This window comes from Calliphora vicina, chromosome 2 (assembly GCF_958450345.1).
Source record: "Calliphora vicina chromosome 2, idCalVici1.1, whole genome shotgun sequence".
Lineage (NCBI taxonomy): Eukaryota > Metazoa > Arthropoda > Insecta > Diptera > Calliphoridae > Calliphora > Calliphora vicina.
In genome coordinates this window covers 116,510,007-116,570,954 of record NC_088781.1, presented here as the reverse complement: position 1 = coordinate 116,570,954, position 60,948 = coordinate 116,510,007, and the positions used below count along the sequence as shown (strand labels likewise).

The 60,948-nt window shown below is 31.5% G+C and overlaps 6 protein-coding genes across 6 annotated transcripts in view; 4 read left to right on the top strand and 2 right to left on the bottom strand.

Annotated features, from left to right (window-relative positions):
* Positions 1-885: 885 nt before the first annotated feature.
* Hrb27C (Heterogeneous nuclear ribonucleoprotein at 27C) lies at positions 886-9,618 on the bottom strand. The gene is made up of 3 exons (XM_065499627.1): positions 9,459-9,618; positions 4,517-5,149; positions 886-3,477 (listed from the first exon to the last, which is right to left on the bottom strand). The coding sequence occupies exons 2-3, from the start codon at positions 5,009-5,011 to the stop codon at positions 2,704-2,706; spliced, it is 1,269 nt and encodes a 422-aa protein (XP_065355699.1). The 5' UTR covers positions 5,012-5,149; positions 9,459-9,618; the 3' UTR covers positions 886-2,703.
* A 285-nt stretch (positions 9,619-9,903) lies between these two features.
* Positions 9,904-11,365, top strand: LOC135950110 (putative RNA polymerase II subunit B1 CTD phosphatase RPAP2 homolog). Its single transcript, XM_065499628.1, has 4 exons — positions 9,904-10,032; positions 10,087-10,201; positions 10,273-10,370; positions 11,004-11,365. The coding sequence occupies exons 1-4, from the start codon at positions 9,989-9,991 to the stop codon at positions 11,236-11,238; spliced, it is 492 nt and encodes a 163-aa protein (XP_065355700.1). The 5' UTR covers positions 9,904-9,988; the 3' UTR covers positions 11,239-11,365.
* Positions 11,305-14,614, bottom strand: Fkbp59 (FK506-binding protein 59kD). Its single transcript, XM_065499626.1, has 8 exons — positions 14,289-14,614; positions 14,085-14,227; positions 13,900-14,020; positions 12,478-12,616; positions 12,148-12,407; positions 11,991-12,085; positions 11,686-11,934; positions 11,305-11,572 (listed from the first exon to the last, which is right to left on the bottom strand). The coding sequence occupies exons 1-8, from the start codon at positions 14,485-14,487 to the stop codon at positions 11,456-11,458; spliced, it is 1,323 nt and encodes a 440-aa protein (XP_065355698.1). The 5' UTR covers positions 14,488-14,614; the 3' UTR covers positions 11,305-11,455.
* An 802-nt stretch (positions 14,615-15,416) lies between these two features.
* Positions 15,417-27,564, top strand: LOC135950107 (uncharacterized). Its single transcript, XM_065499624.1, has 3 exons — positions 15,417-17,387; positions 25,309-25,785; positions 25,855-27,564. Exons 1-3 carry the CDS (start codon positions 16,629-16,631, stop codon positions 27,496-27,498), a joined length of 2,880 nt encoding a protein of 959 aa, XP_065355696.1. The 5' UTR covers positions 15,417-16,628; the 3' UTR covers positions 27,499-27,564.
* Positions 22,062-22,840, top strand: LOC135952631 (uncharacterized). Its single transcript, XM_065502643.1, has one exon. The coding sequence runs from the start codon at positions 22,062-22,064 to the stop codon at positions 22,821-22,823; it is 762 nt and encodes a 253-aa protein (XP_065358715.1). The 3' UTR covers positions 22,824-22,840.
* Positions 27,565-54,516: 26,952 nt separating the features above from the next.
* Positions 54,517-60,948, top strand: part of Phlpp (PH domain leucine-rich repeat protein phosphatase) — an 11,758-nt gene continuing 5,326 nt past the window's right edge. The window contains exons 1-2 of the mRNA XM_065502625.1: positions 54,517-54,723; positions 59,234-59,387. Of these exons, the coding sequence (XP_065358697.1) occupies positions 54,517-54,723; positions 59,234-59,387 (361 nt within the window). The remainder of the gene's footprint in view (positions 54,724-59,233; positions 59,388-60,948) is intronic.

The following is a 60,948-nucleotide window of genomic DNA, read 5'->3' as shown; positions in this document are numbered from 1 at the left end:
GAAATATATAACGATGTTTATCAGGTGTTGTGAGGTTAAAATTTTTCATGATTTTTTTTTTAACTACTTTATTTTTATGTTGTTAATTTAATTTTAAGGGTTAGATATAAGTATTGTAATTATCTTTTTTTTATTTTTACTTAGAACTTTCAACATTTTTTTTTATTAAATTTTTTTTTGTTGTATTTTTTTTAAAAACTTATTTCATTATTTCTGATTTATATAATAATATATTGATCATATGTGTAATGGTTTATATAGTATCAATAGTACATATATAGATTAATACATAAGATGTATATAAACTATGTTTGTTTATTTTCTTAATTAAAAGTTATTAAATGTTTAGGTTTACGTTTCCTACTGTGTTATTCTTCTTAATGATGTTGAAAAAAGTGCGCTGTTGCTGTAATTCCTAAGGTTTTATTTTTGTCTGTTTTGAAAGTTTAAGATTAACTAACTCATCATGATCGTTTTTCCATGTAAACTTTTTAAAAAGGGTGTTTGTTTCTCATAAGGAAAATTCGGTAACGAAAAAGAAACACCTCTTGTAGTGGCCCTTATGATTAGCTTTTTAAAGTAAAGCGTTTGAATTGTGGATATTAGAGATAACGCCATACTATCCATAATTTACAATCATTTCTGTTCACATTTGGAGTTCTGCATTGAACATATTTTGTGTTTAATATAAAAAAGGTGTTTAATTTTTGCAATTTTTTGTTGTTACCTTATTTATTTCTTATTATTAAGGGCGGGTGGTGTTGTTTTTGTTAATCTTTAGCTATATTTATTATGTTAAATTAAATTTTATTAAATTTTCAGAAAAGAAATTCCTCTTCTTTATATATATGTATGTGTTAAAAAAAAAGAAAACTATATACACACTTGTTTTGTTTATTTTGTATTTATTATAAAATTTATTGAAAATAAGTTGTTTTAATTCGATTAATATATTTTCTTTATGTTTGTTGTGGTATAAACTAAAACGTTATGAAAACCAACTTTACTTATTGTTGTTGTTCTTATTTGTATAGAGCCTTTGTAGTAAAGGACTGCTCTAACTAAAGTTTATTTTAAAATAAAAATTAAAAACGACATTTACTTTTTAAAATTTACCAAAAAAAAAAGTGAAACATAAAAACTCATGCCTAAACTATTAATTCGCTATTTGTTTAAAGGTAAAAAGGTTTTTTTTATTAATTAATGTTTATAATATATTTATATATATGCTACAATTCACCAAAATAGTTAACATTAAATTAAAAATGAAAGTTAATTTAAAAGTAAAAAAAAGTAAATGAAATTATTTTAAAAAATCCTTAAAAACAACTGAGAAAAAGAGTAGTAGTAAGTAAAAGTAGAGGCTAAAAGTGAAAAACGTGCTTTTTTGATTTTTTTCTTTTATCTCGTTTAATGCTATTTGTAGTTTTCTTTCTTTTATATTAAGAGTTATAAATATTTAATTTTAAATATTAACATTTTAACTATATATGCAAATGTCTAACTGTAGGTTTTTAACTATATAATGAATATGTCTGTAGTAGTTTAATTTTAATTTTTAATTTAATTTGTTTTAAATGTAATCCATTGTGGTATTCTAGAAATCTAATAGTTTTACATGCAGACACATTTGTTTTCTTTGCTTTAACATTAAAAGTTACCTTGTAATTAAAAAATAAATAAAGAACATTTTTAGCTAAAAAGTAATTTTGAAATTATTTTAATCATTAAAAAAATTCATATATAAACTTATACACGTCTTTACGAAAAGCGAAAATGCCTGCTCTATCTAAAAACTTTCTTGGAAATGTCACAAACCAAAGATAACAAGTCCAGTTGATCTTTTTCGTTTGCAAAATCCCCCTTACAAGCTCAAGACATTTGTCCAGCAAGATTTTCCCTCCAAGCTGTGACGTGTTTATATAAAGTAGTGTTATTCTAAAAAAAAAAATGTTTTTATAACTTTTTAAACCCCTATTTTAATGTGTTTTTTTGTGTGTGTTTCTTTATCCTAAAACATGTTTGTTGTGTTTCTTTTTTTAGTTTTTTTCTTTTCCTTTTTTTTTTTCTATAACTTTAGTTTTTTTTAGCAGTTGGTTTACATCATAATTAACTAATTTTGTATTTTGTTTTTCGTATTGTTAATTATATATTAATGTTTTCATTAAATTACTCTCCGTTTTTGCAACTGTTGTTTTTAGTGGTAGTATATAGTAGTAATATAGTAAAGTTTATGTATATATATATAAAAAAAATTACATTTTTAGATGTTATTAAAAATTCTTTCTCCATTCATTCATGTTCTTTTACTATTTATATATAAGTATGTATATAAACTTTGTTTTTGAAGAGTTTCATATATATATATATAGTTTCATATTTTTGTTTGTTTTTATAAGATCTTTTTTATAATTAATTATTAATTAGTTATTAATATTATAATAATAATATATATAAAATTTAATATTTAACAACTGTACGAAACAGACGACGCTATAGCTTAGAATATGTTCACCTTGTTTAATTTTGTTGATGTTGTAACGATGATTGTAAAATTTTGTGTGTTTTGTTATTGTTGTAGTAGATGGATGTTTCTGTTTTCTGTCTATTTCTTTTAGTGATTGATAGTAATATCTTCTTATTGGTTGAATAACAGCAGCAGCATTATTTTTATTTTAGCAGCAGGTATTAAACTTAGATATTTTAGACTGCCTGAGAAGCAGCGTATGGTGGTTGTGTTGAACTATCATTACCATACGCTGATCGTGGGCCGGCGCCGTAATTGGACGCACCACCTTCTTGTTTAACATAATTTGAATAATCATAGTCATAACCAGAACCATAACCGCCATAATCATACTCTGAGCCAGACTTTGAAGCTGAGTTGCCGGGACCAGTACGAGGCATACCGCCAACAGGTCCAGTTGTTGAGGGACCACCAGTTGCCCAAGTTTGAGCTCTACTATACATATCAGTAGCTGTGCCAGCACCGGCGCCCGGAGCACCAGTTGGTCCAGCAGAATTGGGTGGCATGTTCCAGGCATTCCAACTGCCACCACCGGAGGGTCCTGAAGGACCACCGGTAGAAGTGGAATTGTACATATCATAACCACCATAACCTTGTGTCTGTTGGGGTCCAGCGTAATTAGACCATTGTGGTGGTGGGCCTTGGGGACCGGGTGGTCCACCCCATCCTTGATATGAACCGGGTCCGCTGTTACCATATCCATAACCACCTTGTTGTGGAGAAGTTCCCCAACCCTGATAGCCAGGCATCATATTTGGGGCACCCAGTGGCATATTCAATGGTGGTCCTCCCATTTGTCCATTTTGTCCTTGCATCATATTGATGGGTGCATGGGGTGGACCCCAGTGACTGCATTCATTGCCAAGCTTGCCGTAAGCTCCACCAACAGTGCTGTTATTAGCATTTTGAGAGCTGGATCCATCGCGTGGTTCAGCTTTTTTGATTTCCACCTTCAGGAAAAGTAAAACAGTTCAAATATATAATAAGTATTTGTCGATGAAGTTGATTTTTATTTAAAATTATTTTTTTAACAAAAGGAAAATTAGCAGTTTATTTATAGTTTGTCTATGATTTTAATTTTTTAGAATATCGCTATATAATAAAGGCAAATAAACTTTGAATAGAGAAAATTTTTATAAGAGAAAAACAAAGTTATATTTTTGAATATAATTTATGAAAGCATTGTGATTAATGGAGTACACAATGTAAAGTATGTAAGTGCTGTAGGATACCTAAAAATGTGCTGAAACATGTTCTTAAATTAATATCTATAACTAATTTTTTATGAATATTTATAGCACAGTTGAAAAGTTTTTGTTTCGGATTAGGTCGAATAAACTTTTTTTGATGAATATTAAAGTGTTTTGTTATTATTACAATAACAAAACACATTTAAAATTGTCTATCAAAGTACTCGCATGTATTATAAAAACAGCGCATAAGTTACGGTTTGCTTTCGGTCTAAAAAAAAAAAAACGTTATCGGTTTGACTTAATGGTTTCATTACATAATACGTTTAGACTATCCTAGTAGTACTATTCTACACACATTTTTTACAAATCTTATTACTTGCGGGACAATGTAAACTGGGCTTCACTTATGGTGGTAATGTATGTTCGATTGTTACATATTCCATATCATGGTTTATTTTACTTATTTACTTATTTTCAGCAGATATTTACTATATCTTTATATAATTATTAAAAAAAAAATAGAAAGCCTATGCATGTAATATTTTTGCTCTGAATGTTTCTGTTTTAATACTAATTTTTACAACATTTTCGTTCATTGTTCAAAATTTAAATCAAAAACCAAAATAAATATAACAATGAGAATTTTTCACATGTTTAAGTGATTAAACTGAAAGAAAATAATAATTTCTTCAAATAAAATGATATCTTTTCAAAAATCATGAAATTTCGATTTTCTTAAAAAAAATCTTTAATTAAATTAATAGTTAAAAAAAATGTTGTGCCATAAGAAACTCACCTGTTTGCCATTAAGATTAATGTAACGTTCATTTGTTACATGCTCAACAGATGACTCCTCTTCGAAAGATAGGAAACCAAAGCCACGTGATTTCTTCTTTTCTTGATCGTACATAATAACGACTTCTGTCACCTTGCCGTAGCGTCCAAAGAATGTACGCAAATCAGTTTCGGTAACGTTGGAGGGTAAACCGCCAAGGAATACCTTGTAACCACCGCCCTTTTTGGGTTTTTGCAAAGTGCGTGGATTGCAAGGTTTTGGATCGATTGTACGACCATCTAATGTATGAGGACCGCTCTGCAAAACATGTTGAACATTGGCTGGATCGGCGAATGTAACGAAACCGAAGCCACGTGAACGACCACTTTCATTGTTTTTCATTACAACGCAATCGATAATTTCGCCAAAGCGACAGAAATAACGAGAAAGATTCTCTTGAGTGGTTTCCCAGGAAAGACCACCGACGAAAAGTTTGCCCCTCTCATCTTCCTCCATGATTTTCTGAGGATTTTGTTTAATTGACTTTAAATTATCCAAAACGAATTATTTGCTGTATAATCTGCCGCTCTAATGCAACAACTGCCAGTTTTTGATGCTTTTTTGTGTTTATCTTATGGTTTGTTGGTTGGTGTCCTGTTTAGAAGAAGGAAAAGAGAGGAAATATGTTTATATTATTGTTTTCAATTGACGTCCGCTTATTCTAAATAAATATCTTACAAATTTAAGTTTTTATTATTTGGTGAGTATTTATTTGTTGTAGTTAATGTAGTTATTAAATTGTTAGTTACTTGATGAAAACTAAAGCCACGACGACGTCGACACGTAACTTTCTAAATATAACATAACCAAACAATAACAAAGAGAAAAAAAAATACATAAAGATTTAAGAGAAATACAATTCATATGCTAGTAGTTGTTAATGAATGAAAAAAGTATCAAACATTCGGAAAAAATGCTTGTAAATTTTACTTTGTCGGAAACGAATGGCGGCAAAACCATAAAAAAGATTCAATTGTGTAACATCGAAATATAAAAATGATTATAGACAACTAAAACTATGTTAAGAAAAATTTACTGTTTTGCGTTTATTAATGTAAATTTTAAGTGTTTCTCTAATGATAACAAATATAATTTATTATAAAACAAGAATGAATCACACACATATTTGCCAAATAAGTTACGAACAATGGATTTATTTTGTCAGTTTTTCTTTTGGTTAGACAAACAGCAAAAAACAATACACATTTTTCTTCATCAACCGTATAATGATAGTCCAAAAATACTTATGAACGAAAAAGATATATGGATGGAATAAAAGCAAAAGAGAAATACGTAAAAACGCCGGTTTATAAATAATCACCACCAGTATTTTGTTATTGCCGCAATGGTTGGCGAATTTAAAACTCAACACACTTGATAAACGTTGCCACTGTTTTGTAAACAAACATTTAACTACACAAGATTTGTTTGTAATCAATGTTTTTTTTTGTTTAATTACTCTTTGGTTTTTACTTTTACACGTGAATTTAGGTTAACAAGGTATTAAAAACATACATGTTAGAGATACATATGTATGTATTTGCATGAAAAGCATACAGTACTGATGGTAGATTTAGTTTACAATTTAATGTGACACGTTTCTAAAGAAGCAAAAGTCATATACATACATACATACGTATATGAACTTGTATATATATACATGTATATACAACAGAATATTAGATAAATTTGTATATTACCGGAAAATTATTTTCATATAATGATAAAAACCAATTTCATGATGTTAAATGGACAAAATCAAAGTAAAAATATGTATGTATTTATTAACACTAGGTAAAAAAAATAGAGCTGAATACCTGTCGCAGGTAAGTGTACAAAATAATTTTCAAATCGAACCTTTTTTTTCACTCTTAAGAATTCCCTAAATTCCATAAAGTAAACAGTGAGTATATGTACAGATATTTCTTAAGAGAATTCATATACCAAAAAGTTAGACACTCGTTATTCTGTTTATATTTTATTTCTGATTATAGGCAAACAAAATACATATGTACATAGTTAGTCGTTTTAAAACAAATTTCAAATAACATTATTTGGTGGTTAAACTATGTACATGTCAAAATTATCTAACATCTAAGAATATTTTACATTTTAGTGTGCATTTATACAGTTGGGATAAAAATAATAGCACCACTGATTTTTTATTTTTCCAAAAACAAATAATTAGTGTTAGTATTTTCACAAATGTTGATATTTAATACATAGCTTAGCTTGTCCCCTATATTAAAAATGTAGTATTTTTCTTGGAATTGTTATAGTAATTTTTTTTTAGCAATTTGTAAAAATTACAAAAAAAAAAAATGCCAAAAAATAAAATAGCACCACATTTTTTATAAAAACAGTTTTGTTTCGCAAAAGTGCTTTAAAGGAAAGACGTGTTTAAAGGATTTGATTTTTATTATTTCGATCATAAAGTTTAACGAAAAGCAAATATTTTAAATAAAATGGATCGTGCAAGACTCTAGCGCGGAGAAACGCGAAATAATGGGTTTTCCAACAAAGTGATTCACAACGCAATTTATTATAAAGAAAAGGCTGAAAGACGTGGAAGTAAACGAGTTCTGACCCCCCTTCACGCCAAAAGATTGATCCGCGAGAGCAAAAGGAATCCTTTCAAAGGTGTAAGCGAACTAATAAAGGACCTCAATATAACTGAGACAGTACAAACAAATCGCACATGTCTCAGAGAACATAATTTAAAAGCGTGCAGTCCAAGAAAGGCCCCCTTTTAAATGCAAGACATATCGCCAAGCGCATGAAATTCCCAAAGGAACATCAAAATTGGCCAGTCCAAAAGTGGAAGAATATTTTATGGACAGATGAGAGTAAATTTGTCATGTTTGGTCTAGGTTCTCGCTTATACGTCAGACGTCCTCAAAACTGGAAAACAATCCAAAATATACAACAAAAACCATTAAACATGAAGGTGTTTTTTTTGGGTGTGGTGCTATTTTTTTTTCGCAGCTGTATTTGTTTTTAGTGGATATTTTCAGTGCATAAAAATTTCAGCCCTGTTGATTTCTATGTTTCAATTTTAACATATTTGATTTTTACATATACATACATACAGTTGTTAATGTAGATAATTATTAGAAGTTACAATGCAGACAATGTCGACTGATATTTGGATTTTCCTTTGTTTATGCTTTTTCAATATTATTTAATAACAAGAGACTTAAACAAGTACGATTGCCAAATTAAAAACTGTACAATGTAATTCCTTGTAATTGCGAAATAAAATATTCCGAAAGATAGTTTTACTTTGCAATTTTTTTTATATTTAAAATTTGTCCCTATTTTTTAAATTTCTTAAATTTTATTCGGTTCATTATGTTTGTAGTTCATGAAAAAGCAATGTAATCTAATGTTGAACTAAAGGCAAGAATTAAAGACTAATACAATACCTAAATTGTATGTACAACATACATTAATTTAATGTTTCATTAGAGTTCAAAAATAACCATATACCTGTGTGTAATGTTATTATATTCATAAGATAAATTTTCCTTAATTTTCCTATCACTAATGTTGTAGACAACAAATTTTTAATAAATACTAAAATAATCTAATTTCAAATTATTTATTTAAACATCTGACATATAGTTATGAACATTTGTTCGTTTTCCCAAATAAAATACAAATATTTAGTAGATATAAAAACAAAAAAAAATAAAGAAAATGTTAATGCATTTAGCAGATATGCATCTGGCAACTTTTGAGCAAAATTCACCACACCAATTCAAATGGAAGAGGTAAAAAGAAAACAACACACACAAACAAAAACAAGTACCGAAAAAAAAACAAAATGGATGACGACCAAAGAATGCGATCCGAAACATATTTTAAATTTGACGATGGAAATTTTTTGAAAATTTATGTTTTTAAATTTAAATGTATCCATTTTGTTGGTATATGAGATGCTAATACCGGCATATCTTATAAATTTTACTGAAATATTAAATACAAAGCGAATATGTTACAAAAGAAAATAGATTTCGCCATCATTATTTTATATGACGTACCATTAGACACCATACTTTTCTTCTTTAATATGTAGCTTGTGAACCAATAAAGTATTTACGCAGTAGATATTTTTGTACCATTTCACGTAAACACATTATTGACTGACTCTTGCTTGTCATAAAAATGTGAATGAACCAAAGGATGGATGACGATGATAATTGGAAATGACAGACGAATGGACAGACGGTCCTATGGCAATTTTGGAGCGAGGCAACAATCTCTTTAAAAAAATATTGTTCATGTATAAAAGCAAACAGCAATACAAACGCGTGCGTTCAGCGCGCTTCTTATATTGTGTAGTTGTGTGTATGCATGAATGTTTGTGCGCGTTTACAAATGCTTGTTGTTTGTATGTATTCGCCTCATTTTTTAATTTTTATTTTTTTTTTTCATGCTAACGAAAAGACTACGACTAGATTTCTTCTTTTTGGCATGTGTATGTAAACCAGTGTGGTTATACACATAGCATTTTGTATGTATAAAATGTGAAAAATTTTCACTTTTCACACACAAACCCAAAAAAATTTGGAGCTTTATCATTATGCCATAGAATTTCTATGTTTTCACAATATCAGCAAAAATTCCGAGATTATAGTTTTCTTTGTTTTAGATATTTTTTTAAATTGTCTTTTTAACTAAAGCCGCATTTAGACTTTGCCATTTAATTTATTGCCAACACCATCACTACCATTTTTTTCATTGTATTGTACATATAATAAATAATATAAAACTTTGGATTTTCACTTGTATATGTATGCATATTTGACCCAACGACCGACCGATCGACCGCACGGTTGCAAGCAACGTTATGTAAATTAATATGTATTTTTTATGTTAAATATAAAAAAAATAAGCTCACCGCTTTCGCCAAGAGTTCGTCTGAGGAAATCTCAAAAATTTTCGCACTGCAAATTCACTAAATTTAAGTTTTTCCTTAAAAAACTAGCTTATAAATAATTTTATGATTTGACGATATAACCTAACTTAACCATGATAAAATGAATTTCGACAAATGCTCTGAAAACTGAAAAGGCTGTTTTTACAGCAAATGGTGAATAAAAACCCGCTTATACACCGTGGTGAACTTTTATCTATTCTATGAGAACATGCATCTAAAAGAGACAATATAATGTAATATTTATATGTTGCTCCTTGTCTAACTAACGAAAAGTGAAGGGAAAAATAAAGTATGCCACGTTAGATGAATTTAACAACAGTGTTGCTTTTTTACTCTAACACAGAGATGTCCAAGACAAGCATATGCTTGAGTAAGAGATTAGGTGCGGCAACTCTGTTGTGTGAGCTACCATTTACAAGTGAATGAAAAATAATAAGTTGATGAAATTGTTTTTAACATTATTGTTGCAATTACTTAGTTATTAAATAGAAATGAGTACAAAAAGCAATGCTAAATCAAAAACTAAACAATTAAGGTAGGTTTTGTTCAATTTAAAAAAAAAATAGCAGTCATTTTTATTTACACTTAGCAAGGAACAATTATTGGAAGCTATACGCAAGAAAAGGGAATGTAATGCGCGAGCCCAGGCCATTGTTGAGTCTCTGTTGGAACGTGATATCACCGAAGATGATTTTTTATTAAAGGTGCGCTGCTGTAAGTTTTTTGTTTTTGATAATAAATATAATATTCTTAATTTGTATAATTTGTTTTGCAGTTAAAAGACATTAATCAGAGTCACTATGATGATGTAGTCGATGAAAGACACATTTTACACTTCTGTTCATATCCTTTGTGTGATGTTATTGTGGAAAAGTAAGTAAAAAAGCTATTGGAAATAAATCTTCTAAAATAATGCTAAATTTTCCTTAACATTCCTTTCTATGTATATATTCTATTGCATAAACTAAATTATCTTTCAATCTTTATTTATTCATCCTGTGCAAACATCTTGGTCTATGATTTATCAACTGTGGCGATTTTATTTTTTAAAATGATAAAATTTAATTTTTTAACTGTTCTATACCCTTCACCATGAATGTTAACGGTATATATAAGTTTGTAATTTCTACATGTTTCATATGCGACTCATAAAGTATTCTGGATTTTTAAAGATTGTTAAGTCAATATAGCCCATATGTCTGTTGAAATCAATTCATACATCAATCCGCTAGTTTGGAATTTAAATTCGAGAAAATCGTGTCTGAGATTTTTTATCTATATCTGGATGATATAGGCAATATGTATATCTAATGATAGATATAGCAAAGACCTTTCCAACGTCGTATATAACGCCATAGAAATTTTGACAGACAATGGATAAAATTCATAAACTTCTTTTTTTTTAAATTATAACTTTGTAAAAGGAAAAACTGAAAGCAAAAAAAATCATCATTTTTAAAAATTTCTATAAAATATAAGTCTAATTTGTTGCATCTTTCTTTCCAGTGTTCCCACCAAACAATATCAAATATGCACAGCAACCAACAAGGTCTTTGACGTAACAGATCGTAAAAAATTCTGCAGTACACAGTGCTTTAAAGCCTCCGAATATATAAAATCGCAAATGTTAACAAGTCCGCTGTGGTTGAGGCAACAAGAAATTATACCACAGTTTAAATTATTAAAAATCAAAGAAGATGATGATGCAATACTGGAATTTGAATCACTAAAAATTAACTAAACCTAAAATAAAATGATCGTGTTTTTTTTTAATAAGTATGTATGTAATTTTGTTTTATTTTATACTACATTACAATAATTCATATTGAAATAAAAAGTGTAATCAAATATTGATGTTTAAAAACTAACTTATACAATTAAGAAGTTTTAATGGAATTCCCAATAATGTAAGTAATTATGTTGGTATTACAATTCAAATTCAAAAACTTTCTTAATATTTAGATCATAACAATATTGTTATCACGTTCGAATGCACGATCAACTTCTCGTTTTGTATCCTCATCAGTCCATTCGCCGCATTTGGAAAGAACATCCGTTTCGTCGGGTATTTCCTGCTACATTTTTGTTTAATTAACAAAAAGATAAAAGTAATTATAAACACGGTGATTTGATAACTTCTTACAATTAACTACAAAATTATATTGTTAAAATCAAATGTATTTTATACCTCTTTGTCGGCAGCTGCCATTTTTGCAAACATATTGGCATAGATTTTCTTTTCCTTGTCATTGGCTTCTTTAATTTTGTGTTTACATATTTGTATCTGATTTTGAGCCGCCTTATTTGAGGGTTCCAATTCCAACACTTTTTGGAAGTCGACTAAAGCATCCTTGTATTCGTTTGTAGCCAAATTACATTGGCCACGACGATATAAAGCTTTAATGTTATTGGGTTCCAATTTTAAGGCTTCGTCACACTGAAAAAAATTTATAATTTAGAGAAAAAATCAACTAATAGTTAATGAAAACTCACAGCATGTTTGCCTTCAAATTGTTCATTAGTCTTTTGATAACACAAAGCCTGATTACTATAAGCAGCTACTCTTAATTTGTTACATTCTTCATCATCTAAAATAAATAAAAAGCTTTAGTGTTATCTGGTTTAAAAATAAATATACAAAACTACTCACTGTTTTCATCAGTCAAAATGTTGACCGATTTTTTATACATTTTTATTGCCAATGCATAGTTTTCCTTTTTGAAATACTTTGTACCCTTTTCTTTATAGATCTTTGCATGCTCAAAACGTTCTTCCTTCGAATATCTCCAATCGTCCATAACCTTTTCACAATCATTTAGTTTTATGGTATATTCAACGGTGGCATTTGCTGGTATATTAAATTGTTCATTGCCTTTGGTACCAAAGGCATATGTGGGCTTAATTTTAAATCTATTAGAATTAAATAAATTTTGTATATGATTTTTAATGTTGTTTAATAATAGAAAAAAATGGGGTTTACCTAGAAACTTCACCAACAGCCATTTTTTCCATGGCTTTTTCAACACCCTCTATGAGACCAATGTCGCTACCTTCGCCCAAATCAAATTCAACATCGCGATCTTCAAAAACTTTGTCTTCATATTTGCCGGTAATGTGAGCTAAAAACCATAAATTTTCAATTATATTATATAGTATTTTCTTACAAACAATGTAAAATTAAAGAAAAATATTTTGTTTAATTACATATTTTACTGCTGAGACGCTATAAATTTTCGCAAATTGCTAACAAAAATAACTAGTTTCAGTCAAATAAGTTTTTGCTGGGTTTATAAAGGGTGTTTCATTAAGCGATTCCTATCTTTTAATTTAATTAAACAAATGTTTGTGTGTGTTATAGTCGAAATTTTTTATTTGTGTGAAAGGCATATCGATGCATTTATGTATGTAATATATGATCGTGAAAATGACTCAGATCCAAACTATTTATACCTGAGACTTAATAAAAACCCCACAAGAAAAAGTGTAACCATGTCAAATTGTCAGACCTTTCATGCAGAATGTTCAATGTGGCATGTGCTGTGTGGAACGTAGCGCTGTCCTGTTGAAACCACATGTCGTTGATGTTCATATTATCCAATTCAGGCCAAAAGAAGATGGTAATTATCGTCCTATAGCGCTCACCGTTGAAGCGGAACTTTGCCCGAACAACCGTTTTTATAAAACAATTTTAATTAGCTGTAACAATATAGCCGCTATCAATTGTCAAAGTTCGGAAGTCCCTATTGGAAAAACCTTTATACAACCTTACCAATCATGTGAAGGGTATAATAAATGTTGGTGAAACAATTTTTTGGTTAACCTATTTTTTTATTTGGTTTAAAAACAGCTTATTAATATTAATCTAAAGTTCAGGAAATACCTAGTTAATTTAAATAGTAACCAAACCGGGACTATAGCGGATAATAAATAATAATTTTGAATAAAATTATTATTAAATTCCGAATTACTACAAACGTTTTCAAAATAATAAAAATCTACTGAAAATTGCAACCTCATAAATCTTTAAATAAAATTATTCAAAAGTTGAATATTTGCCTTAATTTAAATAAGAAATTCTAAACAAAATTAAACAATTCAATCTTAAAAAATTACAGTAATATTTTGTATAACAATCACAGCACGTCACACATTCGTTATCGATAATTTTCAAAAGATAAACACATGTTTACCATCTTCTTCAACAAAACAAGTTCTAGAATACTCGGTTACTTGCAATACCTCGGTCAAACAAAAAAAAAAAAAAATAAATAAGAAAAAAAAACAACCACTGAAAATTAATTAAAAATACAAAAACCGCATGATAACACAAGACCATTCCAAATGTGTAAATTTTTTTTGGAATATAATTTGTATGTTTAATGAATTAAACATATCTACATACCTTTTACAAATGCTCCCTCATTTGGTGTACGTTTCTTCTCGCTACTTTCCACAATGAAACGTTCAATGCTTCCATCACTATTTGGACTAATATCTTCACCCATCCAACCTAGCATTTCAAGCTATAACAAAACAATTTCTAATTAGTTTGTTTTTTTGTGTATAGAACATTTTTATGTTAATTACCTCAAATATTAATGTTGAATTTGGTGGTATACTGGGTGGACTACCCGCTTCACCATAAGCATAATTGGGGGCGCAAATTAAATTACACTTTTCACCCAATTTCATGGTAGCCACCCCCAAATCGAAAGCTTTAATGACGCTGCCTACAAAAGTATTGCAATTGTTAGAAATTTGGTTTTTTGCAATAGTTGAATTTAAACCCACCTTTTCCCAAATTGAATTCAAACGGTTGTCCACGACCAACGCTTGAATCAAATATAGTTCCATCGGTCAATTTGCCGGTATAATGTAATGACACTTTGCAGCCATTACCCGGTGTCTCTGAGCCAGTACCTTCTTTAAGGATTTCCTTTTTGACACCACCATCGCCTGAAATATCAACAATTACCTCACCAGCGGTCATTTTTCTATTTATATTTGGTTGATTTGGAAATCGATGCAATCACTTGCAATTTTTAAACACAATTGATTATTGCACGAAGTTTGACTGCGGAAAAAATTTATATTTTTTACTGAAGATGTTTAAAAAACGATAACCAGAGTGTATGAATGGTTTAAAGTTATCGGTACATGGTTGTATAAGTAAGTATTTAATATAAATGTATAAATTTAAATAAATAAAGAGTTGTTACAAATTTTAAACCACTAAAACGGCTTTTATTTACAACCAAAAGTATCCGGTTTATTTAAAAGAAATAAACCATCGTTTTTAAAAGGAAAACACGTAACAATATGTTTATTTAAGAAAAGAATTTTTGAAGTTACAATATAATATATAACAAAAAATAATAAAATATTGTGTCACAAAAGATATACATATATGTAACTGCATTGGATGATGGAGGAACACTGCAGTGTTGTAGTTCCATATTTATGTAGTTGAAAGGAGACATTTTTTTGCAAATCATCTGATTCGAAAAAGTACATATGTAGTCAAAATTGATTTTGGTTTACTAACTACAAATATGCTTTTGCATAGAAATCGCAGCCCTGTTAATCATCAATTAAAATGTCTACCCACATTTACCACTTTCAACACTCCCATACAATACAACACTGTTTATTTCCTCAGAAAAAATGTGCATAGTTGCGTGTAGCATTGTAAATGAAAACAGTGGCAGCACCTAATAACTGGTAAATGTCGACTACTGGCTCATCAAGCAGCTCAAATGAGCAAAACCATTTCTTTACACGGCAGCACAAATAACAATCTGTTTGAAAATCGGCTGTCAAGCGGTTCTTTTCATTTTAGCAAAAGGGGGTCTTCAAACCTATCAGGTGCATAAGAAATACACAGCGTTTGTGTGTTAAGTGTTTGCTCGAGAGCCAGATGTGGCAACCTTAAAAATAATACTACCATTTTACAACGCTGATTCTATGTTTTTTCTATATTGTCGAGTGAAATAAATTTTTACGATTTTCACGACGGAACAAATTAATTTAATAGAGAAAAATAGTGCAGCTTCAAAAAAATTAATTTGAAAAAAAGAACGCATTAAATAGTTAATAAATATTGAAAAGACAAAGTTTTAACCATTTCTAGAGTTGAAATAAACAAGAAATTAATACCGCATACCACAGCAAAGGAAAAAATTCAACGAGAAAAAAATTGCAAAAAGAAAAAAATAAGTAGAAAAAGAAGTATAAACGAACACACAAGTTTTGGATAACGATAAAAAGAAGTCAGTGACAGCACCGTTTTTGTATTGTTTGCAGCAGCGAAGTCGGCGCAAAAATTCTGCATACTTAAAGTTACACCCGAACATGTATATTTTAAATGGGATTAAAGCAGATTTGAAACCTGGCCCATTGTATGTTGAAAAATCTTATGGGAAATTACATTGAGTCTATTTGAAGGTTTGAAGAAAGAATTGAAAAACAAATAACATAGACCGCTGCCGCAGCATAAACAGCAGCAGAGCAGCAGCAGAACCATACATAACAACGAGTAAACACGAGTGGCGAGTAGCAATTTTTCTTTTTCTTTTACTGCTCTTCGTACGACTTTTTGTGATTATTTTAATTTTTTGTGAAACTATATTACACGATACGGTATCGAAAGAAAAATACAAAAAAAGGCCAATGTGGTTATCAACCTGTTTATATAGTGACTGTTTACAAGATTTGAGAATATAAAAAATAATTTATATGAAAAATTTTAAATATCAAACCAACTTTTTAGGTTGGTTTTAAATGTGAAAAAGAAAAAATAAAACACAAACGAAGCAAAAAACGGGCCTGAATTTTAAGCAACAGAAGAGTAACAAGAACACGTAACGCCTCCGCCGTTGTCACTTTGACGCCAACGGTCATTTGCAACAATAAGGCGTAATAGTGCGTCACAGTGATGCGGCATTGGTCAAAACAAAACAAATCCAAGCCCAGGAATATAACAAAAAGAAACACTACTACACAAGTAAACAACAACTATATTATTCGTTCCAATCGTTCAAAAGTAACCATTTGTCGTTGAAATTGTGTTTATAAAGTAAAGATTTTGCAAAACCTTAACACCCGGTTACAGTGTTGCGATCTATTATAGCAATGATTAGTAAAAGCGATGTGATAATGTGGTTTAAAGCCCTCGAAAGCTATAAGAGAATCGACACCATGTGTACTCTACTAAATATGTGTCTACCGTTTGAGTTGCGCTTCTTGGGCACCTGCCTGGAGGAGTTAGGACGTCGGGACTCGCAAGAATTGCGTGGCATGGAGTTGAGGGCTAATAATCCTCAAGATTTGGCTACCGATATGATTGCATGCCAAAAAGGTGAACCTACAGATATTAAGGTGCGACGAAAAATGGCTTTGTATTTGGCACTGATTCGGGCCTGTAATCGCACCAATGTTACGGAAATATTTCGTACGCTTGAATCATGGGGCGAACTTGATTTCTCCAACATGACCGACATTGATACGTTGAAAGAGCTGCTGCTTGTTTACACGATGGCTGCCAATCATCCGGTATTCGAATTCGAGCAGCATTTAAAGTTTATGAAGATTTTTGAAAAAATTAAAGAGAATAAATTGGTAGCCGATAGTCCTTCGACAACGGCCTCACCGCCGCCACAAGCACACACTTCACATCAGAATGTTCATTTCGAACAGACGCTGCATATGACTCAACAACAGATGCAACAACATATTGCACCACCGTCCCAACAGGATTTTATGCAACAACATGCTTTGCATGCAGCAATGCATCCCAGTGGCCAACATCATCAACTGTTGGCACCAACACCTATGCAAATGTTGCCACAGGGTACCATACCCTTAAACTATCCACAGAGTCATTTAGCAAAGGTAAATATAATTTTAATAGTAGTCATTCGTTTGTTTATTTTTGAACAAAAACACCTGTTTCGATCTAGCATTTTATTTTTAAGTATGTAGTACTTTCTCTTTGTTTTTTTTTTTTAAATTTCTCTTTATAAAAATTGTGAATGAAAATTCTTTTATTTTTATTTTTTTAATGAGAACTAATAATGAAAAGTATACCGCGTTAAAAATTGCGAAAATAATTTTTATCATTCCAGAAATTTAAATCGTATATTTTATGAAAACCTAAAATTTGAACTATATTTTGATCTCTGTAACACTTTTCTGTGGATTTTTATTAATTGGGTATACATATGTCTTAAAAATTATGGACTTTTAAAGTTTTTATTTTGAAACATTTGTACCATGCAGAATAGACAAACAAAAATGTATGAATATAACACACGGTCAAATGCAAGAAAATAAGAATATTTATTCCTGTATGTTGATCCTTAACTTTAAAATAACGTAATATGTGGCTACAAGTATATCATATGCCGATGTTTTTAAAACCTCGTTTTTTTTACCTGGCCTGCAAAATGCTCCTGGGAAAATTGTTTATATGAAAGAAAAATTATGTATAAAGTAATCCTTTGTGATAACTTCGAAATCGATGCAGAATAAGTGAATATATGGCAAATATGCCTCTCATGTAATGCAGAAAAAAAATATTCTAAAAATTATACACGTCGTCGGACAGAATTGATTTTCATTGGCAAAAACATAAATTTTGCATTAGTTAAACATATCAAAACTAAGGTAGCCAAAATATTTAGTCAAAATATTAGAAATTACGGGTGTGGCATCCTATAAACATAAATATTTAATTTAATTTTGGAAAAAAGTTAATTTTTTATATTTGATCAGATATAAATCTTCATAACTAAACTATTATCTATAATGAACTGAATTTTTCTTTCAAAAAATACATCGCCCAGATAAAGTTAAAAGTATTCTCTTTAACCCTATATATAATTTTATAAACGCCCGGACCCGCGCGTAAAACATTAACATTAAAAAAATTTATTCAAATAACGCCAATTTTCTCTATATTAGTTATGGCATTTTAATTTAAATCTTTGTAGTCGTTTTTATTTAAACTTCTTATATTTATGAGTCTAATATATGATTTTATGACCATTCAAGAAGTTATATGTACATTAAAAAAATACAAAAATACCTCAATCGTTTCAAAAGTTACAGAGTTATGGCTGTTGAAACACAATTCTGAGCCGCCATGCAAGAATACAGCATGTATTTTGAATGCTTCCTTGATGCAAATAATAAAATGCTTGAGCAAAAATTAAAAGATATAGTTCCAACAATTTGTATGTGCTTAAATTGTTTACTGGTTCAACATTTTTAGTTGATTTTTGTCATAATATTCCTGCCAATTTTTTTGAACTGATTTTACTAATTTTCAACACCAAAAATTTCAAATTATTAGAGTAAATTATTAGAGTAAATAAATAAAGTTTTGATTTATGGCTACATGAAAATAAAAATGGCTAACGGCTAAATTAATTTTTTTGTGGCTAAACAAGATTGAAAAGGGCTAAATTTAGCCAGAAAAGGGCTAAATTGGCAACACAGATTTGTACCTACAATATCAGATATGACCTTATCCCATATTTCTTACTCTTATTTTAAGGTTAAGAACGAATAATGCCAATATCTTTTCCAAAGTGAGCATTCTTCATCAATCGAAGCAATTAGTAGTCGGATGGGCACGGTTTGGATTATAAAGCGGGTGAGGCAAAACTTCCCAACCACTTCAATCTAAATAACAAGTATTGCTACATGTGGCCGAACGTTGTCATAATGGAATATTACGGTTTCATGTCTGGCCGCATATTCTGGACGTTTTTCGACTAATGGTCGTTTCAAACGAATCAGTTGCGTTCGGCACACATTCCATGTGATGGTCTGGCAAGATTTCAGCATCTCATAATAGATAGGACCCTTTTGCTTTCACCAAATACAGAGCGTTACCTTAGCGCCATGGATATTTGGCTTAGGTGTAGATTCGGCTGATTGGACGGACTTCACGTAGGATCTGTTACGCTTCGGGTTCGTCTTTCAAGGTCTCTCTGTTTCAATTGCTATTGTTCCCAATTTTCCTGGGCGATATTTATTTTCTGTGTCAATTTCACCACTTCTGAACCGCACAAACCATTCCTCGCTCTATGGAACACATTCACCATTAGCTATGGTGAAAAAAGAAATTTAGCTTGAGAATAAATGACAGAACTAAAGCACGCCTTCATGGATATAATATAAAAAAAATTTATTAAGATTTTGTTGCAAATTCTTTGTTTTGGATGACATCTTTTTGTTTTGGATGACAGCACATCTCTTAGGCATAGAAGATATTAGGTTTTTTCTGGCGTCATGCGATATTCTTTCCCAGGCTATTTCAACGGCATGAAATAAATCGTGAAAATTTCCGATCCTTATTTCGGCAATTTTCACGATTTATTTTCATATTAACAATGTGCCACAAGTTCTCAATAGGATTGAGATCATGAGATTGAGCAGGCCAATGATGAACTTGAATCTTATTGCTCTGTAGCCAAGTCTTACAAACATTGGAGGTGTGTTTAGGATCATTATCCTGTTGGAAGCTCCCTATAAGTGACATCCTTTTACTGGCATAAGGCAACATTACATCTTTCAATATATCACGGAACATGAACCGATCCATAATTCCATAAATTTTATGAATTGGGCCAAATCCCTGACCAGAAAACCAATCCTAGACCATTACATTGCCTCCTCTATGAGCAATACTCGGGATTCAGTCTTTCTCCTTTTGGTCTGCGTACACGTCTAGCGGAATTTTTTAAGTTGTATTTGGGTTCGCCAGAAAAATACTGTTCTAAGAAAGAAAAAGAAAGCTAGACTGGCAAACTCCAAACTTCCATAAAATTGTCAAATGTTTGCTGTTACGGTTTATAAAATGAGCACCTCAACATAAAGGAGTTATAATACTCTTCCAAAATATGATTTTAATGCGTAATTATAGAGTATATGGGTCATTTGCTATAGTTCCCAAAAATGCAGGTCGATTATTAAAAAATCGATTATTGGATTCGATTAATCGACTGTAAAAATCTAATTGAAAATGGTTGATCGAAAAGTCGAGCAGAGAGGAAGTTTCGCGAAACCATCACAGCAGCAGCCGCTCGCTTCATTCCCGCTGGTAGAATATCCGTAGTGCGACCGCACTTCCCAGCAGAAGCAGCGGGACTCGCAGATGAGCGTGATGACATCCGAAGTACCAACCCTGACGACCCTAGGATCGCCCAGCTGAACCGCGATATCAGCAGGTTGGTAAATGAGGACAAGCGAAACAAATGGTTGGATCATTTGAAGAACTGCAACTTAAGTTCTGGAGTTGGCAAGTTGTGGTCCACAGTTCGGTCTCTCTCCAATCCGACTAAGAAGGATGATAGGGTCGCGATTAAGTTTGCAGATACCATCATATCCGACCCTAAACGGTGCGCGCGAGCTTTTTGCCGACAATTCATTGAGCACCCCGAGAGAGACAAGGCGAAAAGAAGTATTGTCCGCAAACTACACGATCTTCCAGTCTCGGACACACAACAACTTTACACGCCAACTGAAGTTGCAGAAGCCATCAACACAGCTAAGCCTTCAAAGGCAATAGGACCTGATGGGATATCCATGCAGATGCTAAAACACCTAGGCGAGCGGGGAGTCGAGTACCTGACAATGGTTTTTAATCTGTCAGTGAGGAGCTTAACAATACCCGATGTCTGGAAAATGGGTCGAGTGACCCCATTGCTAAAACCTGGGAAAATCGCGAGTGAGGGACAATCGTACAGGCCGATTTCCCTCCTGTCACCTGTAGCGAAGACACTCGAAGCTCTTCTCCTCCCCCAGCTGACCCGTCAACTACCAGCTGCTCGTCACCAGCATGGATTCCGTAAAATGCACAGTACCACCACAGCATTATCCGCCATAGTCACTCAGATCTCACAGGGCTTAAACCAGCAGAGGCCTTGTGAACGAACTATCCTAGTGGCACTTGACCTGTCGAAAGCCTTCGACACTGTCAGTCACGCCACACTCTTCCAGGACATCCTGCAGTCCACAATGCCCAACAACACGAAGAGATGGATAGTGAACTATCTGAGTGGCAGGCAGTCGTTCGTGGAGTTTAGAGACAAATGCTAAAAACCCCGTAGAGTTAAACAAGGAGTCCCTCAGGGCGGGGTCCTGTCGCCGCTCCTGTTTAACTTCTACCTCTCTAAACTCCCAGTGCCCCCACAGGGCGTAGAGATAATCTCGTATGCGGACGACTGTACTATATTGGCAACAGGTCACAACGTTGATGAGCTTTGCGGTATGGTAAATGGTTATCTCAATGAAATCCACAATTTCTTCACTGCACGTAACCTGCAGTTATCACCAACGAAGTCATCAGCAACACTCTTCACCACCTGGACGAAGGAGGTAAAACTGAATTTAGGCATCATGGTCGACGGCGTACAAATTCCGACAGTGAACCACCCGAAAATCTTGGGTGTCACTTTTGATAGCCTTTTTACCTCCTCAGCACACGCCACTGCAATCACGCATAAACTGCGAAATAGGAACAAGGTCCTCAAAGCACTAGCCGGCAGTACTTGGGGTATGAACAAAGAAACCTTGCTTGCTACCTACAAAACGATTGGCCGGTCAGTGGTCAACTATGCTGCTCCAGTGTGGTCACCTTCGTTGAGTGATACCCAGTGGAGAAATATTCAAAGCTGTCAAAACGCAGCCTTAAGGACCGTCACAGGCTGCCTTCAAATAACCTCCGAACACCACCTTCACGAGGAAACCAAGGTTCTACCGGTCAAGGAACACAACGTCATGTTGACGCAACAGTTCCTTCTGGGATGTCATCGGAGGAGTCATCCAAACTTCAACATCACACAGTTGGAATCTCCCCCGAGGCATGTCAGACAGGACCTTCGGAAATACGAGGAGAACATACAGAGGTATGTGCAGGATCCATTTGATCGCCGCTCGTATATGACAGCTTTGAACGACATTCACAGAGACGCCATCAATTCCGCGGTAGCAGGATACCGTATGAATGTCGTACTTGGAGGTCGCCCACCACCGATAGCAGACGCCGAAAAGGTTCTGCCGCGTGGAACAAGAGTCGTTCTGGCACAACTTAGATCAGGATGGAGCAACAGGCTTAATGCCTTTTGGTCTCGCATAGACCGTGCCGTCCTTAACTTATGCCCAGCATGTGGTCAGGGTCCTCATGACACCCTCCACATATTTAACTGTTCAGCCAACCCTACTTCACTCAGTCCAATGGATTTATGGACTCATCCTGTTGAAGTAGCTCAATTTCTTGGACTTGAACAACATGCAGAACCACCAGAACATCCAGATTGATTATTGTAAATTGTTCATGCTGCTACAACAACAACAACACGCCGACCAAAAGGAAAAGAATTCCACGTTAAATTTACAAAAAAGACGGTAAAACATGGCGGGGGAAACATAATGGTTTGGGGTTGCTTTTCATGGAATGGTGTTGGTCCGATATTCCGAATAGAAGATACCATGAATGCTAGTGGGTATAGAGACATATTGGAAAACGTAATGCTTCCATATGCATCGGAAAATATGCCATTAATATGGACATTCCAGCAGGACAACGACCGAAAACATAGTTCAAGATTAGTTAAAAACTGGTTCTTGGAGAATAACGTACCTGTTTTAAGCTGGCCCAGCCAATCCCCTGATTTAAACCCAATAGAAAACTTGTGGAGTGAATTAAAGATAAGGCTTTCGAAGGAAGTTTTCAAAAATAAAGACGATTTATGAGAGAAAACGCAAAAAATATGGTACGAGATTCCATTGGAGAAGTGTCAGAACTTGATATCCAGTATGCCCAGAAGAGTGGAGAAAGTTTTACAAAACAAAGGTGGATATACTGGATACTAGCTTTACTTTAATAATAAACTAATTTTTTTAAGATAAAATTTATTAGCTTTTGTTTAATAAGAATTTTTAAAAATGTATCTATTATTATGAGCACCAAATTTTTCGAAATTTAAGAAATTTAATTTACTTTATAATATTTATTATTAATTATGAAATATTTTGTTTTTGTTTTTTACTCTCCTTTTAACTATAAATAAAAATCGACTGAATTTTTTTTATAATTTTACAATATACCATTATTTTTTTTCGTTTTTAAAAAATAAATTTTGGTGTATCTATTATTTTGAGCAGATGTGTATATAAATCAAGTGAGAACGGCTGGAGCGATTTGGCTGATTTTTTTTATTCGATTTGAAATTTTCAGGAGAAAAAAAATTCAAAAATTCCGGGTAAAACTCGGAAATTCTTTTTTTTGTGAGTTCAGTCAACTGTAATAAAAAAGCTCCTTAAAGTATGCAAGTCAAATTTAGATATCTTATTTGCAAATAAATAAGAACAGGCTGGTGTGCGTGGGTTGGAGAATCTTGAAGAACTAACATTAGTAAATGCTACCGGGCGAACCCGGAGCGATCAACTAGTTTTAAATAAACTCTGAAAGTTTTACTAAAATTGGAAAACGTTAACCCTTAAATCGTGAAGGTCAAACGTAAAATTTTTCAATATTTAAAATTTCTAATTTAAAGATATAGAAATGTTATTTATTTTTGGGCCGATTTTGATGAAACTTAAGAAAAATATAACATAAACTCTAGGGATTATAATAACAGCACAAGAATGCAAATTAACCCTTAATGGCACTCGGGGTTAAAATGACCCCCAACTTATAAAATCATAATTTTGTTATGGTTTTTATGGTTATGGTTTCATCAAAATCGGCCCAAAAATAAATAACATTTCTATATTTTTAAATTTGACTTTTGACCTTCACGATTTAAGTCTTAACCATAACCGATTTACCTAAATTTTTTTCAGAACAAGAACAATTTTAATTTAGAAAATATCAAATTTAGAAGTTTATTATTCTGCAATATTACAAATTTTTTCTAGACCGTATAGTTTAGCATATTCTATTCAACAAGCACTTGTTATGACCTTCTTATACATAAAATAACGTTGCTGTTGTTCTTAACAGGATAAATCTGTGTTTTTCCACAAAAAAAATACGTTAATTGTTTTTTAAGTGTTAATTTCATAAAATATTTATTAGTTTAACTCTTTTCGTCTATTAATCACAATATACCAAGGATAAATACAAGGTTATATTTTGTAATACACATTAAACGAAAAAATGTTATATAGTTAGACTTAGGCATGTTTAAAAAAAAAACAAAACAAGCTTTTAAATTCAACAAATAGTAAATGTATTAAGCAACGTAACATATTTGAAAAAAAAAGTTGTCACCTTGTTTTCATCCCTTGCTGCACTGCACACAGTTTGATTGTGTGATCGTTTAACTGGAAAAATGCATTGATTCTTTCATATGCAATGATTTCAATAACATTTCACTAACTTTGTGATTACGAAAAAAATATTCTATTTAATAAGATTTTTAAATGTACAACTTTTAGAAGTTATTCAGCCCAATTATGAATAAAAATTCCCCGGGAGTTTTTCCCCCTTTTCTCATTTTTCCTATTCAAATTCAATGGGAAATAAACTCCCGGGGAACAAACTCCCGCGGATTTTTTTATTCATAATTGGGCTGATTGTAAAAAAGTACTTTTTTGAAAAATAACTTTTTTACATTGACTTTTTAAGGAAGTATTGTTTAAATTATGTACTAAATTTAAAAAACTTTATTTTTCGCTTAAAAAAATAACTTTTTCAAAAAGTACTATTTTTTAATATTAAAACTTTTACTCATTTCATTTATTTAATTTTAAATTGGAAACACCTAATGTAATCATTTTCTTCGTCTTGTCATTTCAGTTAATACCTACTGCTGATGGACAATCCTTGCAACATCAAATAACCACTGTCGACGGAATACCACACATGATTTCCTCAAACATCACCATTCCAGATACCAGCAATGCCGCCGCCGCCATACTAACACATCCCAATGCTGCCTCCTGGGCAATGCGTCAATATCATCAACAACCACCACCACAAACAGCAGGCAATCAGCAACAAATGATGGATCATCCACCGCAAGCCTCATCGCCGATGCTAAGTCAACAGTCGTCGCCTGCTAGTAGTCGGGCTACCAGTCCAAATCGTACTTCATCGTGCGACAGTGGCATGCAGACAACACAGCAACAGAATAACTCACAGTTGCGTGGCATGCAAAGAATGGGACAGACATCGTTAAAGAATATAAGACGTCCATCGGCTGAGACAACGCCACCGCCGCCCATGATGTCTAATGAGTTAATAATGCCGCAGAATATGAAACAAATACAAGAGGTAAGTTGGCTTGAGGGTATTAATAATCTTTAAATTAACGTATTAAATATGTCATGTGTTTACTTAAAGGTGGTTATGAATAACGATGGCAGTGGAAATCAGCTACAAAATCTTATACGCAATGGCTATACAAGATCTGGTAATCATCCACGAATAAAGTCGGGCACATATATACCACCACATCAACAGCAGCAGCAACAGCAGTCGCCAGTTAATCAACAACACTATCAAGGTCCATTTGCCGTAAATACCGGCCTCACCTATGCCATGCAAAACATGTCCATGTCATCGTCCGATATGTCTTCATCCGGACACCATAGCATGGACGGCAGTGGAGGTAATATGATGAGCATGAATTCGAATAAAAGCACTGGCAGTGATTCGGGTTCATCGATTGGCTCTTCGGGTGAAATATCACCACCCGAAACACCCACTCTAATGATGAATAATGTGACAAATCCCGCCATGAGAATGTCTTCGAGCAGTGGTGATATTCAACAAACACAACAGCAACAGCAGCCAACACAAAAACATCACCAGCCTTCCCAGCTGAGCTACAACAAACAATTGGGTCTAACTCGTTTGAATGGACGTTCCGAAAAAATGTTGTCGTCGAACTCCGCGGGAGGCAACAATGTAATGACCACGAGCACTCTTATTTATGCTCAGCCCCAGCAACAACAACAACAGCAGACATCCAATCAACAAGCCATTTACGCTAATGAAATGTTAATGGGTGGTGGCGGCTCCGCAAATGTAATGCAAACTTCTCTAACCAACAATAACTCGGCTGGCAGCCCGGCCAATGTGGTGTCGAGCAACAACAACATGGTGGGCAACAACACCGTACTCATAAGTTCCCCCAGTGCTGGCGGTGCAACATTGGGAAATGTCATTTCAACAAACTCGGTGATTCTACAACCACATCAGCAACAATATAATGCCACGTATCCTTATCATGCCGCAGCGGCCGCAGCTGCTGCTCAACATTTAGCAGCCACCTCAGCCAGACCACCCCTAATGGCACATAATCCCGGCATGCCGCCTCCACAACACAACACTTTCCGTCTGCCGGGTTTTCAGTTGCCGCCCAATGGTGGTGAGCTGTTGTATCCAGCTTATCATCCGGCCGGCGGTATAACATTTCTATCGGGTGCACCACCGCCCGGAGCTCCCTCCGTTACGCTGAGAACCACCAATAGTGGGGCAGCTGTTGTCAGTACACAGGCCGTAAGCCAACCGCCAACGCCACAACAAGTACCACCGCCATCACAACAACTGCAGCAAACCACACCGGCAGCCACAGTCATTGCTTCTCCCTACACATCGCTAACGACGGTTGGTTTGGCCAACAAACCTCTGTCCTGCTACAATTGTGGCTCACAAAGCCACAGTGGCCGTGAATGTCAAGAAGCCTCCATGGAGGATGTAACACGTAGCGCCTACAAGTTAGACTACTCACAAGCGGCCACGGGAGCGGGCGCGGGGACACCAACAGCTGCCACTACACCTGCCAATCAACAACAACAGCCACCACAACAGCAACTTGTTGGCAACAGTGCGTCAGACTCAACGATATCCAACACACACAGCCAACATAAAACGCACGACAGTAGTGCTGTGCAATCAATTTCAGCTGTAACCGCCTCAGCAGTTGTGGCGTCATCGTCAGCGACGTCCATGGCTGCTACAGCGACAGCGGGTGCAAAATGAAGCATAAACCGAGAACAGTAGTGAGTTTCATTCATTAAAAAATAACAAAAAAACAAACAAACAAAAGTCGTGTTCAACGATCAGAAGACGTAAGACTATATAATATTATATATACATAATTGTTGTTAGGTTTAAACTGGGTTTAAGCGTAAGGTGTTGTAAGTTTAACAAGAAAACAAAAAAATCAAAAAAAAACCAACAAAAAAAATTATATACATATAGAAAGTAATTAGAAACAACTGTGTTTATTAAGGTAAATTTATTGACAATGTTTTTGTTTTTCCTATTTTTGTTTCAATCAAAGAATTTTAAATTTCTTATGATAAACAATTTCAAAAACTTCTTTACATACATATTTTAATTTATTATTAGTTTTTCATTATTTTTTTTTTATTTAATTTTGGCAAAATGTTTTCCTATTTTTTGTATAGAAAAAAATTGTAAATTTTTTATAATAAAGTATAGAACTTTAAAAAACAACAACCTTAAGAAACTAAACTAATCTGGCTATATAACATAGATGTCGATTATTTTGACATGTGTGTGAAACTGCATTAACAAATCAGTGAACAATTTCTAAACTGTTGCAACTTTTATTCTTGCCTAGATTTATATTATTTAATGGGCTTACTACAAACTTTTTTAACGTCCACTTACTTTTTTTGTAAAGCACTTTTGAACAAACCCCAACAAATTATTGACCCAATTTTGTTTTAATTATATTTTAATTAGTACTTTAATTTATAGTAATTTCAAATTTGAAATTAATTGTTAAAAAAAACAAACAAACAAACAAATTATTTTATTTAACAGTTTTAGAATTGTGTGGCTTATGTTAATGTCATATTTTCATATACAATATACTATTTCCAAAATTTTATTTTTATTTCTGTATATTAAGTATAAATAAAAGATTCTATAAGATTTGTTAAAAATCTAAAAAATTTCGGAACACAACTAAACTACTTTTTTTCTTTTTTTTTAAATGGTTTTAATTATGAAACAAAATTTTAAGACTTTATAAATGTATAAACACAGCAAGAATATAAACGGTGAAGAGTTAGCATCTTAGTTAAATATATAAGGAATGATAGTCCAGGCTAAGAGAGATAATTTTCAAAAACCTAAACCATTTAATAAGTTTGTAACATGGCCGACTAAGGAATGTTTTTTTTCTCGATTTTACGAAATTAAATTAATCGAAGGAAGAATGTATTTTTGCATATTTTTTGCTTAACATCATATTTTGCCTGCTTTTTTGAGATATTTTCATGTAAAATTTGTCTTCAAAAAAAGCAGATTTTTGGCGTAATCTGAAAACGAAAGTAAAATCTGAACACTAAAAAATTCAATAAATATGTACAGTGATATTTAAACAATAATGGATATAGAATATCAGCATTTTGAGCATAATGTTGAGATATTGAAAACTATTAAAATAAATGAAAATTAAAAGTATCTGGTATGTGTTGCAACTTGCAAGTATGTTATTTCCATCCAAAATACAGACCAGATTGCACATATAATGAATGTGACACAAATTAAAAGAAACTTATCAAATTGGAATTTGTAACAACACACAGAACGACAGTAATAATCGGTTTCAAAATGATTCGTTTTCTTAATCGATTTATGTACATTAAATTTGAAAAGTAAATTAAAGTTTTTGTTGTGTATGTGTCTCTAATAATGGTTTCTACAAACGTGGCGTTTTTGGAATCTAATTCAGTCTTCTTAGTAAACTACAGTTGCACAAAATCGTAGCAAATCGAGCAACAACTTAAATAAAACTGTGATTTACTACACTTGAGCAAATTTGCAAAACCAAAAGCCACTGTAAACAGGTCTTGTAAATATGCAATAAACAGTTGTTTTGATGTCAAACAATTTACATTATTATTTTTGGATAAAATTACCAAAAAAAAACTTCTTACTCTTGTAAATGAAGCCTGTCTAGCAACATTTTACTTGTTAAAAGCTATTTAGTTTTTCAATGTAATGTCATCAGAATGAGTCAGTAGTAACTCACTCTAAGTTTTAGCTAACCACATTATGAGTTAGCTTGTAATTTGCTTTTTATCCTGTATAATGTTTGTTTATTTCTGCATCAAGTTTGAGTGAGTAAAAGTTAGTTTAATACGATTATATATTGAAAAGAATTCAGATCTAAGAAGAAATTGCCCATCTCTGCATAAATAAAAGTCAGTTGTAAATGAGTTAGCTATGCATCAGCTTTGAGTAAGCAAAATGTTTGTTCAATGCTTATCGGGAAGAAGTCAGATGTTATAAAAATAATTAGTTCATTTCTGCATGATTTTTTAGTTACTTCAGAAGTCAGTCAAATTGTCAATTATTCGTTTTTGAAAATTATTCAGTTTTGAAATCACTCGATTTACAGAACAGGGACACGCACACATCGGGTGTATTTCAATGTGAAAATCAATCCGATGTGAAAATTGTAAAGGCATATTAAAAATAAAACTCTGTATAATATAAACCCTAAGTTTTCATTTTGAAAACGAATTCACATATTTTCATTTACTCGTTTTACTTTCGAATTAACAAACCAGTTTCAATGTACAAAATCGTGCGATTTGCAGAACATCGATTTTTCAATTATATTTCAACACATAAAGATTACGCCAAAATTGACATATGATGCCAAACATGCTTCATTCCTCATCTATGTTATTAAGTTTAAACAAAAACTTTTATTCTATTACTTTGTCATTATAATGATTCTACTAAATTCCATAAAATAGTGGTTGAACATAGAGATTTAAAGAGTTCTACTATTAAAAAACAAATTTTAAAGTTTCTTAAAAGACAAACATTTGAGTCATTTGACGTCTGAATAGTTTCGGTTTTATTTACATGGTTTCTTGATTTGTTTTTATACACGCGTATTTTGAAGCATCGTAATCAATGTTTAACAATTCAATACTAAGCCAAAGGACTAAGCCTATTGAATTTGGTTAGAATCGGTCCATTATTTCTCTGTTTTCAAGAGTTTTTTCTAATACTAATAGGCCTGTCACAGAATTCCATTCCGATCGAAAGTGGAATTAATTCCGTATTTTGCTTCTTCAGAAAAAGTAAAACGAAAATTTCTTTCGGAATGAAACCACTTTCAGTTTTCAAAGTGGAATTGATATTTGATTGTAATTATTTGCTTTTCTAAAATTTTTAATCAATTTCTGTACCAAAATCTTCACATTTGTTTAATATGAAAAACGCTGTCAAATTAAAATCAGAAATACAGAATTATGAAATATTTTTGGAATTAATAAATTACACGGAATCTGAAGAACCTAGAACGAAATCGATCGGAATAAAAACTACGGAATTGAAACCATTCCGAACAAAATGTGTGACAGGCCTGTAAATAAACATTTAATCTAAAGATGTCAATCTTTGGTCGATACTTCCCAACAAACATTAAGATTTGAAAATAAATTGAGATTAAACTAAATTCAATTAGTTTAGCGGGTAAATGAGTCAAGATCACATTTTATGAAAAAAAAAATGCTGCGATTTTCAGCATTCTGGCGCTATCAGCTTATGGTACACTTTTTACTCCAGTTCCAATTTATATACCATCTCTGTTAAATCAAATCGAATATAACTAATTTAAATACTTAAATATAAAAGTGCTAAATTTGTGTTAATTTTAATTAGATAAAGGTATTCAATCATAATTGTTTTAAGTAAATATTGTATAATTTTAAAATGTATTAGAAAGTTTCCACAACTACATGACAAAAGAGGCTTTTAATCGAATAATAGGCATAAACAAATAAAAATTATTAACTAAATGTAATGAAAAAAAGGTTTTATAAGAAGCAAATTCAATTAGTTTTACATCAATTATGTTTGATTCACTAAATAGTACTACAGAATTAAAAAAAACGTCTTCAATTCATTACATGTTGAATGTTTTAAAACAAACAAATTCGTTAGCTTAATTCAAAGGCTTTTATTTGAATTCAATTCATTCATTTCTGAATTAATTGATAATAAAATTCATTCAAGGTTTGAACGGTTAAATTTTTGTTAATTCTAAATGGAATAAAAATATTTTTTCCTTCATTTAATTTGTTTTGCTTCAGAAACACGATCGGACCACAATTTTAAAATTTTTGTGTGATAAATACTACACCATTTCCAATGGTATTTCAAAAATTTCCGATTGAATATCAGAAAATACCAATTGAATTTCAGAATATTCCAATTATATTCCAGATTTTCCTAATTGAATTTCAGAAATTTCCAATAAAATTTCAGAATTTTCTAATTGAACTCAGAATATTCCAATTATATTTCAGAAATATAATTGGAAAATTCTGAAATACAAATGGAAACTTCCAAAATATAATTGGAATATTCTGATATGCAGTTAAAAAATTCTGAAATTTAATTGAAAATTTCTGAAATTCAATAGGAAATTTTTGAAATACATATAAATAGAAATTTCTGAATGAGGAATTAATTCGTAATGAATTATTTAAGGGAATGTTTAAGAGATTAAATTAAATTTAATTTAATTTTGAAAATTAAGTTAAGAATTAATTCGTTCGAATCTTTGAAGAGACTTGAAACGTTTTTGTTAGGGATTTGCGATTAATAAATTAATCCAACATCAAATTTCTGATTAATCAATTATTCGATTCATTATTAATTGAATAAATTTCATTTTTATTATTCAAAATTCATAAATAATTGATCAGTCAGAAGTTTGAATAATTTGGATTTTGTGAAATTTTTTTTTTTGAATTTTTGAACCAAAATAATTAAATTTTAAAAATCCAAATTGATTAATAATAGTTTTGGTTAATCAGAAATTTTGATTAATCGTTTAATTAATTAACAAGTATGTATATTGAATATGATTATTGGCTTAATCGTACATCCCTAGTTTTTACACTAAGCTATCTATCATTGATATTTTTATTTATCATGGATGTTGAACAAAAAGTCGTTCGAAAAAATTCGGGAATATTTTAAATTTTTACGACTCATTTTTCAATAATAGGCCGATTATGGATGGCAACCGAATTCTGGTTTGCCAACAGAAATGATAACTGCCAGTTGCCATCTGTAATACCACAAAACTGACAACACAACTTTAATTCGGTTGCCATTCATAATAGACCCATACGAGTTATTTAAACATTTGAGGATTTAAAAATATTTTAAAATTATTACGGATTATATTAGTTTTTTTATTGGATTAAAAAATTTTTCAAATCCTTCTTCAGATTTGTTCCTTTTAAAAACTTGTATTAGACTTGAATGCTAAAATAATTATATTTTAAACTTGAAAAAATTAAATATTTTTCAAACAAAATGTGACTTGAATTTATGTTTGAATATCGAATAATTCAAGAATATTTTTTTACTCACTTTTCTTTCGAAATATAGGAATTAGCACTGGCAGTATGAGTTAGGAAATATGTATGTATATTAAGTTTAACATTTGACGACTTCAAAATATTTTAAAATTGTTACGAATTATATTAGATTTGTTTTTATACCCTTCACCTTCGTGAGAAGGTGAATTTGTAATTTCCACAATATAATTTTCCGACCCTATAAAGTATAAATATTCTGGATCCTTATAGATAGCGGAGTCGATTAAGCCATGTCCGTTTGTCTGTTGAAATGAACTTTCCGAAGCCCCCAAAAAACTTACATACACGATTCATACATCAATATCTCCGGAATTCTTCCGGCTCGGTTGCTATTTAAAATCGAGAAAATCGGTCCACAAATGGCTGAGATATAAGGAAAAAACCAGGACAACTCGATTTTTGATCTATTTTTTCCTGTATGTGGATTACTAAGTCATTAATATAGACAATATGGATATCTAATGATAGATATTTCAAAGACCTTTGCAAGTATTGAACCTACAATTGGTCAAAATCGGAAAAAATATTTTTTAACCCGAATTTTTTTTTCACCAAAAGTTATTATTCCGCTAAATATTAAAAAAAAATTTAAAAATAATTTTTTTTAAAATTTAAAAATATTTTTTTTTTTAAATTTAAAAAAAAAAATTTTAAAATTTAAAAAATTTTAAAAAAACAATTGGAAATTTTTTTTTCCAAAAAGTTAAAAAAAACTGGAAAAAACAATAAATTTTGTTTACCTAAAAATATTTAAAATTTGAAGTATAATTTGGTGAAGGGTATATAAGATTCGGCACAGCCGAATATAGCTGTCTCTCTTACTTGTTTTTTTTTTAATTGTGCTGTTTTTATATGTTTTGCAAGTGTATGTGATTTATGTTTTTATTTAAATAAAATTTTGTGAATATCTTAATTTATGATTTCTTTAGAAATTTGTTCTTTTTTAAAAAAAAAATTTAATAAAAAAAAAAAATTAAGTGAAATTATGAAATAATTAAAAAAAAATAGATCCAATAAGCTTTAAATAATAAAAATTCAAGCAATTGATCATATTCTTCGAATTTGACTTGAATAAAACCATAATTATGTTTTACATTTGAAAAATATTTGAAAAAATTAAATATTTTTCAAAATAAATTTTGAATTTTTACTTCCTTTTAACTGGAGAATGCTAGAGATATAAATTGTAATACAACTATAATTCAATTGCTTGACACTAGATTAAAGGCTGGAATTACACTGGTTTTCAACTTGAATTCAAGCAAAAATTCTTATTAGGGATTTAAAATTAAAGGTCTTGTTTTGGAAATAGTTTAACTATGCCAGTTTACATATTTATTTTATTTTGATTTTAATGTTTTTTTTAAAGACTTCCCAATAAGCATTAAAAACCTAAAAATTCAAGCACTGGAAAATATTGTTGGAATTTTACTTGATTTCAAATCGATTTATGTTTTCAACTTGGAAAATATTTGAAAATTTTAAAAGTTTTTCAAACAATAATCATTTTTCCTTATTACAGGAGAATGCTGTTGATATAATGTGTAATATAACTATAATTCAATTGCTTGACACTGGAATTACATTTGTTTTCAACTTGAATTTTCAGCAAAAATGTTTATTAAAGAAAGGTCTTGTTTTACAAGTATTTATTTTAAGAATATAAGCTTAACTAAGCACCACTGGCAGTTTAAATATTATTTATATTTTGTTTCAAAATAACATTTTAAATAAAGGCTTTTTTAAATCCAATTTTAGTTTAAAATAATTTTTTTTTTTTCATATTTTATTTATTGTATCTTCACAAAATGATGTGAACTATCAATAATTTGTTCAAATCTTAAATCTAAATATGTTTGTTAGAAATTGTTTGTTAGAAATTGTTAATCTCTGGTGATTTTATTATTTTTAAATTGTATAGATTCATATATTAATTACTTAATTTAAACCATAATTCCAAAACTAAACATTGTCAATTTATTTAACCATAAAAAGAAAAACATTATGTATAGATTTCACACTTGCATATAGGATTCATCCCCTTAAATATAGCTTAAATCTGTGTCTAACTAACAAATTGCACCAAGCATTCTGGACGTCCTTGGGCTGGGAGTATAAAAAATGCATAATTCTGATAAACTCCCCCACTCTGGCTAAAAACTGACTAACAGCTAGAAAACATGAAAGGATATCGAGAAAATTGTAGAATTTTTAATAATTATATTTTCAATTTCATTTTATACATACATAATTTTAGTGATTTATTTAAAAAAAAAAAAAACAAAAATACTGAGTATAAAGCGGAAATCAAATTTCACGCTTTTCTATTTTTTTTTTCGTATATTTAGTAAATAAGAATTAATTATAATTAAAGCATAAAGTTTAAAAACAAAACAAAACATAATTTTTATTAGTAAAAAGTGTATTTTTCTTAAATGTTTAAAGACTAAAAAATATTGAAAAAAAAATTATTTAGAACAAAATAAGTTTAATTAGGTTTAACTTTATAAAGTATAAAATTAAAGAAAAACTCATTCTTAAAACAGAAAGTACTCTGAAAAAAAATTTAAACAAAAAAATACAGAAAATATATAAATATATTATAAAACAATAGTTAATAAACGTTATCTCCCCCCCACTTACATACATAAATATTTTTTTAAATTCTTTTATCCAGAAAAAGTTGAATATTTTCCTACAAACACATTTTAAAATGTTTGCAAACATTTTGGTTTTTGTTTTAAATATTATAATATTCCTATTATTTTATTATTATTATTATTATTATTATTATAATTATTATTAATTTTATTTTGTATTTGTTTCAATTTATTTTTATTATTATTACAACTGAAACTATAACTGAATACTATGTTTAATGTCATTATATTTTATATAAAAAAAAACATATTTAAAAAAGAATTTTTACTCCAACTATAATATGAGTATACAATACAATATAATAAAAAAAATACATAGTTATTTATATATTGACAGCCATCCAACTAAAACAAAAAAGAAATAAACTATTTATCATTTACTATATACCACACTTAAACCACCTTCACAAATTTATAGACAATTTTCATAATCTTACAGTATATTAGACTAGCATTATTATTCTTATTTGATCTACTTTTAATTTAAATCTATCATTTTATTTGAAAACCGGGAAAATGTAAAATTTACGGCAATAACGTGTGAAATTTTGTTCCCATGAAATATCCATTTCCCTCGAAGGGAAAATTGCTATCGTGATATTCTCATGAACTTTTCATTCACAATAGTTGATTTTGTTCGTAACAGCTGCTTATTGTTTATAAAATTCCATCTAAAAATTTTCAATATGGGGAATTTTTTCACGTGAACAAAGTTAATGAACGAGAAATGGGAAAAGGGAACATATTTCATGTGAAATATTGATTCGCGATAGGGGTGAATACGTATACCCCAAATGTTTATGATTTACATACTAAATTTCCAAAATTTTGCTCCACTATTACGAATTTATCTGGGGTCCAATTACCGCATTCGTGATTTAGTGTAATTTTCTTATTTGAGATTATGCCATTCGATATCGAGCAAGATATCTGGTACATTTTATTTCTCTATTGAAATTATTTTTCGTTACGAAAGCTCATTCGATCAGGAATCCGGTAATTTGGGTCATGATTTTGAATCTCTGGTAGCATTTTTCATATTCCCAAATTTAATATTGATATTCATGATTTATTTTAATGAGTTTTAAGTATTCGTAGACATTTTCGGCAAATTTAAAACCATATTCGTCCCTCGATCAAGTTTGAACGTCAAATAATTTGTACCTAGGATCGCCTGGTGGCCGAAATTCCACCAATTTTAAAACGCTTTTTTACCAATTTTATGGAAAGAATTTTGAAATATTTGAAATATAAAAACCCTTTAAACCATATACATACATATGTTTCATCAATATTGATGGACAATAACATACTTAAAAGTGTACCACAAAAAAACGTGTGGCCTATTTATATATAAGAAGATATTGGGGGAGTTTTTCAAATTTTTAGCTTTTATTTTGAAACATCTGTACAATATAAATCTATACAAAGTATTGGTCATTGTTAGCCATGACCTTTTTCCCATCTTTTTGGCAACATATGGATTCCGCGCTAAAAGAACTGATCATCTTTTGGGGCCTATAACGAATCACGTCAATTTCGGCTACTCTCTTCTAAAGTGAAGAGCATCCCAGAGAGTGGGACGGGCAAGGTCTGGACTATAAGGCGGGTGAGGCAAAACTTCCCAACCACTTCTTTCTAAATAGTTTTTTACAGGTATTACAACATGTGGCCCAGCGTTGTGATGATGGAATATTATGGTTTCATGTCTGGTCAATGCTCGCTACAAACGAAACAGTTCGGCATAGGTTCCCTGTGATGGTCTGTCCTGATATCAGCAGCTCATAATAGATAGTCACCTTTTGGTCCCACCAAATACAGAGCATTACCTTAACGTCATGGATATTTGGCTTTAGTATTTATTCGGCTGGTTGGTAGGGCCTCACATACGATCTCTTATGCTTCGGGTTATCCTAATGGAGCCATTCGGCCCAAAAGTTATTTTCTTTTATAGGGCTCAAGTAGCTTTCACACATCCGAAATTGTCTTTCAATGTTTCAGTTTCAGTTTCAATTCGTATTCGGTACTACCAAATTTCCCTGCTTGAAAACGACAACAATCTTCATGAAGTAATGGCCTCCAATTCTTGGTCTTCAAACTTTTTTGGCTGGCTTGTGCGATCTTTGTCTTTCTTGTCAAAATCACCTCTCACATGTTGAAACCCATTAAACACATTCACCATAAGCCTTTTTGCAAATTAAAGAAGTTAAGCACAACTTCCCACATACAGCTGCGGTGAAAATAATAGCAACCGACATTCATATTGTTATATAATAATATTACGTAAAAACTGTTAAATTAATTGTTGTTTTTGTATTAATTTGTGCTTAAAGGTAGGATCACACGATTGCCGCAATGAACCAATTTAATACAATTTTTATTGTGCTGAATTGGGGCCCAATAAAGAAATTGTCCCAATCAAATTCTCTGCAGTCACATGATTGCTTCATTTTATATAAATTTGATTGTCGTAAATTGGCGCAAAGCGATTTAGTGGCAATAATTGTCGCATTTCAGTCACACGATTGTTCTAGTTTACGGCAACTCAGAGAAACAGCTGTTGTGCTAGATTTTAAATTTTGTTTTGTTTACATAAATGTAAAAACAATCTATTTTTGAAAAAAATATTTGTTAAATAAAAAAAGAAAATTGCGTCGGCCTTAATTATCATATAAAAAAATTAATAAAGAAATGTTAAAAGATGTATGTGGGTCAGAGAGTGGCTCACAAAAACAATATTTCATTTACAAAAATTAATATTGGCGCTAATTCTCTTCTTTGATTGCCGCACTAGAACACAATAAATATTGGTGTATTTTTAACTTTTTTATTGGTGCATGTTGCCTATCAAGCATTCACATGATTGCCGTACCAGGGTTGCATTTGATTGGGCCAAATAAGCACAATATTGTTGTGGTTTGACATATGAGCCAATAAGTTGTGAAATCACACGATTGACGTATAAAATAGACCAATAATTGGTGCATTGCGGCAATCGTGTGATCCTACCTTAAGTCAATAGACTTTCAAACATTAAAAATAATTTTGAAAATTAGATGCAAATTTTAAAGAAAAACTACCAAGATAGAAATCGATTAAAATAAACTAAAATTAACCAGGACAAAATTTAATTTAGTAATAATTATTATGGTTTGTAACGTTCTTAGCATGTTATTATTAAAAGTAAAATATTGCTGCCTTTTGTTTTCGTATTTTTTGGCAAAAAAGAGAGCCATAAAGATTCTAAATTTTTTTAATTTTTTTATCGAACTTGTATGCCAAATATAATTTTTCATTCCCCAAAATAAATTCTTAAATATTTTTGGTTTCCTTTTACCCTTTTTGTGACTCTTGGCCATCTAGTTTTAATAAAATTATGTTTGGGGATATCGCATCCTGTGCCACGACATTGACCTTTTAGCTTGAAACCCAAATTTATATCAATTTATCATTCCATAGATCATTCCTAGGGTCATAATTTCTTTGATTTATATCTGATTATGATTTTATCAAGCATTTGATCATATAATATTGAATTATTTATTCCACATATTCAATATATCCTTCGAATGTTATAGTAGAAAAACCATGATCAAATTATAATTTTAAAATCTGTGTGTTTGTAAGAAAATATGAATATATTATCTTAACCCTTTGTCGACCGACGGTACTTATAAGTACCATAACAATAATAAGCTTACAAAAGTAAAACAAAACAAATGTTGACCCTTTTTGCCAAAAGTACTCCTTATTTTCAATATTTAATAAAAAAATAAAACTTTTTCAACGATTTAAAGCCTTGGTCAACGAGGGGTTAAAAGAATAGAAATGTGTACGTAATTGTCGTTCTAATGATACATAAAAACAGAAATTGGTCAAAAAATTTTAAAGTTATTAAAAATTCGCCAGGCCATTAACGTGTCTCAGGCAACTAGAACAAGAAATGTAGGAACAAAATTAACATATTTTGAGAAATATTAAAATAAAACATAATTTTTACTTAAAATATATCCATATTCACTTGTATATGACATTTTGTCGTCGTAGGATACCGTTAAACTATTCGCAGTTATAACCAAAAAAATAAATTTTTTTAACGGCAATTTCAAAACTACATTTTAAAATTTTTAAAAATTTTGTTAAACAAATTTCATAATTTTTTTTGGGAATATAATAGGGAATAAAAATATGAAAACAATATGACAATACCTCCGATGGTTTTTCCGTACCTGTGATTTAAATTTTGCGATTTTCGAGAAAACTAATTTTTTACACATATTTTGGAAAATGAGCCCAATTTCCTTACTGTTATGAATTTTAAGTAAAACCTATTCAGAATGTTATAGTCCAGATAATTCTAAATATACTCTGAAAGTTTTACTAAAATTGGAAAACGTTAAACCTTAAATCGTGAAGGTCAAAGGTCAAATTTTTCAATATTTGGAATTTCTAATTTAAAGATAGCGAAATGTTATATATTTTTGAGCCGATTTTGATAAAACTTACGAAAAATATAACATAAAGTCTAGTAATTTTTAATTGTACCCAATCACATCGCTATTGAGTTAATACGCTATTCTGTTAGTATTGAAATTTCAGAATATTGGCATTTTAACTCATTATCATTGACCAACATTTACATTAAGGACTTGAAAGAAATAAGAACCGCCAACTTTAGACCTTCTCCAGGATAGTAGAGGGTATTGACAGGAGTTATAACTGTCATCAAGATTTTGTATAAACATCATTACTTAATTGTGAACATATGCTTACCAAGTTTGTCCATTACTTTTGTATGACAACCGAACTAAAGTTGCCTTATCAGGCCGACCTGTATCGCAATATCGTTACTTTGACAATATATACAGGTACTTATTCCGAATATACTTTGTTTACGAACAAGTTCACGAATTACAAAGACGCTCATTTAATTATATCACTATCAGAGTTTTTTTTTGCAGTGCATGTTACAGATCTCTGGCCCAAAAATGTTCGATTAAAAAGGGGTGAATAAAGTGATTAATGTTTTTACAGGGTGGGTAAGTAGTACAAATATAAATCATTTGACCAGGCAATCAAATTTGAGCTTCGTAAAAGCTTAACTAATTCCGATATAGACCATTTGAATAGCTCCATTGACTATCAATTCGAATGATGATAGGTAAGTAAGAAAAACATGCACGAAATATTAGGTGTACCACTTAAAAATGCTGGATTTACAATAGATGGCGTATCTTTTGAACGTGGTTTTAATACCCTTCATCTTCGTGAGAAGGTTATATATAAGTTTGTCATTCCGTTTGTAATTTCCACAATATAAATTTTCGACCCTATAAAGTATTTTCTGGATCCTTATAGATAGCGGAGTCGATTAAGCCATGTCCGTCTGTCTGTTGAAATCAATTTTCTGAAGACATGCTTTCGAGAAGTTTCCCATTTAAAATCAGCAAAATCGGTCCACAAATGGCTGCGATATGAGGAAAAAACCAGGACAACCTAGATTTTTTAACTATTTTTAACCTATGTATATCTGGATTACTAAGTCATTAATATAGACAATATGGATATCTAAAGATATATATTTCAAAGATATATTGGACCTACAATGGGTCAAAATCGGAAAAAAAAAATTTTTTTCACCAAAAAAAAGTTAAAAAAAATAAATTTTAAATTTAAAAAATTTTAAATAACAATTCGAAAAAATTAGTTTTCCAAAAAATTAAAAAAATAAATTTTGTTTACCTAAAAATATTTCAAATTTGTATTCTGAAGTATAATTTGTTGAAGATTCGGCACAGCCGAGTTTAGCTCTCTTACTTGTTGTTTTTAATAACTTATATGCCATTTGAAGGGTACATATCTGTAATTTATTCTCTCTTATTATTGAACACTAAACAACAACGTTTATTGCGAAATGTTTTGCGTCATATGCGGGAAGTTTTGCTTTACTTTTTTGATTTGAAAAAAGTGCCTCTAAAACATACCGATTGCTCACCATAGCTTAAGGTGAATCTGTTAGATCGGTTGTGCTATTTAGAAGTGGTAATTTAGACACGGAAGACAAAGATCGTCCAGGCCAGCAAAAAAAGTTTGAAGACCAAGTATTGAAGGCATTACTCCATGAAGTTTGTTGTCAAACTCAACCAGAGCTTACAACATCATTGGTAGCTACCAAATCAGCTATTCCAAAACGTTTGCAAGTAGCAACGATTTTGCATGTCCGAAATGATGTTTGAATGCTATAAAAGAAAATAATTTTTGCACCGAATCATTACTTGCGAATTGATTCATTATGATAACCCGAATTGTATGAGATAGTACGCAACTGATTCGTTTGAAGCGAGCATTTGCCGAGAAAATCACAGAATATGCGGTCAGACATGAAACCGTAATATTACATAATATGACAACGTTCGGCAACATGTTGCAATAGCTGTTAAAAGATATTTAGAATGAAGTGGTTGGGAAGTTTTGCTTTATCCGCTTTATAGTCCAGACAGTGGCCCCTCGGGATACGCTTCACTTTGGAACAGAGTATCCTATATTGGCTTGATTCGTTCTTGGCCTCAAAAGATGAGCATTCTTTGGGCTTGGAATTTCTATATTGACAGAAAGATGGGAAAAGGTCATGTCTAATAATGGCGAACATCTTTTCTAAACGAAATTTGTAATGCTGAATTCATGACAATGGATCCTTATTGTTCGAAACTGCTTGTTTGGGAGTATCCTGACTAGAAGTAGAATTATTCCGAACCAGTGATCGGCATAGAGACAACATGTAATATAGATTCTTTCACAGATGAAAAGTGTCACTATCTTTTACTCCTGAAATCTAAACAGAAAATTTGGATGATTTCGGTAACGGTTCTTAACAGCAACTGTAATATTGTGGACTCTGTATTCAAACCGTTTAAAATCAACTTTCAGAAGATCCCAGTATATTAGATATACATATATACGTTTGAGCATTTTTGTATCAGAAAAATCGGTCCATAAATGGCTGACATATGATAAAACGTCAACCTCGATTTTTGGATATACATATCTCTGTACATAGAATCAGCCGAATTATAAATAAAAATTCTCCGGGAATTTTTCCCCTTTTCTCATTTTTCCTATTCAAATTCAATGGGAAAAAACTTCCGCGGGAGTTAGTTCCGCGGAATTTCATAATCAAACGAAAGCCATTCAAAATTACTTTTTGGAAAAAAATTTTATGAAAGTTATTTGATTAAATAACGATTTAGTTTTGGTTCCACGTTTGACTTCCCAAAAACGAAAAGAAATCTGAAGATCGACAAACATTTAGTGAAAGATTGTGAAAAGATTAGATATATACAAATTTTGAATTCTATTCGGTTTAAATGAAAATATTTTTGACAAATATTTCGATTCTGAATAGCAAATTTAACAATGATGCTAATATTGAAGTATTTTAGTGATAGGGATTCTTAATATTATCTTCTGCTATACATTTACTGCCATATTCTTAAACAGTTTTCAAATTTATCAATGGTTTATTAAACAAAAAATTGCCGAAAATGTTTTGAAATACCCAAAAAGTGATCTATTAAATATAGATTTCATTTTGCCTATTGCTTCAAAACTCAAGCACCAATTTCTTTCCATTACATTTTTATTTTAATTTATCATTATACATATATTTTATTTATTAATTTATTTATGTTATTTTTTTTTTTAATGAAAAAATAATGTGTTATTTTATTCTTGTTAATCAATGCAAAATACTACAAATTAAAACAAAAATATATATACAAAAACAGACCTATCACAGCAAAAGAAAAAAAAAAACGTAATAAAATCGAAAAAAGATATCAGAAAAATACAAAAGGATATATTAATTTAATTATATAAATTAAGTGCTATATTTACCATACATCTAGAAGAGACATAATGAAACAGTTATAATTATAAAAATTATATTAAAGAAAATCTAAATTAAGATAAATGAATTTATAAGAAAAAATAAAAAAAAACACAGTAAAAATCTAGTTAAAAACATTAAGGGTTAAATTTTAATTTATAAAATAAAACTATTGTATAAATATTTAAAAAAAAAGCTAGGCCTTTATTTAAATTTTGTTAAAAAAAATATATTTATTTAAAATTATTGATTTTTTTGGCTTTACTATGTTTATTATTTTAAAGTAGAATATTTACAAGTTATTGTAATAATTTTATCCTTCACTGTATATTTAAATATATTTAAAAGATTTTGGTATTAAAATTTGTTTGTGGTTTACATTTTTTTTGGTCGATAGTGGGATATTGCCATTTTTGGTTTTTGGATAAAACAAGGTTTGAAAACAAGAAATGTTCACTCGGGTAATAGGGCGAAAGAGAGACCATTTCATAGCCTAATTCAACGGCTTGTGATAGAAAGGAAATATTGGTAACGTTTTGATAAGCTTAAAATAGCTTTTCATCGAGCATATTCAAAAAATCTAAAATTCTTTTTTTTTATATTTTTTATGAGATTTGCGCCCCCTCTTGTGGGTTTTTGGAACTATTTTTAAGGATTCAAAAAGCACCAATTGTATTAATTTTTGATGCAGAATCGACTGGTGAATTTATATTTGCAATATATTCAAACGTTTTTGCTCTACAGAAAAATGTGATCAAAATGCGCGTCTTTAGGTGCGTTGAACCACCACAAGGAGTGAAAATTTTCCAAAAAAAGGACGCCATTATTTTTATTTACGCAAAAACCTTCTGAAAAATGATGATACCAAAAATCAAATTTTTGAAATTAACTCTAATATAGTATATATTTACAGAATATATATTGTTTTATTATAAGAGAAAAATCTGTCACGTACGGTATGTCACGTACGATATTAAATTTTATTTATTATAAAATCATCCAAAGATTGTTTTTATTTAAGTACTAACTGACCGGACGACGTTCTCCTGTCCAAATTAAAAAAAATGCTTGTGTTCGATTTGTGAATTTGTGAGAAAAAAAAAACAAGTAAGAGAGCTACATTCGGCTGTGCCGAATCTTATATACCCTTCACCAAATTATACTTTAAAATAAAGTTTTTTAAATATTTTTAGGTAAACAAAATTTAATTTTTTTTAATGGTTTTTCAAAATTTTTTTTTTTAAATCGGTTTTTAATTTTTTTTAAAAAAAGTTTTTTCAAAATTTTTTTAATCAATTTTTTTTAAATTTTTTTTTTTTTTTTTCGAAAAAAAATGTATGACAAAAAAAAGTTTTGATGAAAAAAAAAAAATTCGGGTTAAAAAATATTTTTCCCGATTTTGACCCATTGTAGGTCCAAATTACTATAGCCTTATCTACATCGTTGCAATGGACTTTGAAATATCTATCATTAGATATCCATATTGTCTATATTAATGACTTAGTAATCCAGATATAGATCAAAAATAGGTAAAAAATCGAGGTTGTCCCGGTTTTTTGCTCATATCTCCGTTATTTATGGACCGATTTTGCTGATTTTAAATAGCAAACTTCTCGAAAGCATGTCTGACAGAATTATTGAAGATTTGGATCCCGAAGATATCTGGGGTCTTCAGAAAATTGATTTCAACAGACAGACAGACGGACATGGCTTAATCGACTCCGCTATCTATAAGGATCCAGAATATATATACTTTATAGGGTCGGAAATGAAAAATGTAGAAATTACAAACGGAATGACAAACTTATATATACCCTTCTCACGAAGGTGAAGGGTATAAAAAGTATTGTTGGATGATAATTTGTATTCATATAAGTTTGGATTTGATTTACTTTTGATTTTTAAATATGTACAATGAATCTTATGGTTATAGAATAAAATATATATAGAAGCGCTACTGAGAGACAAAGAACCTAACCCCCATTTTCTCTATATCTGGTTATTGTTTTTCGTAACGATAAACCTCCAATTAACATTTTTTTTTGTATCAGAACTGTCAGTTTATTGTCACGAGTCTGTTGTCAAAAACCTAAAGGTAGAAAAAAAATATGAGTGATCACAGATCGAGCTCCTTTTCTTGATTAAACGCTTATTGGCCAAGTTATTAGCGAATTTAGATATTTTGAGTTTTTATATAAAAAATCGATTTTTTGACAGAAATATGAGTGATCACAGATGGAGTTCCTTTTCTTGATTAAACGCTTATTGGCCAAGTTATTACCGAATTTAAATATTTTGAGTTTTTATATAAAAAATCGATTTTTGTTCAGAAATATGAGTGATTACAAATCGAGTTCTTTTTCTTGATTAAACGCTTATTGGCCAAGTTATAAACGAATTTAGATATTTTGAGTTTTTATATAAAAAATAGATTTTTTGTCAGAAATATGAGTGATCACAGATCGAGCTCCTTTTCTTGATTAAACGCTTATTGGCCAAGTTATTAGCGAATTTAGATATTTTGAGATTTTTATATCAGAAATATGAGTGATCACAGATCGAGTTCCTTTTCTTGATTAAACGTTTATTGTTTATTGTCTAAATCCTAGTTTTACCGGGAATTTTTTATTTTCTTTCTTTTCAAACCATCTCCTGAAAATTTCGAATCGAATAAAAACAAGTAAGAGAGCTATATTCGGCTGTGCCGAATCTTATATACCCTTCACCAAATTATACTTAAAAATATATTTTTTTTAAATATTTTTATTTAAACAAAATCAAAATTTTATTTTTAATTTTTTTCCCAAATTGTTTTTAAAAAAAGTTTTTTCAAATTTTTTTTTTAAATTTCTTTAATTAATTTTTTTTGGAAAAAGAATTTATGACAAAAAAAAAATGTTTGATGAAAAAAAAATTCGGGTTAAAAAAATATTTTTTTCCGATTTTGACCCATTGTATGTCCAACTTACTATGGTCTTATATACGTTGTTGCAAAGGTCTTTGAAATATCTGTCATTAGATATCCATATTGTCTATATTAATGATTTAGTAATCCAGATATAGGTCAAAAATCGAGGTTGTCCTAGTTTTTTCCTTATATCTCAGCCATTTTTGGACCGATTTTAAATAGCGACCGAGCCGGAAGAATTTCGGAGATATTGATGTATGAATCGTGTATGTAAGTTATTTGGGGGCTTCGGAAAGTTGATTTCAACACACAGGCGGACATGGCTATATCGATTCCGCTATCTATAGCGATCCAGAATATATATACTTTATGGGGTCGCAAATGAAAAATGTGGAAATTACAAACGGAATGACAAACTTATACTCATGGTGAAGGGTATAAAAATCAGCCAAATTGCTCCAGGCGTTCTCACGTGATGCCATTACATACATGGACCATTTCATTTTTATATATATGGATATAAATATAAGTTTAAATATATAAATATCATTCAAAATCATAAAAGATGAGTTTTATTTAGAGTATGTTTGCTTCCAAATATGACAGGGATTGAAAAGTCTTTAGCCTAACAATGAAAACATATACATATTCCTTGAAAATTTATGAACTTATTCTAATAATTCTCTAATATTTTATATTTGCTACTAATTTTATTATACAGTAAGTAACAATGGTATCAGGCATCATGTTGAAATTTCTCTTAAGCCTATGTGAGCCAAAAAGAGAAGTGAGAATAAATACAAAATGAGAGCCTGAAGGCTTCCGATCTAAAGATAACCTACTGATTTGAGTAACACCAACCATAGTAGTAAAATTCAAAGCTTGACTTTTTATTTGATGCAATCAACAATAGTTAAATGCAAAAAAACAAACAACTTATGTATGTATATTAATTACGGAAATTAAAACTAAAGCCCCATAAACCTTGTTAAATATCTGTTATAAAAACTGCAGAGTTTCTCAACTGACGCTTAATGCTAAATAAAAGAAAATTTAAACAGAGATAATTGACAACTAGTACCTTGTAAAATTCATTGATAATCTCAACTCAATGTTATTTAAATACTCGTACTACACTTACTAACTGGCACCTAAATTACTAGACAATTGCAAGCAGATATTTAAAGGTATTAGTTCATATTGTAGACAAGTAAGAAGAGTGATATATTCGACCATAGAGAGCGGAAACTCTACTGTCAAAGACCTAACTCAGTTGTTAGAAACCTAAGTGGTGAGAATGGATTAGTAGAAAAAACTTTGTGAAAACAAAAACAATACTCGTATGTGTGATTATTTTGAGTAATTTTTTTGTTTGAGTTTTTTTTCTAGTTTCCGCTATATGTTCTCTATGTATTCGACTAAAAAGAGACTGTTTGATATGTGGACCGAAGTATGTAACTCATATACCAGTTACAAAGAGTCAGTTACCTTACAAGATATCTTGCAAAATGTTACTTGATTAGCTACATAACTAGTTATTTTAACATGTACGGAAGCTGACTGACCTCAAATAGTCAGTATAAAATACATCTCATTGACAGTGCAATAACCAACCGATTGCTTGTAAACAAACCTTCCTCTGAATACTTTATGGGATCAATCTTCCATATACCAGCTACAGTAAGACAGTTAAATATTCGAGTTAAAATTACGATAAATATAACTCTTATTATTTTACGATTTCAATTTAAAATGTTTTTGTAATTAAATCTTCTAAAAACTGCAGTCATAGCCTTTAAGAGGACTATAACCTCCCTCTAAACAATCCATCAAAGAAGCCCCCTGACCACTCCTATACCCGGAAAAGAGGATAACATCATGCAAAAGGTCAGGCAGCCCGCCACCCCTGGCAGAAAAAGATCAGCAAGGTTTCCCACCACTACACCAAATACACAGAGGGCGTTGTTTCTAGGCAACGACAGATGGCAGCCCCATTATCCTAGACCAGCTACAGCAGACCAATCATCTACTTAGTTGGAACAACAACCAATTAACAAAACTGACACAAGTCAAAAATAACAATAGACTGGATCCTTCCCAGCAGTTTAGCAAGTAGTCAATGTATCCCTTAAAGACAGTAATTGTCACAAATATCTTATCACTTGGCTGACACCATTTTATATATTTGGTCATTTGACACGTGTGTGCACTTTGTAGTGCAGAGAGAAGACAATTGGTTACTTTATACATCCCATGTAATCTAGCGTGAAGACAATTGACACTTAAGTGTCTCTAAGTAATCTGGAGTGTAGTCACTTTAAATGTTTTGTGAGTAATTCGTACAAACTGGTTTTTTACAAATTGTGTTGATATAATTCTCATACAGTTTATTTTTATTTTTGCTTAAGTATACTGATATCACATGTAACATATCATGATGTCAATAGTCACTTTAGTGTCTCTAGTAACCTATGGTGAAGTCACCTCAAACTTGTTTTTGTACTGAACTTTATTTTACTATTTTCGATCAGCTATCAGATAGTCCCATTGTAATCAAAAGGGTCAATTGACCCCCTGCTTAGGACATGCACGTGTTAAAATAACTAGTCAAGTAGCTGATCAAGTAACCAGTTACAAAGCTAGTAAGACAACTGACGCTATGTAACCAGTATGTGAAGCCAATGCGTTGCCTACTTTGGACCAGCTATTAGACAGTCCCATTGTAATCAAAAAAATACAATTGACCCCCTGCCTAGGACATGCCCGTGTTAAAATGACTAGTCACGTGGCTATTGAAGTAACTAGCTCCCATCCTAAATGATGGGTAAAATCACTAGTTCGGTACTGTCTCCTAGAACTGCTGGGTTATGACAACATCATACATGTCCCGCTACAGCAGACCAATCATCTACCTAGCTGGAACAACAACCGTTTAAACTGATACAAAAAATAACAATGGATTTAATGGCAACATCGTACATGGAGACGCACGATACTCCAATAATTAGGACAGTGCAATCTACATGAGAAATACGCGAAAAACAACTGCAACAATTCGTTTAAGACGGAGATGCTTTGTGGAAGCCATCTGTCGTTGAGAAAAAAAAATAAAAATATTTCATAAACAATGGAATTGTAACTCCGAACAGTCTCTGCCTATCATTGTACTCTTTTCAGGATACTACAAGATCATTCTATTTCCACTACCTCATCTTAATCGTGTTGAAATGACCATACCCCATAGCGAAAAGTATCTAGGAGTTATCCTTTATTCAAAGCTCTGGGAAGAGTGTTCTGAGGAAGTAGGAAGGCGACAAAAAAAAATCGTGTTAAAAAATATTTTTTCCGATTTTGACCCATTGTTGGTCCAACTAACTATGGTCTTATATACGTCGTTGCAAAGGTATATCTATCGTTAGATATTCATATTGTTTATATTAATGACTTAGTAATCCAGATATATGTCAAAAATAGGTAAAAAATCGAGGTTGTCCTGGTTTTTTCCTCATATCTCAGCCATTTGTGGACCGATTTTGTTGATTTTAAATATGAAACTTCTCGAAAGCATGTCTAACAGAATTATTGAAGATTTGGATACCGAAGATATCGGGGGTCTTCAGAAAATTGATTTCAACAGACAGACAAACGGATATGGCTTAATCGACTCCGCTATCGATAAGGATCCAGAATATATATACTTTATAGGGTCGGAAATGAAAAATGTAGAAATTACAAACGGATTGACGAAATTATATATAACCTTCTCACGAAGGTGAAGGGTATAACAAGGTTGCGAAGCCCTTGGCCTTGTCTGGTGTGGATAGCTCTAGACACTTTGCCATGCTAAATAGGGCTTATGTTGATATTATGGCCAAAAGCATTGATCTTAATAATATGAAACCGAAGGAACTTCGGCCATGCAACTCCCGACCACTGATTACTGCACTCTTGACCCTTCTTCGACAGGTTATGAAGGATGGAAGGACTGATAGGACACAATTCCTCCAGGATAATCCATTTAAGATATTCACCGATGGCTTCAAATCGGATATGGGGAGATTTTTATATCTCACAGGACTAAGGACTATGAACTGGCGGATGTTGAACAGAATATACGGTGTATCTCTTGCTGAAATCTTGCCTTGAAATCTCTTGCTGGTGTCTACACGACTTTAAATCTGGTCCTACAATGCCGGGTATCAGTAAAGTTTGTCAGGGACTTTAGCGGGGATGACCAGATGGCAACGCATATTTATGATGGCAATGCCTGGCTGAGCCGGTAGACGGGCGTAAAGTTCACCATCTAGCCATCCCAAGTCGGTGAGCAAAAAAAAAAATGAAAAAGAAAAAAAACAAAACAAATGATAGTAATTTCTCTCTTATGTTGGTCTTAATTTTTGTAAATTTAAAGTCATCGCGACCCTCTACTTCCCTGGCTGCAGCTGTTCTTATGCTGCTTGGCCTGCCCACCCTCTTCCTTGGCAAAACTATGGCCCATTTTATTTAGGTTTGCCCCTAACACAACCCCTACAATCTGAAAATTAACTCACTTACCTCTTAATACCGCTACTCCATTTCCACTTTTACCACTGACTCACTGACAGAGTATAAATGTTGACTCCGGGAGAGTTTGTCGTCCGTTCATGTCCTAGGGTCTGTATGCTCTGTACGAAACTGTCCAAAACTCACCTTCATCTAATTTGTCCTCTAGTCTTAGTAGTCTAGGTTGGGTTAGGTGAATTAAAGGTTTGTAGTATATTATCTTCGTTTATTTAAGGGTTTTGTTTAATGTGAAGTAATATGTATGTGTATATTTGTGCAAATGTGTGTTAAATGAGTTTTTTTCTTTTATATCTTTGTTTTAGTTATATTTTAATTTGTTTTGTGTATAATTAAGTTTTACGAACAATTTTGCTTATTGTTTTCTTTTTTCTGTTTTCCATTTGGTGTATATGAATTTATGTATCTTTTTACATCCTCATCACAAAATATTTTTTTTATTTTTCATCCACAAATCACATCATCATCATTTTCATATCTTTAATTTCTTTTTTTTTCTAAAAAAACCACGTCTGATCCGTTCGACTTCGATTTTTCAAAAAAAAACTAACCCTCACTCTCCCAAGTTCCTCTTCTTCCTCCTCCCCAACTCTCCACTCCTTTCCCGCCTTTTTCTGCCATCTTTTTTTTTTTTTTTTTTTGTGTAAACATTCTAGCAGTTTACAAGGTTGCATTCTAATGTAATAGTCGGTTGCATTCATTCATCCTCTTATTACATTAGAATGCAACCTTAACCCGTTCAGGGGAGACATGACAAGTTTTCTTGCCATTTCGTTTAGAGTCTAATTTTTAAACTCTTCTGGTTACCAAAATATTAATGAAAATTACATTGCGGATCCATTAGCCAAGATGGGAGTCTCACTCATAGGTGATGAGGCTGATCAATTTGTTCGTATAGCACTTTCATGGACCACGATAAACATACAACGTGGTAGTGATCACAATACTTGCCTGATGGGTGCTTATGCTATGAGCTTAAATCTTCCATATAATGAGTTCTGCAGAATCGTCCATGATAAAGCAGTAAATAAAAAGCGCTTCTCTGCCACTGCCTAGCCCTGAATGACCCCTGACTGGAAATTCTGGGCGAATTCTTCCTGCGAAAAAATTTTCTTCCTGACTCCTATCTCTTCTGGACCCCAGGAGGATCCATGAGTGTCATTATCATGAGTTGGTGAGCTTTTTAATCTAGCCTATATTTAAACTTAGCTAAAAGACTTAATAACTCTGACGGTATTAGACCATAAAACACTTACTCAATACGATCTTCTGTTTTGTAAATAAGAGAGGAACTTCAATACAACTTAATAATAACAACAAGTGGAACTGAGAGTGTTCATCAGTGTTACCAGAAATGTTAAGTTTTTATTTTTAAATTTTTATTGAATAAACTTTTTACATTAAAACTTTCATGAAAACACCACCAATAACGGAATACTTTTTGGCGGGAAAAATATCACTGTATTGTAACAGTCCTTTACTAATTTAACGAGTAAGATAAAGATAAAAAAGTCCTGCTGCTTGATCAAATCGTTTATAGATTCAAAACATACATTAATTGTATGATGATCTAAATCGAGACGGTTGCCAAATAGCCAATAAAGATATAGTTCAATGACTTCGATGCAGTATTCACATACAAATCAATAATTTCATTGAAAGGAACAGTCTTCCCAACCATGTTTTACAAAGGATAATTTTCTAAAAGTATGAGAATTTACGGAAAATAGGCTTTAGACTGAAGTCTATTTTGTTTGATACCGGTTCTAGTTTTAACAGTTTATATGTATGAGGAGGAACTGTCCATAATGCTAGATTTATTATCTCAAATTAGCCAGCTTGGGGATATGATCAACAGTTACGGTTGGTAAAATAATCTGTGATTTCACTGTTACTTAGAGATCATCTGCTGCACATGGTTTGAATAAACTGATAAAACTGTTTAAGATACTGCTTTCTGAGTATTAGATACCAGTTTCAGTTGTAAACCTTTATTGGACGATATCCTGTACATTATTCCAGATTTACTATCTCAAATTAGGCAGCTTTGGGAAATGATCGACAGTTACATTTGGTTGAAGAATCTTTGATTACACTGTTACTCTGAGATCATCTGCTGCCTAATTTTTGTATCATGAAAAGGGAATGTAACTGATCAAACTAGTTACGATATTGGTATCATCGGTTTTAGAGGTTAAATTGACTCCATTTAGATATTAACGATCTTGTTCAGTATTGATTACAACAAGACTACCCTTAGTTATTCCTAGAACATATTTGTATCGGTCTATTTTTAAACTTCGGTTTAATTTTGTTGTTGCTGGTTTGTATTCAGACTGAAAATTAAATAAAAACAAGTAAGAGAACTATATTCGGCTGTGCCGAATCTTATATACCCTTCACCAAATTATACTTCAAAATAAAAATTTTAAATATTTAAAAAAATTATTTTTTTTTGCAGTTTTTTAATTTTTTGGAAAACTAAATTTTTCAAATTGTTTTTTAAATTTTTTTTTTTAATATTTAGCGAAAAAAACATTTGGTGAAAAAAAAATTCGGGTAAAAAAATATTTTTTCCGATTTTGACTCATTGTAGGTCCAACTTATTATGGTCTTATATACGTCATTGCAAAGGTAATTGAAATATCTATCATAAGATATCCATAGTCTATATTAATGACTTAGTAATCCGGATATTGGTCAAAAATCGAGGTTGTCCTGGTTTTTTCCTTATATCTCAGCCATTTGTGGACCGGTTTTGCTGATTTTAAATAGGAAACTTCTCGAAAGCATGTCTGACAGAATTATTGAAGATTTGGATCCCGAAGATATCTGGGGTCTTCAGAAAATTGATTTTAACACACGGACAGACAGACAGAGAGACAGATAGACAGACACACAGACGGACATGGCTTAATCGACTCCGCTATCTATAAGGATCCAGAATATATACTTTATGGGGTATTGTGGAAATTAAAAACGGAATGAAGGGTATAAAAATACGAAAAAAGTAACCAAACGTCAACACTGGCACCCAGGCAATACAGACAACAACAGGTGTTACTTATAATGGTGGTAGCGTTAGGAAAACAGCTCGTGGCGGTGGAAGTAGTAGTGGTGGTGGTTGAGTTAGTAGTAAATGGCTAGAAGAAATATCTTCTTACTAACCATACTACAAGTGACTGAAAAAATCTCTGAGGCGTAACATGTTGCTTTTGAAAATGTTTAGTTTTGAATTGACTGCGTAATGTTTAAGACGGTTTTAATAAAAACAAGAGAAAAACTAAAAACAAAATATTAAAAAGTTAATGAAAAATAAAAAATAAAAATCATAAAATTGGAAAGAATCTTCCACAAGTATTTGAATTTTAAAAAAAATTTAAATTAAAGAATTTTATAATTTCATTAAACCAAAATAATTAAATATTAAAAGAATTGTGTTAAAAAACAACATTTGCCACAATTAAAAATGCATAAAGTTCACTTATATATGGCTAAATTGTTCATGCATGACAAAGATCTTGCGCAAAACACTTTATAACCGTAAAAAAAATACGTCCAACAAGTAACAACCACCACCAACAAACACTAACTATGATTAAAGCCACGAAAATGTTAAAGAAACCTTCAGCTGATTTGTATAAATCTAAATTAAAAATGAAAACTAATGAAAAACTCGATCAACGGCAACAACCACTAAATGAATCCAACGTTTCTGCTGATCAGCAACAGACACCTTTGAAAACCTTTAGTTTGAAAGGAAATCAATTAAGTGGCAGCATTTTAATTGGAAATTATAATGTAAGATCTTACAGAACATTCTGAAAAAATAAAAAGAATTCTGAAAACATTTGAGAAGCTCTGGAGTGTTTACAAATAGATGGCAAACAAAGAAATTTTTTTTCAATTAAATGAACTAAAAAAAGTTTGTTTTCAATCTTTTAAAATGTTTAAAGTTATGTATTTTTGACATAGAGATGCCAGTTTATGAGTTTAACGATTATTTTTCGAAATATTGCTGCGTAAAATATGTATATCAAATGAGTTAAATAAAAGATAATAATTAGAGTTTACAAAATAAGAAAATATAAAAACCGATCGGTTTCGCTAAAACCCTAATAATACTGTATTTAAAATTTCTGCCCTTTAAATCTTAGAAACAATTGGAAACGACGAATAGTTTTTCGATTCTGTAAATCCTTTAAAATATAAAAACGAAATGTATTTTTATTTCAAATCAGTGCAAAATTAAACTAATTTTAAATATATTCTAACTGAGTACATATTCTTTCAATGCTACTTGTAGTTTTCGAGAAATTACTGGGGTCAAAATTTGAACAAGCTGCATCATTTAGTTTGTATTTGGTAGCTATTAATACCAGACTACCACGTGACTTGAGGAGAAAATTGAAAAAAGTGATTTTCCTATGCTCATTAGCGGAAAAAACCATCACTCAAACCATGGCTATGCTTGATATTTACTATGGGAAATCTGCACCATCAATTTCAATGGTAACAAAGTTTACATTGCGGCCGCACAAGAACTGAAGATGTCGAACATTCTGGACGCCAACGATATCGTGTTGGCCGATTGAAGATTGAAAGTGCGGGAGATTGTGGAAGCCATAGGCATCTCACATGGCTCAGTGCTTTCAAGTTTGAAGGACACACAAACGCATTCGTGTGACAACTTCGCAGGAGTGTTTGGCGTTGTTCAACCGCAGTATGGACGAGTTTTTGCGCCGTTTCGTAACCGTGGACGAAATGTGGATCCACCACAACACACCAGAGACCAAGAAGGCCAAGGAGACAAAAAAGGCCAAGGTGGGTTTGTCAGCCAATAAAGTCATAGCGCCTGTTTTTTGGGATTCGTGCGGTATACTCCACATTGACTACCTTCAAAAGGGTAGAACCCTCAATGGCAAATATTATGCCAACTTATTGGGTCGATTTAATGAGGATTTGAAAAACTACAACCGCATCAGTACAAGTTTCCAATGCAAAAATCCATGAATTAAGCTGAAATTATTCATTGAAAGTGTACCCACTTTGTAGACCCATTTTCATTTTTAAATGGACGCACATAATCCGTTGGTGATCCGAATACTAAAGTTTGTTTTTAAACAAGATTTACTCCTTCTTTAATTTCGTAAAATGAACAATAGCTCCACCTGCATGCTTATTAACCCGCCAATGGTGACGCGAATTTGACTTTGATCAGTGGTGATGTCAGCTATGTTTAGTTTGATTTCACTGTTACTCAGACCTTGGACAGAATAGAATAATGCAAAACGTGCGAATGGAACTGATAAAAAAACTAGTTTCAATACTGGTTTCTCGGTGTTAGAGACCGACGCCACTAATAGTTCGCTTTATTTTGACAATAAAACAAAGATATTTAAGCAAATTAAGCTCTTTTGCTCTTCACAAAATGTTTTAAAAACAATAACGGAGAATAAAGTTAGATTCCTTTAATTCAAAATTGCTATCTCCAATTAGGCAGCTTGGGGAAAATAGTTAAAGAATCTCCGTATTAAGCCAACCAATCTGTCCATTATTCTAGATCAAGAATACCCAAAGCTAAAATTGCAGTTGTGTTGGTGAACGAGAGAACTATTTATAAAAAAGATATCAGTTATTATGAGGCTTTATTTGTTAACAAGAATGAAGTCCACAATCTTAATAAAATTGTCTGCGACTTATTATAATATTTCATTAATTGAGTTTTCTATATCCTGCCAAGCATGTGCATTCGTCTTTGTCTCAGTAACGACTAAACAAACGAGAATAAGAATATGTGTGTGGTTGTAGATGCACTATAAATTAGGCAGCTTGGAATGATCGTTAGCTACGTTTAATTTGATTTCACTGTTACTCAGAGATCATATTATGTCCAAGGTTTGAATAATACAAAACGTGGGAATGGAACTGATAAAAAACTAGTTACAATACTGGTTTCTCGGTGTTAGAGACCGTTTATATTTCAAACACATTATATGAAGAGACATATCTCAGATCGCTTTTTTATTAAGACTTTTTAGGTCCCGCTATTACTTTTAACACGAATTATTTGAGTTATTTCGACACAGGTAATTTAACATTACTGCGAGCACCATCCTGAACCAAAAGTAACAAAAAGTTGTCCACAATATTGGTTTCATCATACATCAGTCTTTATGACTCAGATATGCTGATTTCAGAGCCAATAAATTATGCGTGGATCATAGTCGACTTCACGATAGCATATACCGAGATGCCACATGTAACACCCTTCACTCCACACAGAGAAAACAGATTCGTGATAGCAACCGAATTTGTTGTCAATCGAATGATTCGGTTGTACACATAGAATTTTTCAGTTCTAACAACAGAAAGTCAGTTGATAAAGAAGAATTTTAGTTGAGGCAACCAAACTTTAGTTGCCCCTTCCAAAATATTGTAGCCACAACTGTAAAATTCTGTCACTAAGACAGAATCATTCGATTGGCAACAAATTCGGTTGCTATCACGAATCTGTTTTCTCTGTGTAGTAATATTCCTCCACCCCAAATGTAATCATTTAATAAGGAGGAATTATGAGGACAATCACCCCTATCGCGAATCAATATTTCACATGAAATATGTTCCCTTTTCCTTTTTTCGTTCATCAACTTTGTTCACGTCAAAAAATTCCACATTTTTAGATGGAATTTTGTAAACAATAAACAGCTGTTACGAACAAAATCAACTATTGTGAATGAAAAGTTCATGGGGAATTTCACGATAGCAATTTTCCCTTCGAGGGAAATGAATATTTCATGGGAACAAAATTTCACATGTTTTTGCCAATAGGGGTGAATATGTTGAACTGTACAATAGTGATTGTTGATGTCCGCCTTCTGTTCATGGTATTGGATGACATATTGAATAGTTCGTTGTCCGAATACAAATGCATATCCCGGGATATGTTTCAGCATCTTGAAAAATTGGCGTACTCCGATTTGCATAGCTATGCACTCTTCAAATCAATCCGAAATGTAGATTAAACTTTTGACACTTAGAAGACGTTACAAATTATAAATAATCCCTAATTTTATATCTGATTACACAAATTAAAACCCACAGTATATGTAATCGTGTCTCGAATGAACAAGACTAGATGAGAATTTGAGAACGAAAATTATTTTGAACAATTCCATGAAATCTGTTTATTCGTTCTTCAATAACAATGTGGACAAATCCATACCTCTTCAAATAGATGCCTTAGAATGATTCGCAAAATTACCCTTCATATTGGGATAGTCAAAGAAATCGCGTTTTCAGAACAAGGTTAGCCAAGAATTTGAGGAAAAATCTGTACATTTTGCACGAGCGATTTGAGCACATTCTCATCTCACGTAGAGGTGATATGAACTCGCCAATGATATCGTGTGATATGACCCCGTTAGACTTTTGCTTATGGGGTTTTCTTAAGTCCCAGGTCTATGCGAATAAGCCACAAACCACACCGGCCTTTAAACAATATAACCAATGCCATTGGTGAAATTCAGCCGGATTTATGCGCCAGAGGCATGGAAAATTGGAGATTTCGGAGATGCGGCCAGCGAAGCCGCAGGGTACATTTGCACGATTATATATTTCACATAATGGAATAGATAGGTCTCTCAAACGAATCAAAAAATTCGATGATATCTCACACAGACTTTGTTTTATTTAAATTTCAAGATGGATATATGTTATGGAAGATCTTACTTGTTGAAGAATACACATAATTTTTAAGGATAAAGTTGAAAGTTAAAGGAAAGGCATTGTTTAATAAACTCTAAAAGTGTCAATAGCAACAAGTTTTTGCGAATTTAAAGAGCTTTACAGATCTTACTTTCCGAGTGGGTATCAAAATAAATATTAGAGTAAGAACTGTTGTAAATAAGTACAGACATACATAGATAGCGATAGCTAACTTTAAAAGAAACATGATCTAACTTTATATATTGTTGAAATTATTGATTTCCTCTTGTAATTCCTATTCAATATATCCATTTAATTTCTGGCATCACTGTATTTGCGTTTCCCTTCAAGAAACTTAAATTATGTAATTTTTTATTGTGCGCAAGCGTGTAGATGTTTTTTATTTTGTAAACGAATACCTTTAGTATCTCTCTTTCTCTCTCCTCATATGAGTTTCTCAGTTGTGTATGTTTTGTTTTAGCATAAATATGCAATGTATGATCATAATTAATCTTGCTATCATATACAATTTTAATAATTTATGATTTATTATTGTTTTTTTCAAGTGTGTTTTTTGTTTGTTTTCTTATTCTCTTTTACTTAGTATTTGACCCAATTGGAGGTGAGTGAAAACGAAATGGAAGTCTTGGATTTGAGTTCTTTGGCACAATTGGAGACCTTAAAATGCAGTCATAATAAATTGTTGGAATTAATGCTGAATGGCAGCAATTTAACATCATTGACTGCCGATTCTAATTGTAAGTACATATTGTTAAAGATTTAAACAGAACGTATACATTTATTAATGGTGATTGAATAGAATAAATATGATTTTTTTACAATGTTATAGACGATTTAAGATTTTCCTAGTTATAATCATCATCGTGGGATAAACGATTTTATACAAATTAGTTTGTAATTTCCGTAATTTTCATTTAGGACTCCATAATTCTCAAAAAAACCCAAAAATGGGAATTTTAAGATTTTTGGCCTTTTCTCCTTAACATTTTCAAATCAAACTAAAGTATCAAGAACTGTTGTTGGGCATCCCCTGCTTTATGATTTTAGAACAAATATGCTAAATCAGAAATTTCGACATAAAATGGCTTTAATTTGGATTTGTAAGTATTTTTTCCAGGGGTTTAGATTTATTTATGGGATATTGACTAAAAAATCCATAAAATTCCAAATTTATGTAATATTAAACTTTAAAGTCACTTTTCCCATCTTTCTGGCAACATATGGATTCCCCGTCAAAAGAACTGCTCATCTTTGGAGGCCAAGAACGAATCAAGAAAATATCGGATACTCTGTTCCAAAGTGAAGCGTATCTCAGAGAGAGCATTCTGTATCGATTGAAAGAAATAGTAGTCGGACTATAAAGCGGTTGAAGCAAAACTTCCCAACCACATCATTCAATATACTTTTTTAACTGGGGTATTGCAACATGTGGCCGAGCGTTGTCCTGATGGAATATTACGGTTTCATGCCTGGCAATATTTTCTGGTCGTTTTTCGATCAATGCTTGCTTCGGTACAGGTTCCCGGTCAGATTTTAGTAGCTCATAATTCATATGACCCTTTTGCTCCCACCAAATACAAAGAATTACCTTAGCGCCATGGATATTTGGATTTGATTTCAATTCGGAATGTTGGCCGGGCTTCACACAAGATCTCTTACACATCGGGTTATTGTAAGTGATCCATTTTTCATCGCAAGTAATAAAGGAGAGAAAGCTTAGTAAGAGTAGTGTTAACAAGAGAAATTATAGATAGACGTTAGAAGAGTTAGAGGGGAGAAGAACTCAAAGAGCGTAGACTATCATGCGATAGATAAGGGGCCATTATGAGGTGCCATTTGCATACCGGGTCTTATTAACCATCTGATTTTCCTAATAAAGGCATCTATTCACCTTAATTTCTTCCAAGATAATTCGGAGATGTTGCTAAAGGATCGTTCCCTTAAGATGTTCTCTTCCTTCTCCTCGTTTTGACAACTCCTGCAGAATTCATGGTGAGGCAGCCCAAGTTTTGCAGCATGGGTACCGAAAGTGCAATGTCCGGTGATCATCGCCACCATATTTCTAAGTCGTAATCTTTGTAAACCAAGTAGTTACGACGCACATTGGTCGAAGTTCATAGAACGAGCGGCTAAAAATAGAAGTTGTCGAAGGACAATGAAACATGGCACATAGGCATTTTTTCATTGAATTAAGAAAAAATGGAAATATCAAAATGATCCGCCCACCTCCCATACAAAGTGAAAATTAAATTTTGACATACGGTATTGTTTTTTGGCACATAGCTTTTTTAAACACTC

Coding starts and splice junctions, on each gene's coding strand:
- LOC135950110 (XM_065499628.1), top strand. CDS start 9,989: ATGAGTACAAAAAGCAATGCTAAATCAAAAACTAAACAATTAAG. Junction 10,033..10,086: donor TCAAAAACTAAACAATTAAG/GTAGGTTTTGTT, acceptor ATTTACACTTAG/CAAGGAACAATTATTGGAAG. Junction 10,371..11,003: donor TGTGATGTTATTGTGGAAAA/GTAAGTAAAAAA, acceptor CTTTCTTTCCAG/TGTTCCCACCAAACAATATC.
- Fkbp59 (XM_065499626.1), bottom strand. CDS start 14,487: ATGACCGCTGGTGAGGTAATTGTTGATATTTCAGGCGATGGTGGTGTC. Junction 14,021..14,084: donor ATTCAACATTAATATTTGAG/GTAATTAACATA, acceptor GTTTTGTTATAG/CTTGAAATGCTAGGTTGGAT. Junction 12,617..13,899: donor TGAGGGAGCATTTGTAAAAG/GTATGTAGATAT, acceptor TATGGTTTTTAG/CTCACATTACCGGCAAATAT.
- LOC135952631 (XM_065502643.1), top strand. CDS start 22,062: ATGAACAAAGAAACCTTGCTTGCTACCTACAAAACGATTGGCCGGTCA.
- LOC135950107 (XM_065499624.1), top strand. CDS start 16,629: ATGATTAGTAAAAGCGATGTGATAATGTGGTTTAAAGCCCTCGAAAGC. Junction 17,388..25,308: donor CACAGAGTCATTTAGCAAAG/GTAAATATAATT, acceptor TTGTCATTTCAG/TTAATACCTACTGCTGATGG. Junction 25,786..25,854: donor ATATGAAACAAATACAAGAG/GTAAGTTGGCTT, acceptor GTTTACTTAAAG/GTGGTTATGAATAACGATGG.
- Hrb27C (XM_065499627.1), bottom strand. CDS start 5,011: ATGGAGGAAGATGAGAGGGGCAAACTTTTCGTCGGTGGTCTTTCCTGG. Junction 3,478..4,516: donor TTAATCTTAATGGCAAACAG/GTGAGTTTCTTA, acceptor CTTTTCCTGAAG/GTGGAAATCAAAAAAGCTGA.